Source organism: Falco cherrug, chromosome 6 (assembly GCF_023634085.1).
Source record: "Falco cherrug isolate bFalChe1 chromosome 6, bFalChe1.pri, whole genome shotgun sequence".
NCBI lineage: Eukaryota > Metazoa > Chordata > Aves > Falconiformes > Falconidae > Falco > Falco cherrug.
In genome coordinates this window covers 72,966,898-73,027,845 of record NC_073702.1, presented here as the reverse complement: position 1 = coordinate 73,027,845, position 60,948 = coordinate 72,966,898, and the positions used below count along the sequence as shown (strand labels likewise).

Below are 60,948 nucleotides of genomic sequence, written 5' to 3'. Positions count from 1 at the left end.
TCTCCCCCCACGCCAAATCCACACAGTTCCTTTTTCAGGGATGAATCCGGATGCGAAACATTCCCGTGGGTTTGCTGGCAGAGCAGGGATGGGCTGGGAGGAGGGATGCAGACAGACAAACCACAACGCTCCAGCTGAAAATAGTTGAGGGCTGGGGAGAATCTGGGAGGCAGGGGTGTGGGGGTGGAAATACCAAGCATGTTTGCACAAATCCTTATGCTGTACTGGATGCCTGTTTACAACATCTGTTGGGGCCAGGAGAAGGGCCGAGAGCTCAGGGGAAGGGGGCTGCAGGCAGGGGCTGAGCCCTGGCACCACAGGGAAGAGGCAGCAAGATGCTGCACGACCCTGCACCCTAAAGACTACAGGACGAGCCGAGGTGCTGGGGTCACTTTGTGCTTTATTTCTCAACAAGGCAGAAGGCAGCGTTAATTATTATTAGTGCATTAAAACCTCCACACCAAAACAAACCACGTGGCACGAGCAGCTGCCGCCCCAGTGCAGCCCCTGCTATGGCACGAGGATGGCTCCAGCCCCAAACCATCTCCCAACACCCCAGGCTCCCCCCCTCCGAGAGCTCACCGATACCCTTTTAGCTGCACACAGCAGGGACAATGTGGTGCGCCGCCCTCCTCCCAGCCCTGGCTCACCCATCACTTCCACCTATCAAGCTCTAAAAAAAATACAAATCGAGCCCTAAAGGCAAAAATCCAACCCTAAAGGCAAAATCAGGCCAGGGAGGAGGGAGGCACGGGGCAGGGCTCTGCCTGCCAGTCCTGCTCACAGCCTGGAGATCTTGGGCAGGGGGATGTCGGGGGGGAGCCCCTCCAGCCATTTCACCAGGATCCTGTTCACCACCGCCGGCCTGGGGGCACAGCACAAAGCTGGGGTGGGAGCCAGCAACCCCTGGGACACAGGGGAGCCCAGCTCCGATGGAGCAAGGCCGTGTGCCACGCTGCCTGCAGTACCTCTCCATCTGCGTCCAGTGCCCGCACTCCTCAATGTGCTCCCGGTGCAGCTGTGGGATCTACGGAGGGATGCGCGAGAGTGGAGAGGGGCTGGTTTGTGCCAGCGTCTGGCACGCTGGGCATCAGGAGCCCACCCCAGGCTGCCCCTGCACCCTCAGCTCTTTATTTTGGCAGCAGCAGATCCCCTCCTGCCCACTGCAGTTAGGAGAGGAGACAAATACCCCCTTCTCCCCCCACCCTGTCTCAGCCTGCCCCCCTTTATCAAGTGAAGTCCCTGCATCTGGGCCAAATCCAGCTCCTCTCAGCACGATGGCCCTGCCCCAGGGCTCTCCAGCAGTGGGATCTTATGGAAGCGGGATAGCTTTGGTGCATGCTGATCCTGGGCAGGGGTGGGATGGGAGGACACTGGCTTACCCACTCCTCCATGCCCCTGCTCATGCTGGGATGCAGCACCACATCCTTCCCAGCTGTGACCATCAGCGCTGGCATTGTGATCTATAGGAGACACAGGTGACAAAGGTGGGCAACGTGCTGGTTCTGCAAATACTCCCCGCGGGGCAGGATCAGTCCCCACCTTCCTGTCCTTGGCAGAGAGTGCCCAGTGCCAGTTGGGTCGCATGTTACGGTACCAGTTCAGGGGACCACTGGGAAGGAGGGGAATGGGATGGAGATGCTGGGACTCAGCTCCTGCCGACACCACCACGGGGACCAGCCCACTGCCCACAGCATGGCCAGCGCAGGAAGAGCCTTCAAGGGGAAAGCAGCCCCCCTCCGGCAGCCTCGTGCCTTCTTGGGGTTATGAAGCAAGGCCAAGGCAGGTGGGGGGTCCCCCTTCTGCAAAGGGGGGTACCCCACCAGCCCCCTGGGCTCCTGAGCTTACCTGAAGCCAGATTTTTTGAAGCGCTGGATGTAGTACTGCAGCTCAGGGCCGTGCAGGATCTGGCTGGCAGGGGGGTCTTCTGGGAAGCCCACCAGCAGCCCCCCTGCAAGAAGCAGCACAGTACTGCCCACCTGCAGCATCACCACCCGCAGCATCCCCATCCAATCCAGGTCCCCCCCAGCCTTACCTCGCTCCCAGACCTTGTGGAAGTTGAGCGTGAAGGGCAGGCGGTCCTGTGGAGAGAGGGGACTGAGGGAAGGCAGGGGCAGCACCATGCCCAGGGAGGAAAACCACCCAGGGGGGCTGCAGGCACCTGGGGCTCCATGCCTCTCCTCGCTGGGAGCCAGCACCGAGCACTGCTGCATCCTCAGGGATGCAGGAACTGACCGCACGGCTCTGGGCTGTGGAGCTGGGAGCAGACACCAAGCACCGCTGCATCCTGAGGGATGCCAAGACCCGACAGCGCAGCCCCAGGCCACGAAGCCGGGAGCAGCCAGGAGCAGCCAGCTGGGATGGCAGAAGGATGCTGCCAGCAAAGCATGGCCTCCTGCGCACTCCCGGGGCACTGTTATTTTAAACTGCAAAGTTTTTCACCCTGCAGCGAGACATTAACAATTGCAGGGGGTAAGGAAGTAGTGCCACGCTGACACAGTCACCCTGCAGGTATGTTGTGCCCCAGGCTGGGCTGCCACCCCCCAGGCAGCACAGCTTTCTAGGGGTCTTCTCCATCCCCACTCAGGGTCAGCTCTGAGTCCTGAAGAGGTGCAGGCCTTCGCTGCTTACAAGGATGCATTCACTCTGGTCCCTACTGATGGCTGACTTGAATGCAGACCTTGCTGTGGATGGGCAGCAAAAGGATGGCAGACACAGGGTGGAGCATGCCTGAGGGTCACTGTGGGCCACTGCAAAGCCATCCCTGAAGCTTTTGGCTCCTGGTGTGGGTGAGGTGGAAGGGCAGAGGGTGCCACATGCAGAACCCCAAGAAAGCTAGCAGGGCTTAGAGAGGACACCTCTGCTCCCGCTCTGGGTCCACCCTCAGCCTACCTCCTGGCGCACGGAGCGGATCAGGACCTTCAGGGTCCGGCCAATGTCCTTCTCGAGTTCTGCTTCTGCGATGCCCTGCAGGGGGGGGGGGAAGCACCACAGGTGAAGCCAACCCTCCCCAGGGACCCAACCCACCCCAGGGCTGGATCCTGCTGCCCATTGGGGCTTGGGTGGAAGCTGGGCATGTTTCTTTGCTGAGTTCAGCATGGGAACAAGGTCTGGCAGGGGGACCACAAGCCATTTGCAGCTGGGTTGACAGCGAGAGCCCCACAGCGTGGCACCCTGGCTAACGGGGCAGGTGATGCCCAGCCATGAGCTGAGGACCCCGACATGGGCACGTTCCCATACTTGGAGGGATTTAAGCCCCAAAAGAGAGGGAGAGGATAAAACCTGTGGTCCTGGACTCACCGGCTCCTGGAAGTAGAACTGATACTCAAAGGTGGGATAGGTTTTCATCTTCTCCACGATGTCCACAGTGGGGTCAGCGGGTCTGTATGGGGTGTTGAGCGAGGCCACAGCTCTGGGACATCACAGAGGGGGGCAGAGTCAGCATCGCAGCCAGATTTGGGGTGCCCGGCATGAGCCAGGGCTTTGCTCCAGCGGGGGGAATGGAGAGGGCAGGATGCCTGGGGGTAGGGGCAGTCCCCAAGGAGCCACCTGCATGGCACAGACCCACCTCACCCTCTCGGGGTAGAAGAGAGCCATGTTCCAGACCACGGCACCGCCCCAGTCGTGGCCGACCAGCACAGCCTGCGGGATGCCCTGTGGGGAGGGGGGCCGTCAGCGTGTCCCCCCACCCGCAGCCTGGGGAGCACCTCGAAATCCTCCCCAAAACCAGGGCCCACGAGCGATCAGCAGGAGAGATTTGCCTTCCTCCGAAGCAGCAGAGAGATGAGAAAAGAGCAATAACTTATTCCCCCCCCTGCCCTTTTTTGTGTTTTTTTCTTTTCTTTTTCCCCCAAGGAAGCAGCATTACCTGATCCCCTGGAGCAATTTGCTCCAACTTAATTAAACATTTAAAGTACCTGAGCCTCTGGAGGAAAGAGATTCGATATTATCCACCAAAAACACGTCTGGAGGCTGCTTGTCCCCTGGGATCACCGATACGGGTCCCCACTGCCAGCACACTGGGTGACAGCACTGGGAACGTCTTGGTATTGGTGGAGCCGACCAAATCCCCAGGGGCTGGAGAATCCCCCAGGGCTGGCTGGATCCTGCCTGGAGCTGGGTACCCCGAGGTCACTGTTCCCCCCCTTCTATTCCATTTTTCTGACCTCTCTGTGCACCTACAAATAAATCCAATTAAAACCGGTGCTCCTGACAACACAGCGGCTGGTTCATAATTAGCTGATATTTAGAAGTATAATTAAAAGTCCCTCCTGGCAGACGTGGCTCGGGACCAGCTGTGTGTCAGCAAGCCCTGCTTGCTGCTGTTCCACAGCATGAAACCCGGCATCTAAGACCCCCAACAAGGGGCAGAGGGTTTGGTGGGAGTCCCAACATCTCCCACCTCCGATGTGGGGCTGAGTAGGTCCCCCTCCATGCTGATAGGTTTCATCCCACCATCCCTGGCCATCACTGTGCTAGCTCCTGGACCACTCTACATCTTCTGCATCCCCGATACAGGCTCAAACAACATGCAAAGCTTCACAAAGTCATTTATCTTCCTCCAAATCCCCCAGGTTGTCCCGGGGGAGGGAGGAGGAGCTCTCCTGGGAGGCAGAGGAGCAGGATGGGCCCTGATGGTAGTAGAGGAGCAGGGAAAACTGAAGTCCCAGCCATACAGCATGCAACAACTTCACATCCAATCTACCAAGCTCACCCCAAAGCAAAGGGGTGCCCACCCACTTGCCAGGCTGCACATCAATAGGCACCTCTATATCCATTTTCCTTATAATTTTTAATTCAGCATGAAGGCAGTTCCCCAGCAAAACGTCAGGGTCATTATCCTCACCCGCTCAGCACCAAACCAGAGCTGCTGCTCCTGTGGTGCCCAGCTTGGTTCCCTACTGAAAACCCATCCCAGCTCTGATGCTGGTACAAAACCACCATGGCTCCTCAAAAAGGAGCCGTTGCAAAACCTCAAGGGCTTTTTTTCCCCCTTGTTTCTTTGGTTTTTTTAGCACTGTTCTTTTTGAAGGACTCATTCCCTTGGAAGCCATTTCACAAGGAAAAAGCCCTGGAGATGCTGGCATATCTGTGGGATGTGCCTTCCCTTCCCTACCCTTCATCTCTTTTAAAAGGTGCAGGAATCAACCCCATCCCCTCGCCAGGACGGGAATTAAACCTGGACCTCCCAAACCCAAGTGGATCAGATGCCAAGATGACACTGGATTTGAGCTGTGCCAAGGCAACGTTGGTCCCCTAGCCACCCCAGCCACTTGGGAGCTGCTGCAGTTGGGGTTTAAGGAGGATGAAGGGGACGCAGCCCAGCATCCTTCTCCATGAGTATCTCGCTGCCTTACCAAAACCCTGCCGAGCCACAGATGCCACAAGCCCATCCCCCCATACTCAGCAAGGACACAAGGTCCACAAGAAGGTGACAAAGAACTGGAAACCCTCCCAAGGATGGGTTGTCTCCACTGGCAATGGGTTGTAGGAACATCCCCATCCCTAAAATCCTACCCATGGGGAACACAAAGATGGGGCTTGGTGCTACCCCAATTTTGGACCAAAGTCACTGGGGAGCTCAGATGTCCCAGCATGCAACAAAGTCACCAGGGAGTTCAGCTGTCCCTGCACGGGAAGGCAGAGGTGAAAGGCAGCTAGGGGGACACACACCCAAACCTTGCAAAGGAAGGACCTAGCATGGGGGGTTCCTCACCAGTTTGTCCAGAAAAACCACCAGGTCCTGGGGAAGAGAGAAAGGGTCAGATCCTGCCAGGGACCATGCCTTACTAGCCCATGCCACCCTCCACACTGCACTCATTCTGCCCATGCCCATACCCTGCAGCTCCTCACCTTGCATATCTGCTCCTGGGAATATTCTTTGACATCTGCACAAAGGACATAATCGCCATCATTTTAGTATCTACACATTTCTAAGGATGTGTTTTGCATCCACCAGAGCTGCTGAGGCTGCAGGAGCAGGACAGCTTCCACCCCCTCAGGAAAAGGCTTTTCTGCTCACCTCCTCCTGGGTCTTAGCCTTGGGGTTGGCAGCTCCAGCCCCACACCTCCCCGTCCCCCCTACACCCTGGCAAGCCCAGCTCACCTGGTGGGGCCGTGGACTCCCCGTAGCCCTTCATCTCTACAGCAATCACCCTGAAGCCAGCATCAGCCAAAGCTGGGATCTGTAAGGGAAAGCAGCAGCCTCTGAAGGATGCAGAGACCCTTGGATCCCACTCTCCCCTGGTGCCAGCACCCATCCCACACCTGCCCACCCCAGCATGCCTGGAGATGTCCCCAGGAGGGCAAACACGGGCTGGTGAGGCTGGAGGGTGAGGAACACTCCTGGGTTGTGTCCCTCACAGCTCAAGGCAGGGTGGTGGGACAGCCCTGGGACCCCCAGGAGTGGTGGCCATGCACACCCTCCACAATGCTCCAGCATCCCATCACCACCCTCCTCCCAGTCTCCTCCATCACCTGGTAGCGCCAGGAAAGCCAGGACTCAGGGAAGCCGTGGCAGAGGCAGATGACAGGGCCGTGCCCCATTTCCACGAAGTGCAGCTGGATGCCGGGCTGGAAGGGACGGAGAGCCCTTGCTGGCTGCAGGTGGCACAGCTTCACCCCTCCAACCCTCCACCTGCCCCAGCCTGCCACCCCAGAGCCACACAACCATGTTTTAGCCCCTGGGGTGGATGGAGAAGACCTGAACAATGGGGCAACCTCAGCATCGTCCACTCACAGCAGCTCATGCAGGAGGGTGGCCAACCCGACAAGCCACCTCTTGGCTGGCACGTCCTTGCACGGGGCTCAACACCCTCCTCAGGACACCTGCCCCACTCCAAGCCTTGCCAAACCCAGGGACACCTTGTCACCAAGGCAGTCACCTCCACCTACCCGGATGGGCACGTATCCGTGGCTCACAACAGATGGATCACACGCAGTTGGCAGGGGCTCTTCTTGGGTGAGAAGCTGCAGGGTGAGGAGGACAGGGCAAGCTCCTGAGCAAGGCTGGAGCTCCATGGGATATCCCCACCACCCTACTGCTGCTGAGATATCCATCCCTTTGATATCAGCATGGCTCAGCAGGTCCAGGGGATGAGGTTACTGGGGATGGGCAGGGTTTGCAGGAGATCACAGCCCCCATCCCATTCGTTTCCAAAGCCACGTGCAAGTCCTCCACCAGCACCGCATCGCAGAAAGACCCAGAAGATCACCAGAAGAGCTGGGGACAGAGGGGACTCGGACGACCTCTACATGCCTGGATGCCCGAGAGCTCCTCCAGCTCCTTCAGGACGGTTTCAGTGTCCCTGACGAGGACAGTGGCTATGCCCATCTCTTGGGCCGGTTTCAAGTTCTCCCCGATGTCATCCAGAAGGATGACCTGGAGGTACACCAGCAAGAGGCTCAGCTCTCCGGGAAGGGCAGCCACGGTGTTTGGCCAAGAATTTTGGGTGCTTGGAGGGACCCTCCATGCCCTGTTTCTGGGGTGATGGTTGTACCTCCTGCGGCTTCGCCTGCAGCACATCCAGGGCGTAGGTGTAGATCTTGGGATCTGGCTTCTGCACTCCGAGCCGGCAGGACTCAATCACTAGGTCGAAGTGGCGATGCAGCAGGTTCATCAGCATGGCCGTGAAGAGCCTCCCAGCACTGTCATCCACCCAGTTGTTGGTGAGGATGCCCGTCTTAAGTCCTAGGGAAAGGCAAAGCAGAGAGTGCTGGTTTTCCCATTCCAGCTCTCCAGAGCGCCTTTGTTTTCACCTCTCCTGCCTGGCCGCATTTCTTAGACCTCATCCTAAAATCTCCAATTTGCAAGGCTCTGTCCAGACCAGGACACCCCAGCAGGAGATCAAAGGATGCTCAGCAGGAGCTTATGCCCAATTTGTACTTCCAGGAAAGCAAGGCTTGACCACCCCAGTGCAAGTAGGACATGAGCCAGAGCTCAGGCACAGTGAGATGCCGAGCCCATGGACCAGCCATGGTGTGGGGCCAAGGGCTACAACATCCTCCTAATTGCTGGCTGGGTGATAACATCTCTGATGGACTTGGTAGCTGGGCTTAGAATATTTCATTAGAGGATGCTGAGAATCAGGAGTGCCCAGATGATGATGTAGGCCTTGGTGGGATTGACCAGCACCCGGTGGTGAGATTGACCAGGAACCTCGTGGCACCTGCCTGGGAGGGGAACAGCACCCTTACTCCAGCACCCCTTGCCTAAAAATCCTCAGCACCCACCGTTCCTCCGCAGCACCCTTGCTGCCTGCAGAAGGGGGGCATTAATCATCCCCTTGGCCGTCATCTCTTCAAAGGCTTGGGTGACAGAGAAGGTGGGTGGCAGGGTGATGCCTGAGGCAGAGGCGTGCTGCCTGCAGCCCTCTTCCATCAGTGACAAGAGCTGGAAAACACCCGTGCAGTCATAGAATCATAGAATAATGGGATTGTTTAGGTTGGAAAAGACCATTAAGAGCATCAAGCCCAACTGTTAACCCAGCACTGCCAACCCCACCACTAACCCATGGCCCCAAGCACCACATCTACAGTCTTTTACATCCCTCCAGGGACGGTGCCGCCCCACCCCTCCCTGGGCAGCCTGTCCCAGTGCTGGACACCCTTTCGGGGAAGAAATGTTTCCCAGTCTCCAACCTAAACCTGCCCTGGTGCAACCTGAGGCCGTTCCCCCTTGTCCTGTCGCTTGTGACCTGGGAGCAGAGACCGACCCCCCTGGCTGCAGCCCCCTCCCAGGCAGCTGTAGGGAGCGATCAGGTCCCCCCCGAGCCCCCTCCTCTCCAGGCTGACCCCCCAGCCCCCCCATCAGACTGGTGCCCCAGCCCCTGCCCCAGCCCCCTGCCCGGCTCTGGACACGCTCCGGCCCCCCAAGCTCTGTCTGGGAGTGAGGGGCCAGAACGGACCCCAGGGCTCGAGGGGCGGCCGCACCGGTGCCCAGCGCAGGGGGACGGTCCCTGCCCCGGCCCTGCTGGCCACGCCATCGCTGACACCAGCCAGGGTGCCGCTGGCCTCGGCCACCTGGGCTCGCTGCCGGCTCATGCCCAGCCGCTGCCGCCCAGCCCCCCCCGGCCCTTTCCCGCCGGGCAGTTCCCAGCCCCCGGCCCCGGCCCGCAGCTGCCTGGGGCTGGTGTGACCCCAGCGCGGGGCCGGCACCGCCCGGGGTGACCCTCACGCAATTGGCCTCGGCTCATCGATCCAGCCTGCCCAGACCCCCCTGCAGAGCCCCCTGCCCCTCAGCAGGTCAGCACTCCTGCCCAGCTTGGCATCATCTGCAAAGGTACAGAGGGAGCACTCGATCCCCTCGTCCAGATCATTGATAAAGGCATTAACCAGGGCTGGCCCCAGCACAGATCCCTGGGGAACACCACTGGTGCCTGGCTGCCAGCGGGATGTGATCCCATTCCCCACCGCACTTTGGGCTCGGCCATCAGCCAGCTTTTAACCCAACATAAAGTACACCCGTCCCAGCCATGAGCAGCCGGTTTCTCCAGGAGATGCTGTGGGATGTGCCAAAGGCTTCACTAAAGTCCAGGCAGACATCACAGCCTTCCCTCACACGCTGAACCACCTTGTCATCGAAGGAGATCAGGCACGTCAAGCAGGACCTGCCTGTCATAACCCCAGGCTGGCTGGGCCTGATCCCCCTGTTGTCCTGCCCATGTTGTGTGACGGCACTCGGAGTGATCTGCTCCGTAACCTTCCCTGGCACCCAGGCCAGGCTGCAGATCCTCCTTCAGCCCTTCCTGTAGACAGGTATCACATTGGCTTCCCTCCGGCCAAGTGGAACCTCTCCGGTGAGCCAGCACTGATGATAAATGATGGAAAGTGGCTGGGTAAGCACTTCCACCAGCTCCCTCTGTACCCTTGGGTGGGTCCCATCCAGCTCCATAGACTGCTGTGTGGCTAAGTGGTGCAGCAGGTCACTGACCACTTCCCCTTGGATTAAGGGAGCTTCACCCTGCTCCCTGTCCCTGTCTTCCAGCGCAGGGGGCTGGGTACCCAGAGAACAACTGGTTTGACTATTAAAAGTCTGACACAAAGACGGCGTTAGGTATCTCAGCCGCTTCCCCATCCTTTCTCACTGTGTTCCCCCCGCTGCCCCCCAGCATCCAATAAAGGATGGAGATTCTCCTCAGCTCTCTTTTTCTTGCTAACAAATTGCTAAAAATATTTCTTATTGTCTTTTAACAGCAGTAGCTGTGTTAAGTTCTAGTTGGGTTTGGGTCCTTCTAATTTTCTCCCTGCATAACCTCACAACATCCCTGTAGTCCTCTGGAGTTGCATGCATTCCACTGACACCCAAAACCCAAAGCACAGTGCACCCCCGAGCCTGCTCCCCTCGGCTCCCTCCCGAGCCCCATCAAGCTGGCAATGCTCCATGCTGGTACCCGAGGGCTCACCTGGGTCAGGGTGATCTGCCCCCTCATCGCTTTGGCGTAAGGACCATCAGAGCCACTGGCAAACATGACCTCCCGCAAGAAATTCCTGCCAGACAAGGGAGAAGAGGTCAGCTGGGAGGGGACCCCAATACCAGGGGGGTGTTGGGGTGCGCTATGGGGAGGGGGATGCTCTGCACTGGGGATGTGGAGCTCCATCCTCCATCTCCACCCAGACGGTCCATCTCCATCACAGGACCAAGAGATTTGCTGCCCATTTATTTCCACTGGCAGCTCAATTACTTCACCCTGTGGACAGAGGAGCAGGGAGTTTTGCCAGGAATTAAAAAAAAAAAAAAAAAAAAGAAGTGCAAAGAGCAAGGTATTTTGTAAGCTGTACCTCAGGGAAAATAATGTGTCCCTATCACAAGATCACAAAAGGCCTTCTTAGGCAGCAATAAAACAAGATTACAGCGACTGGCTTTGGGACAAAGCTCTCCTCCAAGTCGATAAAAGCACAGCTCAGTTAAAAATAAAGTGGCTTTACCTGTTCCAGCAAGATTGCTGTCACTTTTTTTTTTTACTATAAAGCGAAGCAAAAAGATGTTTGATGACCTGATAATCTGGGAATTTATTGCTCCATCTGTTCCACGTCCTCCAGCATTTAGTTATTTAATATTTTATTCTTCCTTTTTTAACTCCCAGCTTTTTTTTTTTTTTTTTTTTTCCTTTCCAAACACCCAGGCGCTGCCAGGAAAGCCTGAGCTGTTGGGAGGTGCTGACAGACAGAACCAGTCTGGCTCCTCTTTGGGAGCTTTTGGGGTTACCAGTTCCCCAACACCCCACATTCCATGGGGCAAAGGGTTCACTAGGACGCGAGGAGCTGTTCAGAAGCCACTCCAGGGGGTCGGTGCTTTGGGTTTCGCCAGCTCCAGCCTGTGCACTGAGTTGTGTCGGGTCTGAGCACTGGGGCTGGGATGGGCTTAATTAATTAACCTGCACCCACATCCAGGAGAGCCCCCCCACCTTGCCCCAGCCTGCACCCCAAATCCAGGCAGGAGGTCCTCAGCCTGTACCCCGTTGTATACACTGGGACCCCCACCTCCCGTCCAGGTCAGAGGGTCCCCAGCCCTGTCCTCTTGCTGGGACGGCCCCGGTTGCGCAGACCCCGCGCGGGCGGCGGCCGCACACACACAAGTGTTGTCGCCTCGTATTTACGTGTCTCCAGCCGAGCGGCCACCCGCCGAAACGCGGGCGGGCGGGCGAGTGAGTGCCGCCGGGCCAGGCCATACCTGGGCAGAGCGCAGTCCCGCTCGCAGGAGCCCAGGAAGTGCTGCAGGCCGGGCCGGAGGAGCACACCGCCCAGATCGAACAACACGGCCCGCCGCGCCATGGCCGCCCCACAGCCGCCCCGCCGGCACCCAGGCTCGAGCACCCCCGCCGCCGGCGCTGAGGCCCCTCCGCCGCACTGCAGCCCCGCCCCCACGGCCTCGCCCCGCCCCCGGGCCGGCGCCGGGCTGGGTCCTAGCGCCGCCGCCTGCGCCCGTCACGGAGGGTGCCCTCCCGGACGCCTGCGACCCTCCGCAGGTCACCCCTGCGCGGAGGACACGCCGCTCCGCCCCACCAGCACCCTCCCGGACCCGTGGGGCTGTGGGATTCTCCGGCCCCACGTCTGGTGGTGGCAGCCCCCCGGCTCCCTGCTGCCCGGGTTTTGTCCGTAATCGGGTTTTCTTCCATTAACGGGGAGTCCGGGCTTCCCCCTCAGCTCCCGCGGCACCCCAAGGTGCAGCAGCACCCTCTCACCCAACCTGCCCGCACCCAACTCCGAGCAGCCTGATCGGGCTGAAAGTAGGAGGGGGCAGGGGTGCACGGGCAGGACTGGCCATGTGCTGCAGGCAGGCACACACGTGCACACACGCATGCATGCACACATGTTCACATGCACAGAGATGCAAATGCACATGTCTGCATACATACATGCACACATATATGCACACGTGCACACGTGCATGCATGCACAGCTATATGCACTTGTGCACACATACATGCATACATGCATGTTCACATGCACAGACGCACACACATACATGCACACGTGCAAACCTATATGCGCATGTGCACACCTGCATGCATACATGTAAGTATACATGCGCACACACAACATATGTAGACATGCATACACACATGTGCACATAAATGCACACACACGTATGTGCATGTGCACATGTGAAACACGTGTGCATGCTGACCATGTATGCACACCACCAGGCACATTGCTGAGGATGTATGTGCACCTTTAAGCATGTGTGCACAGTGAGGCTGCGCAAGCACTACCAGGCATGTGTGTGCACATTGAGCACATGTGCACACTCAGCACATGCATGCACACTCAACGTGTGTGCACTGCTAACTAAGCATGTGCATACACAGTCAGCATAAATGTGCACAGTCAGCACGTCTGTATGCTGCCAGGCATACATGCATGTGCAGGCACACTCAGCACATGTGTGCACACTCAACATGTGTGTGCACTGCTAACTAAGCATGTGCATGCACACTCAGCACACGTGTGAACAGTCAGCATGTGCATGCACTGCCAGGCATGTGCAGGCACAGCCAGTGTACATGTGCACACTCAGCACATGTGTGCACTTCTAGGCATGTGCGTGTAAACTCACCACACGTGTGCACTGCTAAGCAGGTGTATGCACTGCTGAGCACAGTTGCACACCACCAGGCAGCTGCGTGGGCCCTGAGCACGTATGTGCATGCTCAGCACAGGTCTACATGCCAAGCACATACGTGCACACACGTGCGTGCTGCCTGGCCATTTCAGCAATCCTGAGCGGCAACCCGGAGAGGCAGCCCCAGGGGGGACACGCGGCTTCCGTGCACCCTGAGCCAGCCCTGGCACACTCGACCGTGGCGGTGGCTGTGGCCGTGGCGGTGGCCGTGACCGTGGCCATTCGTGTGCGTGCGTGGGGGCCGGCCCTGCCTCGAGGAGCCGCTGGCAGTGCGGTGGCAGGACGCTGAGTGGTGAGCGAGGGTGGCGGCGGGGGGGGGGCGGTCGGCAGTGGTTTCACACGCAATCCCAGCCCCCTGCCTCAGTTTCCACACCTGCAAAACAAGCGGTGGGATGCTGGCTGGGGCACAGCTTTGGCGCGGGGGGGGGGAGGGGGGGTGCTTAGGGGGGTAACTGCACCCCTGCCCGCTGGAGCGGGGCTGGCGGGGGCTGTTCCTTGCTAGGATGGCTACTGGGGGGGGGGGGGGGGCGGGGGGGGGCGGGGAAGAGTTATTTTAAGGGGGCTCAAGCCCAGACAAGCCATGCGTTAATCAGCAGCAGCCTGCTGCTGAGGCTCCGTGTCCCCCGTTCCCTGTCGCCAACCTCCCGCTGTCCCTGGGACACCTGATGGGACCTCCCAGCACCCTCCCAGGGTGGTCCAGTGCCGGGCAGGCGGGTGAAACCCCCTTCCCCGATTCCTGGCATGGCTCAGATCGGCGGGGGGCGAAGGCTTTTCCTCCTCCCATCGCAGTGGGGGCAGCTCCAGCGCACCCCCTCTGCTCACCCCAAAAGTAGGGCTGCAAGCCCCCCCGAGTCCCAGCTGCCGGGGCCAAAAGGTGGGAGCAATTGGGGGGGGGGGGGGGGCGGGGGAAGGAAAAACGTTACTGGCCTGGTGGTGTTCTGGTGGGAAGAGCTGGGAGGAACAACCCAGCAGCCTTGGTGCCAGAGAAGTGCCAGCATGGCCGGCTCCTGGCAGGGCTGGGCTGCGGTGCTGAGCTCTGTGCTGGGGGCTCCCCACTGCACCCCCCTCACTCCACCCCCCATCCTGCTTTTTGGGGCCCTTTGCTCTAAAGTGAGAGCCACTCACCCCTGCCAGGTGCTGGCCTGAGACCTGAGGAGCTCGTTGCACCCCAGGGTGCTGGCAGGGAGCTGTGGTACCGATGGGGGTCCCCCCCCTTCCCTCTGCAAAGGGGCTCGGGGCTGGCTGGGAGGATGTGAGGTGCCGGTGGGGACACCCTCAAACGCCACATCCCTTCAGCTGCCGTGGCAGCAGCCTCTGGCACCCGCTTCCCCAGCCCTGGCGCCAAGGTTTTCCGGCGGTGGTTTTGAAAGAGCTGTATTGTCTGCCCACCCTCCATCCCCCACCCCCCACCCCCCCCAGCCGCCGCAGCCTGGCTGCTTTTCCATGGCTCCGGAGGGGGTTTTGGGAGGATGATCTGGATCAGCCTCACCCCGGCCCTTCCAACCCTCATCTTAACCCCTCCGTGCCTCAGTTTCCCCATTGCTATACTCCATGTGATGTGCTGAGGGGGTGCATAAAGGGTCCTCCCTCCCGCCCAGGGAGGGTCTTCCGTGGTGTGAGGAGAGCGGGGTACAGCACCCCCAGATCCCAGCAGCCAGAGATGCGTATGCAGGGGAAAATAAGGGTGCCTGGAGGATTTTGCTGGTGCAAAGTAGAGGGGGACCAAAAAGGGTCTCAGAGGCTGTCTCAGCCACAGTCTTGACCCCCTCCCCATTTCTCTTTGCTATTGCAGGACACCATGGTCCCAGGGGCCCCCAGCTGGTGTCTGCTGGTGGGGTTCTGCACCCTCGGTCCCCCTGCCACCATCCAGGGGGTACCTGAAGAGGATGTGACACTCAGCACCAGGACAGAGGAGCTGGGATACCACCTCGCCCAGGATGTGGACCCCCTCCAGGACCCCCAGCGCTGTGGCATCACCTTCCACACCCCCAGCCCTTGCAGCCCCCTTGGACCTCCTGTCTCTGTCTCTCGTGATGAGCTGGATCATCTCAAGAACCTCTTGCAGGACACCAAGGCCAGCCTGAAGGATGTGGAGATGGCGGCCACACTGGAGGACAACCAGACCCGCTACCAGGACATCATCACCGAGGCGCTGCCTGCCATCCATGGGGCCAACCTGGAATTTCAGGAGAGCCTGGATAATATCCGCAGGGAGCTGGAGGCTCACATGGCTGAGGCTGATCACCCACAAACAGCTGAGAAGAAGGAGAAGTAAGTGCCATGGGAAGAGAATGGAGATGCTCCATGGAGCAGATATCCCAAACTCTTCAGGTGGGAGCAGCCCCAGGCTGCAGACACCTGGGGGTGGTGGTGTCTGGGTGTCCCCAAGGGTCCCACAGCCTTTGTGGTGGCTCTCAGGTGACACATGGTGTTCAGATGCTCAGCAGACCACCACCATTAACATCTGTGTGTGTGTCTCTGCCCTAAAGCCACCACAGCAGGGCCGGTGAGGGGTCCTCTGAGGGCAGGGTTGGGGGATGAGGTGTCAGGAGCAGGGATTGTCACTCCTGAACCAGTGACCCAGTGCAGCTGAGCCACAATGTGATGATGGAGCAGCGTTCACCAGGATGGAAGAATTGGGGTACCTGCTCCTCTAGGTTGGGACCCTGTCCCAGGAGCCCCAGTGCTTCAGCATCACCTTCCACACCCCATTGCAGGAAGGCTGGTGCGGACACAGGGGACACTAAGTCCACTCTTCTCCTCCCCAGGCTGTGGAAGGGTGTCCACGTAATGGCCCACATGCTACGTCTCACTAGGCGCCTGGCCCAGACCCTCGATGATGCCTCCCACCACCTCCACGCTGAGCTGAGCCAGCACTGGCAGAGCTTGGCTGCCCAAGCCACCACCACCGCCGAGCCCTAGGACAGTGGGGACGGGCTCCACTGTCACCCTGTGTATGGCCTTGCTTGCTGGTAGGACCCCAACCCAGCTCATCTCCACAGATTTTGGGGTGTCCTGGCTCCTCTCCCCGGCTCTGGGAGCTGAGACTTTGTTTGCATGAGGTGGTTGCAGAGAGGTCTGGACACTGGAGCTGGCAGCACCAGGAAGGGACAGGAGGTTGGTACCCTCTACCTGGTGCCATCGCACACACGATGCCATCACTCGTGATGCCATTGCACACATGATGCTGTTGCACATGTGTCACCATCACACATATGATGCCATCGCATATGTGATGCCCTTCACCCCGGCCCCAAGTGTTTGATGCATTTATCCTGCAGGAGCTCAGCCATCATATAGCAGAGCCTGGTGCCACCGTGTGTACTCAGCCCCTTGCCCGGGGGAAAACCCTTCTGTGGGGAGTTACTTCCTATCCCCAGCAGACCTCTGCATCCCTTTGGTCCTCCCTGGAAGAGCTTTAGCCACACGGGCTCCCTTTTTTCACAGCTATCCAGCCCCATGTGCCAACAGCTAAGCCATCACACCCCGAGCCTGGCCTGAACCGGGCTCCCAGGGCTCCCCAGAGGGTCTTAAAAATTAAGTCCAGCTCTTTTGGCACTTAGCTGCACCTCGCCAGTGGTCCAGCAGCATCACTGCCCTCCTGGCATGGGTGCTGCCACTGCCAGCCCCAGTTAATCCTTCACTCTTGGGAACACCTTGTCCAGGCTTGGAAGAGCCTTTTTGCCCCTGGGGTGGCAGGAGCGGAGGCTGGCTCTGGAGCTGCAGGCAGGGCGGAGGGGAGGGAGCTGCCCAGCCTGCGCAGGGCAGAGCAGGCAGCAGGAGAGCGGTTGGAGATGAGCTGCTTGGCAATAAATTGAAACTGGCAACTCCAGTGTTCCCAACCCACTGAGGTCTGGGCAGCAGGAGAACAGCTGGAGGCAGAAAATCTCTCTGTGTTTGCAAGCCTGGATGTTCTCCCGGGAGGCTGGAGGGAATGGCCAGGGCCACCCCGGCACGTCGGGCTTGGGGCACCCTGCTATCCCCGTGGTGCACCCTAGGGATGGGCAAGAGGCAGAAATACCCCTGGGCAGTAGCAGCGGCGCTTCTGCAGGAGCTGCAGGCAGCAAAATAAAGATGCATTGCACTCTGCCAGGCGTCAGTGTTATCTCTGCGTCTGTTTTCTCTCCCTCCTCTGCTGTCTAGGGGGAAAGGAGGGTGGATCGGTTTGGTTGTGGTGTTAACTGGCCCTCCACCTCCAGTCAGGAGCCCAGCGAAGGAGACAGGCTCCCTAGCACCCACAGTGCTTCCCACCACCCTCTGAGCCTTCAATCCACCATCCCTGCAGTCAGCTCTCTTTTTTCCTCCCCAGAAAAATCAATGTTGGTTGTCTTTTTTTCCTGATTAATTTTCTATGGTCTTACTTGGCTCATCCTTCTCCCTAATTCCCTCCCTTTGGTGGGCCCAGATCGATCTCTTGGAGCAGTCCTTGCAATTGCCAGCTGCTCCCCATCCCTCTGGCATCCATTGTTCCATCTCCCCCTACTCCCCATCACCCCAGCTTCAGGGGTCCATCCAGCACCAAACACCCTCCCTTTGGCCTTGCGGGCAGCCTTGGGACGTGGCCTCAGGGCTCTGTGCTGTGGCATGGGGACAGGGCTTTGCACCACACCACTGGCTGCAGTGTGGTTGCCTAGGGAAGGGGGAGGTTGCCAGGCTTTAAAAAAACCCAGAAAGGTGGTTTGGTGCAATCATGACATAGATGAGATATCTGGATCATCCCAGTGTGATGCTTGCATCACTGAGATGTTTGTGGCCATGGGGCTGCAGACGGAACCACCCATTATCTACTTGGGTTTGCCACCCACTGCTGCTGGGGTGGTGGGGTGGCAGGGTACCAACTCTGTGGTCCTCTTCCCCATGGATTTCTGGTATTCAGCATCCCAAGAGTAGTGGGCATGGATGCAGGCAGGATAGAGGGGTCCTGCAGTGGAGTTGGGGGAAGCAGCAAATTTAGGTGCCCTCCATGCCTGGGTCTGCTTTTGCATTTATCTTCCAGGGGAAAGGAAGCAAATCATCGGGCAGGGCCCTCAGGGCTGCAAATTGCACCCTTGGGCTTCATTTACAGGAAGGCTGCACATTACATTTCCTAGCAGGAAGGAAGGAGAGAGGCTGGTGTGGGAAGGCTGGGTCTTGCCCTGCCTGGGTGGTCGGGAAGCAGTGGGGAGCCCTGCGTTTCCCATCCTCTTGCAGTGGAAGAACCACGTTCCCGGCCCAAAGTCACCCTGTCCCCATCCCCGAGACAGCAGGGGGAAGGGGTCTGCAGGGGTGGTGGTGGTGCTGGATGTTGTGCTGGCTTTGCTTTCCCAATTTGGCAACCATCCCCATGGCAGTGTTTTATGGGGCCTGAGGCAGGTGCTGTGTGGGGCCAGCTCAAGACCTTGCACCTGGCTTTCCCCAGAGCAGGGGACATTGCTGCTTCCCGGAGCTGCCCTGCCCATGGACAGGTTGGCACCCCTAGCCCAGGGCTGTAGGGCAAATGGGGAAACCCTGGTCTGGTGGGGGGACTGGGGCAAGCAGCGCCCTGCCTCTCTCCACTGGTGCAAGAGCCTGGAACTTCACCGTGCCCAATGTGATGCCTGATGCAATACCATGTGCAATGCCCTGTGTCATGCCCTGTGCAATGCCTCACGTGATGCCCCGTGCAATGCCTCCTGTGATGCCCTGTGTGATGCCTCATGCAATACTGCATGTACTGCCCCATGCAATGCCCTCTGCAATGCCCCGTGGTGATGCCCCCTGCAATACCCCAAACAATGTGCCCTGCAACACCCTGTTCCATGCTCCAGCTCTCCTACTCCATGGCACTTCGTCTCCTGGTCTCCTTCCCTCTGCCTCCTCAGCCTCACCCACAAAGCCCACCGCCCCTTTCCCACTCCCCTGGCCGAGCAGTGCTTTGGAAGAGGCTCAGAAAACCCTAGCAAATCCAGCCTTTTCCAACCCTGGGGAAGCTTTGCCAATGCATGGGGGACCAGAAGGGCCAGGGCAGCTGATGCCCCTCCAGCCGTCCTCCCTCTCATTCCCCCAGCCTCCCCTCCTTCCCTGCCTGGGCATGGCTTTCCCTCCTCCCCCAGCCCCTGTCGTCACTGCCACAGCTTCGAGTAAAAGCTGAGACATCCTTCACTGGATCCCAGTCCTCTCCGGAGCCCTCCGCAGCACAGCATCCCAACCTCAGCATGGCAGAGGGAACAGGGGCTTCGGGGACCCCTCCCTGCTCTCCCCGCAGCAGGTAAGGGGGTTCGTTGGGTCCAGGCTGGTGGGAAGGAGAGAAGCTGTTTTTCCCTGCAAAAATCCACGATGAAAGCTGTTTGCAGAGTGCCAAGGAAAATCAGGGAGCGGTGGGGAGGCAGCAGCAGGGAAAGTTTCCCAGCTCTGCATGAAGTTCCCATCTAAAAACTAAAAATTCCCAGCTGTCCACCTTTAAATTCCAATAAATAAGTTATTTAGTTATTTATTCTCGCTGCCTCCTGACTGCACGTTAGGATTGCCAACAGCTTCGCTGGGCTTGCCATGGTCACAGGCATCCTCCGCTCCAGCCCTTAGCATAGTGCAGGGCAGGTTTCTGCATCCCTCAGGGAAGTGGTCGGCAAGTACCAGGGAGCAGCATTTTGCAGGCATGGAGGTGCCTCCCGGGGCATCTCTGCTGCAGGCTCAGCACTTCAAACCAAGTGCTTTGTGTCACAGGGTGATGGAAAATCCATCAGGGAAATGGTTTGGATGCAGGGAGATGAGGTAGGGCTGTAGGTAAAGGTCAGGCAGGAGGGTAGGGCTGCCCACCCTGCTGGCAGGCTCTGCCAGAGCTGCCTGATGCAGCCGGAGCAGCACTGAAGTGGGTGAAGCAGTGGCCAGAGAGGGAAGGGGGATGCGGGTGCGAGGTGTCAGACAGGTTGCGGGGTGCCTCAGCACCCTGGGGTGGTCTGTGTGTGGTCTCCCACCCACATGGCCCCCCTCCCGCTCACCTACCCATCCCCACCGCAACCCACAGGTGCATGTCCCACGTGGGCTCCCCTCTACCCATGTCCCCCCCCAAACCCCCTTTGCCATGTACAGGCAGTTTCATGTACAGCTTTGCATCACCCAGGGCACCTCTTTTCCCTCTCCACTATCTATCAGAGCTTTGGGGAAGCCACGAATTCCACACTCATGACCCTATAACCAAGCCTAGAGTGAGAGCAGCTCCCCCAGCACCCTCCTGTACTCTTCAGTATATTTCAGTATCTCAGCCAAGAGAGACATATCCATAATTTTCTCTCCAGCTCAGTGCATTGGACAGTGTTTCTCCCGTTTTCCAGCCCTCCACCATCCTTGTATTAATCAGTTGAAAACTGTGTGGAAAATGGTGATGCGTTCAGGAGGGCTTCATGGTTTTACCGGTCCAGGGAGGAATTGAAGCTAAAGGAGCTTCTTGTTTAGCAACATCAGTGCTGGGCTGGGAGCCTCCTTCTCCTCAGGAATGGAGGTTGCCTCCTAGAGAGGAGAGACTGCTCCTGGGGGCATAGGTCAGGTGTGGAGAAGTCACCTTCTAAGCAGGAGCAGATTTTGGAGCCTCTGCAGAGCAAGGAATTCCTCCCCTTGCAGAGCTTTACTGTGTTGGGGAGGGTAACCCAACACATCCATGGATGGGTGGATGGATGCATAAGTAGTGGATGCAATGATGGATGCGTGCATGCATGCGTGGCTGAACAGCTACATGGATGGATGGTTGAATGGATGAGGGTGGATGGAAAAAGGATGAGCGTTCTTCTCAGAGATGAGTGCTACTGGAGAAACCAGCCCCAGGAGCCTGTTTGGGGTGGCTCAGCCTCTTGGAGCAGCTGAGATGTTTCCTTCTCCCTCCCTCCAAGGGCATGAAGCAGTTTCAAGTCAGGGAGGGCAGAAGGATAGTTGAAACCTATTATTTTCCGGTCATCCCAGTAAAAGTTGAAGCACCAGGCTCCATCTCAGCTATTAAATCACCTGGAGGGAGTCCTGGGCTCCCAATTGCTTTAGCTTACCCGGTCCAGCTGCCCAGCTGTGATCGATGCTGCCCAGATTCATGCCCTGCCTGCCAAAGGAGCACTCGTGAAGCGGGGAGCAGAATCTCTGGGGACATTTTCCCTTAACTCTGCTATGGTGGCAGCTCAGATTAGCTCCAAGCCCTGGAGCATGGCTGGGAGCGGCCTTCAGGGGACTGTAGCAAGACTGTCACCTCTCAGACCTGCACCACTGTGACATTGTGGTGACCGTCACCTCCCAGACCAGTGCCGCAGTGGCATCGTTGTGACAGTGTTGCTCTCTGCTGTCATTTCAGGAATGAAATTTGGGGCAGGTGACTTGGCAGAGCATCCCAAATCACGTGCCCACCCTGGCCCGGCTGTGTCCCTGCTGAAGCCATCCCAGCCCACGTCCAGCTCCATCCGTGGCTCCTCCAGCACTTGCTAATGGTGGGGACATGCAGGACACCCCGTCGGAGGTCCCTTATGGTGGCTTTCCCTGCTGACCCTCCTCTCCCGCCACCATCTCAGCTCATCGCTCCCCCTGGTCCCTCCTGGGGGGCTTTGCAAACTGCTCCAGGGAGGGGGTCCAGCACGGGGAGCATGGGGCGGCTGTCCCATGGCATCACCCCCCTTGTCGCATGGTGCTTTGTCACCTTCCAGGCGGGTAAGGGCAGCTCCAGCTTTCCCTGGGGTACATGAATTTCCTTTGCTTGACCCTGCCTTCCCTTGGGTATCACCCATTGGGCCCCAGGGGGGTTAAATTTGAGGAGAGGGGAGGGGAAGATGAGGGGGCTGTGGTGCATGTGCATGAAAAACTGGTTGGTTCCCAGATTACCCCGATGCAGTCTCTCAGCATCCCTAGTCTCCACAGTGGCATGGTGTCCTCCACCACGTGCCGTGCTAGGAGGGGCTTTGTGTCTGCAGAGCAGCTTGGCACCACCCAGACCCTTGGGTGGGGTGATCTGCTCTGCTGGGTCATCCCCCCCAGGGAAGTACCTCTGGGACCCAGATCCATCCTGTTCAAGCTAGAAGTGTTGGAGGGATAGGAAAAAAATATGGATAGTGCTTCCACCTGCCATCAATGCAAGACCTCCCATGAGCTGGGAATCTTGCTTGTCCCTTCACTTGGGACCAGCCCTCCCCAACATCTCTAAGATACTCAATCCCTGGCCAAAGTGCAACAAGCAGCGTCCTTGCTGGGCTTGCCTGCCCAGTGAGGAGAGCTTGCATGGGACATTGGGCATGCTATGGGGCCGTACACCCGTCTTTCTTCAGGGTAAAGCCACCCATACAACGTGCCTTCGGTTGCACTTCACTGCGCAGAGTCCTCCCTCCCTCCCTCCCTTGGCTTCCCTCGACTTGCTGGTGGAAATTTATGGGGCTCTGCAGCCAGCAAGGACAGCCGAGCGATGCACCGCAAGCTGACGGTGCTGAAGACCAATGTCAGTGATTTCTAGGCAGAGCAAAGAGTGTTGCACTCCTTCCCAGTCCTGCCTCCAGCCCAGCCTGAGGGATGGTCTCTGAGCAGGCTGCAGTGGTCTCAAGCACTGGGTCAGCCTCCACCTTGCAACGCTGGACCAGTTAGCACCAGAGAGGGACCTCAGCCACTCCAGAGTGGGATTTTCTTGACCAGCATTGCAAGGCTGACCTTGCACCACTTTCTGCTCCCCAGGACGAGCACGGGGCGGCTTTGAGGGGACAAATTTCTATCCTAGGGTGAGGGTTACCATCCCTGCCTGCTGCAGCGGAGAGGGGGCTTGTCCAGAATGGGCACCCGATTTCATTGGGGTGCAGGTAGGGGAAGGGAGGGGTCAGCAAGCTCTCCCCCATCCCATCCCATCCCCATCCCTGTCTCCCCACAGCCACCTGCCTGCCGGACCAGCCTGGAAGCCATGCCGAGGAGCGCCTCTTCAAGCACCTCTTCACTGGCTACAACCGTTGGTCGCGGCCGGTGCCCAACACCTCTGATGTGGTCATCGTGAAGTTTGGGCTGTCCATTGCACAGCTGATTGACGTGGTGCGTAGCTTACTGGTGGAGATCCCTGGCCCGTGTGGCATCTGACTTTTCACCAGTTGGTCCTACTGGTCTGGCAGACTAGGGCCTGAGGACACGGGTGAGAGATTGGGTTTGGGCACTAGCAACCTCCTGGCCACCTCCAGCAGGTGACAAATCACCCACCCTGCCTCCCTCAGACCTCCAATGAGCAGGGGGATCTGCACCTCTCCTCTCCATCTCAAACCCTCCCTTTCCCTGACAGCAGGAGGGCATCAAGTAAAACCACAGGTCTCCATCCCTGCCATGTCCTCATCCACCATCTACCTGCCCTGGAGCACCTCTGGGCTTGTCTGTCCATCCATCCATCTATATGTGCCCACCCACCCACCTATCTACCTATGCATCTATCCACCCACCTACCTTTCCATCTGTCCACGTATCAACCTATCCATCTATCCACCCATCCACCTATCTACCCATCCACCTATCTACCTATCCATCTACCCATCTCTTCACCCATCCACCTATCTAATCTACCTATCCATCTACCCACCTATCTACCTATCCAGCTATCCCCCCATCCACCACCCATCCATTCCTCTATCCATGTGCATTTGTCCATCCATCCGAGCAGCTCAGAGCTGCACACTGCAAAATGCGATTTCTTGCTGCCATCTAGTGAGAGATACCATGGGGAAACACGGTGTCTCCTTGGACTTGGACTGGTTCCAGCTGCTCCCAGGAGCTGAATCCCAAAGGCAGAAGGCAGAAAGTAAAAGGAAGAATCTGGGGGCCAGTGCAGTGGTGGGACAAACCCTTGGGCTTTTTCTGCCTGTCTCCTCTCATCGCTCCCTCTTTCCCACTACAGGATGAGAAGAACCAAATGATGACGACAAACGTGTGGCTGAAGCAGGTAGGAGCCTGTTCCCTCTCTGGGGCAAGGGCAGGAGCACGTCAAGGAAGGCACATCATTTGGGGCAGAGAGACCCTGCCCAGAGGGGCTTGGTGGCATCTCCATGGGGCTGTTCCTCAGAGGGACGCTGCCAGAAGAGGAGGAGGAAGGTGGCATTGGACAGCTTGGTCCACAGGGCCACCTGACGCCCTCCCTTCCGTGTCTCCCTCCAGGAGTGGAGTGACTACAAGCTGCGCTGGGACCCAGCAGAATTTGACAATGTCACCTCCATCCGGGTGCCCTCTGAGATGATCTGGATCCCTGACATTGTGCTCTACAACAAGTGAGTGATGCTGCTGAGGTGGGGCATCCCTTGGACCAGGTTCCCCTTCCCTTCCCTTCCCTTCCCTTCCCTTCCCTTCCCTTCCCTTCCCTTCCCTTCCCTTCCCTTCCCTTCCCTTCCCTTCCCTTCCCTTCCCTTCCCTTCCCTTCCCTTCCCTTCCCTTCCTCATCCCATCCCATCACGGCAGCTCCCCGCACTGCCAGCTCCCATGGGCCTCCTGCCCTCCATCCCACCCCACTGGCAAGGATGCAGATCAGCCTGCATCCATCTCCCCATGCCCAGTGCTCCTGTTCCCACCCATCTCCATGCTCTGGATGATGCCCAGGAGGATGAACCCAGCACCCTGCAGGGATGCTGGATGAGGCCACAGCCTCAAATCAAGGCTTATACCAGCCCTGAGAGCTGAGGGAGCTCCTGGCCCTATTTCTTGGGAGAAACGCTTCATCCTCCTCTGACCTTTGCATATCTCCATGCCTGCAGCGCCGACGGGGAGTTCGCTGTGACCCACATGACAAAGGCCCACCTCTTCTCCAACGGGAAGGTGAAGTGGGTGCCACCTGCCATCTACAAAAGCTCATGCAGCATCGATGTCACCTTCTTCCCCTTCGACCAGCAGAACTGCAAGATGAAGTTTGGCTCCTGGACCTATGACAAGGCCAAAATCGACCTGGAGAACATGGAGCATCACGTGGACCTCAAGGATTACTGGGAGAGCGGCGAGTGGGCTATCATAAATGCCATTGGCACCTATAACTCTAAGAAGTATGACTGCTGCACTGAGATCTACCCTGACATCACCTTCTGCTTTGTCATCCGTCGTCTGCCACTCTTCTACACCATCAATCTCATCATACCCTGCCTGCTTATCTCCTGCCTGACCGTGCTGGTCTTCTACTTGCCCTCTGACTGTGGGGAGAAGATCACCCTCTGCATCTCTGTCCTGCTGTCCCTGACTGTCTTCCTGCTGCTCATCACGGAAATCATCCCATCCACCTCGCTGGTCATCCCTCTCATTGGAGAGTACCTCCTCTTCACCATGATCTTCGTCACGCTCTCCATCATCATCACCGTGTTCGTCCTCAACGTCCATCACCGCTCCCCCAGCACCCACACGATGCCCCACTGGGTACGCAGCTTCTTCCTGGACTTCATCCCTCGCTGGCTCTTCATGAAGCGACCCCCAGCACCGCCTCTCCCCGAGGGGACCATGGGGCAGTATGACCTCCCAGGGACAAGGCTCAGCACCTCACGGTGCTGGCTGGAGACAGATGTGGATGACAAGTGGGAGGAGGAGGAGGAGGAAGAAGAGGAGGAGGAAGAGGAGGAGGAAGAGGAAGAGAAGACATATCCCAGCCGCATGTCCCAGGATGGCTCCCATGGCCAGGGCACCCAGTGCCACTACGGCTGTGGGCGCCAAGCTGGGAAGGCATTGGGGGAGTCAGCTCCCCGGGTTCCCCCCAAGGGGGAGGAGGAGGAGGTGGGCTCAGACCAGGGGCTGATGCTGTCTCCCAGCATCCTGAAGGCCCTGGAAGGGGTGCAGTACATTGCGGACCACCTGCGAGCTGAGGATGCTGATTTCTCGGTGAGTGGGTGCCCCTGGGAGCTGGAGGGTGAGGGTAGGGTCCCACCTTGGGTCCTGCCTCCTGCCACTTGGATCTCCATGGGGGGTGGTGTGGTGTCAGTGCTGGGACCCCTGGTTAGTTCCCTGGCTGCTGAGGACCCCAGGTAGAAGATTAATGAGCACCTTCTGGGAGATGCCTGGTCCACAGGGTCAGCTGAGGGTTCCTCCAGCTCCCATCCCTGCTGGCTGCAAGGATGTTGGAGGTTGCTCTCCTGCCTGTGGTATCCTGCCCTTGGAGAGCAGAGATGGCCCAGCCTGCCCTGCTGGGACCCGGCTCAGAGGCTGAACCCCTAATTTTACCCAAGTGGTTTCAGAAAACCCTGGGTGGGATTACCGTTGCCCCAAGGAGCCTCCCCGGAGAGGTCCATCCCCCAGCCTTGCTGCTCCAAGATAACCCAAGACACAGGGTATCTCCTCATCCTGAGGCAAACAACAGATGTAGAGGAAGCCCTGGGTGGTCTCCTAACCCCAAGGGGTCCCCACAGGTCGGGGGTTCACATGCTTATGGCCCCTCTCCGCTTGGCAGGTGAAGGAGGACTGGAAGTACGTGGCCATGGTGATCGACCGCATCTTCCTCTGGATGTTCATCATCGTCTGCTTGCTGGGCACCGTGGGGCTCTTCCTCCCACCCTACCTGGCAGGGATGATCTAGGAGCCGGGCCAGGCTGCAGTGGGGACAGCAAGCGATGCACGCTGCCTCCTCCCAGGGAGTGGGCATGGTGGTGCCCACGTCCAGACGGACCCTTGCCTCTCCCTGGGAGGACACAGTGGTGATTGTGGAGGACCCTCAGATGGGAAATGCAGAGTGGAGCAAGGGCTGTGCCAAGGGGTGACTTGGGGAGGGACCGCTGCCTGCCATCCTTCACTGGGTGGTCACAGCCCTCCTGGCATTGAGGAAGGCATGGTACAGCTCCACTGCTTGAGTGCAGGCTGGAGGCATCTCAGAGAGGTTTTTTTTTTTCCTTGAGACGCTGCAAGTCCTACCCAAAACCCAAAAGCTGCATCTGGCTGTTCCTCCAACGTGCTGGGCAAGAAGAGGGGACCTCACAGCTGCTGTAGGGTGCATCCTGACCACAGGGCACTCAGGACCACAGGCTGGCATGGTCATGCATGATGTGGGGCAGGTGATAATGCTTTGGATGGTCTGAGCAGAAGGGGTATGGTTGTGGGATGGAGGTCCCTGCTCTGTATGACTTGGGGAGCTCTGCCCTGCAAAGCCCAGCCCAGGTGTAGACCCTCTGCAACCCACCAGCACGAGTAGTTGCTGCCGCATCATCCCACACTGGAGCTAGGGGTGACAGGGAGATGGAAACAGCTGACTCAGAAATGTGGGTGGCTTGGAAGGGAAAAGCCACTCTGCAGAGTGGGATAACCCCCCCAGCCCTGGCCAGAGGGGGCCCACAGACCCTGGGAGCTCAGGGGTGCTGCCTCATGCTGAGGCTGGTGGACTTGGCTGGCGCAGGGGAACCTGCACTGCCAAGGTCCATCCTGAGCAAATCCTCCTCTCCATCCCATCAGATCCCCAGCTGCTGGGCGCTGATGACTGTGGCAATGCAGTTTTTAATTTCTAGCTTCTACCTACCCCCAAAGGACCCGTGCTTACAGAGCATCTCCTCTCTTTCCCCATGCCCCAAGAGACACAAGGTTTTTTCCTACAGTGTTTTCTCCTCCAGGACACTGACCCATCACGGTGCTGGATGCAGTCTGAGGGGCTTCAGAACACACTTTGTCATTTCAGGAGTGAAATGGGCCAGAATAAACGGTGCCACAGAGGGACACGGATGACCCGAGGGTGTTGCAGCCACTCAGGCAGGCTGTGGTGCAGGCAGGCAGGCTCAGGCGTGCACACACAGGGCTGAGAAATGAGATGTGCAAGGGAGCAAGTGCCCGTGCGTGGCTGGGTGTACTGCCACTCTTCTACACCATCAATCTCATCATACCCTGCCTGCTTATTTCCTGCCTGACCGTGCTGGTCTTCTGCTTGCCCTCTGACTGTGGGGAGAAGATCACCCTCTGCATCTCTGTCCTGCTGTCCCTCACTGTCTTCCTGCTGCTCATCACAGAAATCATCCCATCCATTGGAGAGTACCTCCTCTTCACCATGATCTTCGTCACGCTCTCCATCATCATCACTGTGTTCGTCCTCAACGTCCATCACCGCTCCCCCAGCACCCACACAATGCCCCACTGGGTATGTGGCTGTGTGCGTCCCACCCAGTACAGACAGGCTTCAGGGCTCTGCAGAGCACGGGTGGAGAGAGCAACTCCTGTCAGGGTAATTTCTGGCTTGTCTGGGACTGTGTCTCCCTGGGGTGATGCAGGGCTGGAGGTGAACAGGACAGGATGCCCAGCACTCCGGGCCATGGCACCCCGGGCTTCAGCAGACCTCACCACCATGGGGCATGCTCCTCTTCCCCTGTTAATCCCTGCAGCCCCTCTTGCCAGCCACAGCCAGCACCCACCACCCCTCTCAGCTCAGCCCTGCCTGGCTGATGAGGCCACCAGGGCGTAAGCTCTGGGGTGACAACCCCCCCCGGCGTGGCACTAGACCCCCAAGCACCCTTCTTTTGGAGGGAGCTCATCCTCATGGCTCTGCTATCCTGTGTAAACCGCTTCCCAGCAGCTCCACCAGGATTTCCTTGTGGTCTTTGAAAAGCAAAGGCCTGCAGATACCCTCACTAGCAAGCCTTGAGGTGGGAGCAGGGGGAGTCCATGACCCTCATATGGATTGTGGGCTCACTGGGAAGGAGAGAGGGCTCCAGAGGGGACATGGATGCAGCAGACTCAGGTTCACCCCAGAAGCTCCCCCGGGGACGCTGCCATCAAGAATGGCTCTTCCCCATGCTGGCAAGATGGCTCAGACCTCTGAGCAGCACAACCCTTACTCTTTCTAAGGAGATGCTGGTGACCGGGGGACTTGTCCCCACGGTATGGGGGTGACAGGCAAGCACAGGCACAGCAGGACTTGGTGCATTGGTTTATCTCAGCCAGAATGAACAGCATTGTGGGAAGATGCTGGGGAAAAGCCCGAACTGAACGGTTTCCAACTCAAAGCACAAACCGAATAAGAGACTTGGTTTGCCGTCGTGGCTTACACAGAGCAGCTTGGAGAAAACTCAGCTGGAAGAGGCACCGTTCTCCTGGTTTGTGTCACCAAGGGCTGTGGTCCACAGGGTCCCATACCTCCCTGCGCTCTGCAGGCTCGGGGCTGGGCGCGCTCTGGCCATGAGTGCTGGAACCAGCTCCACTGCGGTGCGTGGACCCGCTTCCCATCGTTAAATAAACTCTTCTATACAATGTACAAGGAAAAGCAAACAGTCCCTCCGGCCACGGCTCCGATGGCTCCTGAGGACCCCTGCATGGCCCCCCGGGATGCCAGCTCCCCCAGCTGCTGTGCCCCCTGGCTCCCAGTGGCGAGGAGCAGGGTCCAGGTCCCCGTCGCGACATGCCGCCCGCGGCCATCTGTCCTCGGAGAGGCTGAGAGATGGACACACAGACCTGCTGGCAGCCAGGGAGCAGGGAGCTGCTGAGCCAGAGGGATCTTCAGCCACCCTCAGGGATGGCCAGGTCCCCCTAGTCCTTTCCAGGGATGAGTCACCAGATGCCTCCCTTCTTCAGAAGACCAACAAGACAATGCTAAAGACACGAGTGGCTGCAGGAGGAGAGGGGACAGGGAGAGCAGAACAGCGAGGCCACGGGAGACACACAAAAGCCAGCTCCTCCGCAACGCTCTCCGCCCATCTCCACCAACCATAGCATGGTGGTCCCTCTCCTCCTCTCCTTCCCCACCCCTTATCCTTCCCTCTTTCCACCCCTACCCTCACTCCAAACACAGCTTCACCAGATTGGCCTGGACCTTGGCTTGGTCCACGGCATCCAGGAGGTTCTTGGCATCCACGGCCAGGGTGTGGGAGGCTGTCAGCATCTGCCGTTTGCACTCCTCACTCAGCGAGGTGACCGCGTTCTGCTGTGCCAGGCGCATCTTGTTGATGAGGTCAGCCAAGTCCTTGTTGAGCAGCTTCTGGGTCCCCTCGATCTGACCACAGCACGCCGGGGTTACACAGATGTACTACCAGCACACGACCCCATGCCAGACCCCTTTCCCTCCTCCCTGGTCCTACCTCGGTGCGGGAGGCAGCGGGCAGGACAGGCAGGATCTCATCGACGCTGCCAATCAGCTTCCGCAGGGACAGGCCCACGTTCTGCGGGGAGGGTGGCAGGGTTAGGATGGAACCAGGTACAGGCACAGGAAAGAGGTGCATGGGAGCAGTCTGTGTTGCTGAGTCAAGGATCCCATCGGGGAGAGGGGCATGGTGGGAGACTCTCCCATCAATGACCCAAGGACCCAACGGAGGAGCAGGGCGTGCTGGAAATGCTCCCACCATTGACCCAAGGACCCAAAGGAAGGAGTGAGACATGTTGGAAACTCTCCCGTCATTGACCCAAGGATCCAAAGGAGGATCTGGGAATGTTGGAGATGGTCCCTTCCTGAGAAGGATGCTTGGTGGGAGACTCAGCAGACTCATTCCCAACTCCTTACCCCATTTGCCATAGAAGGCCTAGTGCTGTCCCCTCCCTGCCCTCCCTACCTTCACCACAAGGATGTACCCCTCTGGGGGCAGGAGGCTGATCTCATTCTTCAGCTGCAGCACAGCCCGCACCAGGTCCATGACATTGCTGTACACCATGTCATCTGTGCGGTCCAGGTTGGCGGTGGGGGCTGGGTGGATGGACTGCTGGAGAAGGGGGGCACAATGGGATCAGGTGAACCAAAGGGGCAAGGAGGGAAAGACCAACACCTATGGGGAGCCCTGGCCAGACCCATTTACCTCCCACCCATGACCCTGATGCTGCTGGGTCTGTCTGACAGCTTTGGGGCCTGGGGGAGTCAGAAAAGTTCCGTTTTGCAGATGCAGAGGGATGATGGAGGTGGAAGAGGAGGAATGAGACTGTGAGATGGAGGAGGAGGACTGGGAACATGGTGGCTTGATCCAAGGAGGTCTTACCTGTGTCCCAAGTCTTGGAGGCTTCTGGGGGGGCCCTGTGAACTCCGCTATGCCATCAATAAGGGAAAGGAAGGAGAGTCACTCCAGCTGCTCCCATGGACACGTAGGCATGCTGCAAGACCCCTAGAACCTGTGCCGCGTCCCACACCACCCTGCAGCTGCATGTCCCACTGTGGCTGAACACCCATGCCAGCGGTGCCACCTCCCCACAGGGTCTGACTCCCTCCGACCCCCATGCCCAAGACAGGCAGACTCCACCCCTAGGGCAGGCAAAGCTGCTCCCCATTATCTGGGATTTCTTTTGTGGAGGATCCCAAAGCCAGGAGGGATACAGCTCTGAGGCTCCTTGCAGCTCAGTGCACAGCTCCCTGCTTGCAGCCCCAAAGTGGGTGCTCCCAGGTGGATGCCATGGGCAGCCCCGCACCCTGTGCAGCCCTGGGCACTCACTGTAATCCGTCTCCTTCTCCGGGAGCAGCTGCAGGGGGAAGAAACAGTGAATGAGAGGCACGAAGTCCTGGCTAGAGGCAGTGAAGAGGGAAGAGGCATCGCCATCCACTCCTGGCGTTCTGGTGGTGAGCTCCACACCACCGGTATTTTACCCCATTAACATTTTCAGATTGATTTTCCCAATGCAAGGGGCATATATATCAATTTATCACCCATCCATGCCAAAACAAATGAGGATCTCCAGACATTCCCAAAAGAAAGACCTCTTGCACCCAAATACACCCTGACCTGGCTTCTCTGGGGCTGGCACCAACCACTCACCGGAGGAATGTTGTTGTTCATAAACACCATTGGATCCTGCAAAGGGGAAGAAGCTTTGTGAGAGGCATAGAAAAAAGGAAAAAGAGAGGAAAAAAGTGCTTTTCCTGATTTCTATGAGACTCCTGAAAGATATCACAGGAATGCATCTCTGCAGGGTCCAGGAATGTGGGAGGGGAAGGGGCTTCATGCCCATTGCTGTCCCATCCCGTCCCATCCCATCCCATCCCATCCCATCCCATCCCCCTATTCCCACCTGCTCCCCGCCTGCTGCTGGGGCACCAGAAACCTCAAACTGCTGCTTAAAACCCCCGAAGCTTAATTAAAGCAGCTGTTCACCACTCAGCATCCAGCAGCCCCCGGGGGCGAGGGGAGCTGGGCTTTGCTTTACCGACTGCCTGAGCTGATCAAATAAAAGATGTTCAGTCTTCCAAGCCTGTCTTACTGCAAGCTGACACATTAATCACAGGTTAGCTATCTCCAGTCCTTATTTCAAAAGCATTACAAAAGCTCATTAAGGCACGATTGCAAGTATTTAAAAACTGCCCAAGTTTCAAAATATTCATTTCAAAATGAAGCAGCTCCATGAGATTTTTACAAGTGTGGAAAATAAAAGGGGTGCAAGAGGTCTGGCTGGTGGAGGAGCTGTTCCTCCAAGGAAAACTGGCTTCTCCAGCCATGAAGAGGTTGTTGATGGCTCCAGTGGGTTTTCCTCCACCTTCAAGAGGATGCAAGAGCTGGAAGCCCCCAGCTCGAGGCCACTCACCAGGGACTTCTCCTCCTGTCGCAGCCACTGGTAGTCCTCCACCATCTGCTTCTGCTGCTTGTCCAGGACTTGCCGCATCTTGAGCCTCTCGGTCTCCCAGAGCTTCTGTGCCTCCTCCCTGCTGCTGGGACGAAGGAAATCTTCCTCCTGGTGTGCAGAGCCAGTGGTGACAGGGGGAACTCAGGAACCAGAGCCCTCCCCTGATTTTGGCACGGGAGCCAGAGCCCTGCTCCATGCAGGCAAGCCATGTACCACACCACAAGAGCCATGAACCCCCCAAACTGAATTTGGGGAAGATCTGGGTTTCCAGCAGGGAAGAGGAAACCACCAGCTGGCTCCACATCTCCCACCACCACATCCCAGCACTTTCCATGGGCAGCATGCATGGGCCATCTCAGTGAGTAGCTCATTGTGCCCACAGCATAGATGCAACCAACATCGTGGCTGTGCTGGCACACCAGGCAGATTATCACAGGATATGCAGCAACACCTGGCTCTGCTTTCAGGGCTCGAGTAACCAAGCTCAGGCTGCAAACAGCCACTGGCATTCCAGGCAACAAAACGCCCCAAGGAGCGGGAGCCACCCATGTCCTGCTCATTTTTGGGGACACCATGCCAATCTCTCATCTACCAACATGCCTTCACCAGGATGCGTGTGCAAACGTGCATGGCAGGGAGCTGGAGACATCCCAGAGCCCTTCGCAGTCTTGATCCTTCTAGCCCACAAACAGCACCCATGGGGTGACAGGATTTGGCCCTCCCACAGCTGGGCTGAGAGCAACATTGAGCTTGAAGCGCCAGAGGCAGCAGCACGAAGCAGAGCATGGTGCAGTGAGCATCTCTCCCACCAAGTCCTCGCCTCCTGCGAGGTCCCCAGCATGCCCCAGATGAGGTCACCTGGGACCAGGATGTCCTCTGGATGCCATGGGATGGGGGAATCCCTCTCTTACCCTCATGCTGTGGCGCTTGAAGACGTTGTGGCGGTTGAGCGGCGGGGTGTGCAGGGAGTTGGCTGGAGACTGGTACTCAATGGGACTGGTGAGCGTAGGTGAGCTGGCACACAGACCCTCGGGCACCTGCGGGCAGGTGGGGGTGGGCAGCGGGGCAGTGCAGGCACAAAACAGGGCCACAGGGGGTTAGTGCAGACAGACAGACAGACGGAAAAAGCAGACAACGCAAGGAAAAGTGGCTTTTGCACTGGGAGCAGCCTCTGCCTTCATCCAGGCAGCAGGATTGGGAACTTTCTCCCTGCTCAGCTCTTCCTTGCCCTGAGCATGGGCTTGAGACCTCCTGCGCTGCTGTCTGGACCCTTTCCCAGTCCCAGAAGAGCACCCAAAATAGCTGCTCTTCAGGGTTTCACCCTGATGCTCCAGGGACCAGCACTGGTCCTTGCAGAGGGGATGACCTGTGCTCCTGCAGGGCAGCCACACTCAGCCCAGGTAACACCAGCAAACCCTCTCTCCTCCCAGCTGGGCATGCAAACTGGCTGCTGCCCAGCGTGCAGATCCCCCTTCCCTGGGGTGAAACCCTCTCTGCCAGCTCTGAGTGGTGGACAAAACCCGGGGCAGGAAGGGCAGGGCAGGGCTGAGCCCCGAGCAGTGTGTTGTTCTGCTGGCAAGGCATTGGGAGGCACTTGGTGGTGACATGGAGCACCTTGGAGCCCCCAGAGCCATAAGCACCCCAGAGCTTGAGCTCCAGGCAGGGATTTCTGGCATTGACCCCCTTGCTCAAGTCCCTGTGGGATGCTTTGGCTGTGCAACCTTACCTGGAACTGCAGCTTGGGAGCCAGGAGGTTGCTCTGCGGTGGTGGCTTGTACCTGGGTCTGCTGGGCTGTGGAGGAGGGGGTGGAGGGAGAAATGTCCAGTGGGTGTGAGCCCAGGGAGGTCCCACTGCTGCAGCACCCCTAAGCAGGTCAAGACGGGGAGATGAACCTGCCTGCACAGGCTCTGTCCTCTTCTCACCTTTGGAGGTGGCTCCTGGAAGGACGGTGGTTCCATGATTTTGGGAGGCCGGTGGCGGTTGTTCCTTTCCTGTTCCTTGGCAAGTTCCTTCTCCATCAGGTAAATGTCACTGCAGGGAGACAGAGGGGGACAGCCCCAGGAGGGAGCATTACCACATCTCCCATACCCCAGAGAGTGGGGATGCTTGAGCTGAACGGGCCACGGAAAACATGAGGGAGCAAGGAGGGATGGGAAAGCAAAAGGAAAGGACTGGGAGGACATAGCTTGGTCCTGGTTGGCCAGACCAGCACCACCATGGCTGGCCCCAGTGAGATGTGGGGTCAGGATTCCCCTGCAAGACACCTCCCTGGGAAGCAAAGCATTTCCATTTCAGCCCAGGCACCACCATAACCCCCTCCGAGGGCAGGTGGGCTCAGATGGTCTCAAGCAGCCCTTTGAGTTCGGACTTGGCCAGAAACATCCAGACCCAAAATTTTGCATGGGTTCGTTTTTCTCCTCCACCCACTTGCTCCCCCTCCATCAAACCCCCCAGCCCACCATCAGTCCCTTGCATCCCCACTCACCTTAAGCTGCAAACCAAGTCCTTGAACTTGGGCCTCTCACTGGGGTCATAGTCCCAGCAGCGCGTCATGAGGGTGTAGAGGATGGGTGGGCAGAGGTCCGGCTTGGGCAGGCGGTCACCCCTCTCCAGCACTCCAATCACATCCTTGTTCTCCAGCCAGAAGAAGGGCTGCTTGCCATAGCTCAGGATCTCCCACATGCACACAGCTGTAGGAGCAACATCAGCAACCTTAAATGATGCTAAAGCTACCAGCTGGGGGACCAACCCCTTGTTGGTGTTTTTGGGGACCTGGTGACAGTGCCATGCTTTGTCGTGTGGCACCAGATCACTTGGCTTTCCGGTTGCTGGGTGAAAAAATGCAGAGGGAAGAGCTGCCTGCTCTCCTGGTGAGCTGCAAGGAGCCCAGCTCCTGGTTGCTGCTGGCCATAGGGCTGCTGGGGATGGACAGACAGACAGACCAGAGGCCATGGGGATGGGTAGATAGGCAGTGGGATGCATATTTGCAGGGGGCTGCACATTTAACTCAGCCCCACAACTGTCCTGAATTCACCAGAGGAGGAGAAAGCACCTAATGGTGGTTGAATTGGAGGAAGCCCTGCCCCAGGAGCCCTTCCCTAAGGTGTCTTTCCCCCGGGGCAAGGCTGGGCTAATTGCCCTGCTCCCAAGTAGGATTTGTCCCTGTGCATTAAGATGATGCCACAGGAGGTGGATGAAGCCTGGGACCCCCCTCCATCCCCATTCCACCACGCACCGAACATCCAGACATCGCTGGCCGTTGTGAAGCGGCGGAAGTTGATGGACTCAGGTGACATCCACTTGATGGGGAGACGGGTGATGGACGCTGGAGGGAGACAAGACAGCGGCTGTGCTCACTGAAGGAGGGCAGCGGCAGCCCCGGCGCAGGCAGAGAAGGGCAGCAAGGTCTCACCATGGTCTCTGCCCCAGCCTCTTCCCACCACCCCGTCCTGACATTGCAGGGACCCCCAGCGTGTGCCGGCTCCGCTGTCTGAAGAAATCCCTGCTCCACCCTCACAGGGTTGGAATGAGTCCCAACCCCACTGCACAGCTCTTACCTTTGTAGTACTCCTCGTCCTCAATGTACCTGGAGAGCCCAAAGTCTCCCAGCTTCACGCACTCTGGGGAGGCCACCAGGACATTCCTCACGGCAATATCCCTGCAAGGACAGAGACCCTTGGCTGGGGAGAACGGATGAAGAAGGGGTGGAGAAGGAGACCTCACACCTGGACAGCCAGCTCACCTGACTGCAAAAAGGGTCTGCAGCAAAGGATGCTGCCATCCTCCTACTGCCCACCTGCCTGTCCCCACCATGGTCCTGCCTTCCCCTGCCTCTCATGGCATCCTGCCCAGCTCCTTTTCCCTCCTGCCCTACCTGTGCACGCAGTTGATGGCCTCCAGGTAGGCCAGGGCTTTGCTGATCTGCAGGGCGTAGAGGATGAGCGTGGGCACAGTGAGGCAGTGCTTGTTCTGCTCCAGGTATTGCCCCAGCTGCAACAGGACAAGTGAGCAGGGCTCAGGGACCGAGCAGGGGCAGGAAGGGTAGCAGGGGCACGGGATGGGCTCCAGCGCTGGGACCCTGCTCACCTCTCCATAGGGATACAGCTCCATGATGATCCAGGTGGGCTCCTCTTCTGCGATGCCAATGAGTTTCACGATATGGGGGTGGTCCAATTTCTTCATCAGCACTGTGGGGAGACCACGTCAGACACTTGGCAATGGGAGGGGGTTCCCCTCCAGAAGCCCCAGACCCTTTGGGGATATACTAGGCTATCTTTGGTGATTCCTCCTGCTCTGTCTCCAGGTTTGTGACAGAGACCTGCCCCGACACCCCAGGAGAGGCGCTGAGGCTCCTGGTTTCCAGCTCTACATCCAGGTGGTGCCCATCTGCTCTCATACAAGGATTCAGCAGCTTTTCTCCAGCCCCAATCCCCCATCCTAGTATCCATCCCCCCCATAAACTGGGTATTTTGGAGAACAGCCCTGTCACAGGGGTGAAGGCATGGGCCACCTCCCTCCTCCTGCTCTGTCCTGCATTGCAATGGCAATTTGTCCCCAAGCCAGCCTCAGGGGATGCCAGGCGAGGGTTCTGTCTCTAACAGCCCACCACTGCAGTGCCACAAACACCACCAGGCCCCCCACATCTGTCCTCTGCCCTGCTATGTAAGCCCCAGGGTGGGGGTTTAGTGGGCTCCGTCCCTCTGCGAAGGGCAGCGTACAGTGTGCCCCCCCCCAGTGCACCTGCTTCGCTCAGGAACTTGTCCTTGTTCTCCAGGCTGCAGTCCTTCTTGCAGGTCTTCACAGCCACACTGATACACTCCCCTTTCTGCAAGGAGAAGGAGGGGGGAGCTGTGTTATCTCGCTCCCCCCTAACCGCAGAGGAGGCAGGCAGGGCAGGGAGAGGGCAGGATACTCACTGGGGTGGTGTAGATCCCCTCGTACACCTCTCCGAAGAAGCCTTCTCCGAGGATCCTGCCCAACGTGACATCCTCCCGGGAGATCCCATAGTGCTGGACTTCATGGACAGGAGAGCAGGGCAGAGGTGGCAGCACCAGTGGGTGGGAAGCTGCCTGTACCACCGCCCATTCCGTGGGCAGAGCCCCCATGCTAAGTGGGAGATGTTGGCGATCCCTGGGTACCAACCCTCTCCATCACCCCCTTGGCAAGGACCTACAGGTCCTGCCCCGTGGCATGTAGGGTGATCCCAGCTCCTTCAGCCCCTCTAGGGGGTAAGGTGGGCATCACAGTCAAACCTTGTTCCCAGCTTTGAGGGAATTTGTGGGGATGGGGTAGGACATTGGGGTGGGCAGGAGGAGGTGAGACAGCTTCCTTGAGATGTTGGAACATGGGCAAGAGGGCACCCAGGGGGGTGGCACCTACCTCCAGACCTCGGTCTTAAGGACTCATCAGGGATTTCAGCATAAATATCAGAGTCTAGGGCAAGAAGGAGGTTGCAGGCAGGGATTCAGGCAGCTCAGTGGGCAGGGTGAGCATCCTCATGGGGTCCAGCCACCCAGCCCAGAGCAGTGCCCGCAGGGACCATGGCCATCAGGAGCATGTGGAAGGGACCATGGCCATCAGGAGCATGTGGGATGCCAGCCTGGCCCTCCCCCAGGATGCTCAGCTGCATCTTGACCCCCAGCCGAAGGGCTGGGGGTGTCCAGCTCCACAAAACCCTCAAATCCCTTTGTACTGGTGTCCCACAGCCCTGCCTGCATCCCCTGGGAGGAATGAAGAGAGGAGAAGAGCTAAAAACTCACCGATGCTCACGCTGTCCGACAGCATGGACTGCCTCTCCTCCAGGTGCCTGTGGGGTGGAAGGAGGCTGGAGTCAGGGAGTGGGGTTGGGAGGCAGGATGGGGTTCCCAGCCCTGCTCTGGGGCCAGGCACTACTTACGGGGCTGGGATCTGCGGCAGGCTGATCCTCTTCTCCCGCTCTGTGGAGAGGACAGCAGACAGTCATTTCCCAGCAACCTCCATCAGAGCCTAATGGGTGCTGAGGCCCCCCAGTGCCTCACCCACACATGCAGTGAGTTTGGTGGGTCTCAGCTAGGGTCACTCCAAAGCCACGGGTGATGCTGTGGCCATGGAGAGAGCAGAGAAGCGCTCAGAGGGGGCACGGGTGGGGACCCTGCCAGCATCGGTGCTCTCCAGGGTGCTCACCTCTCCTGGGGAAGATGATGAGGGAGGTTTCCAAGTCCCCCTGCAGCCGGCAGTAACCATCGATGAGGTCAGCCATGTTCTCTGCCTCAGCCAGAGAAGCTGTCTTGATAGCGAGGGACTGGGGGAGATGGTAGGGATAGCGGGATGGGTGAGTCCAGAGCTGGGGCTGGGGGATGCTCCCAAGGGGTTCCTCCCCCTTCTCTCCACCTCAGGGTAGCTCAGTGACCACCTCCTTGTTCTGCACTGGATCCCAGTTTCTCCAGCACTGCTGTTCCCAGCACCCCAGGATACCATGGCCAATGTGCCTGGCACCAAACCCTTCCCTTGAGGCAGGGGCACTCCCAGGGGAGCTTGGACCCCCTCTGCTTTGGGGGACAGTCTCCCTTTGGCAAGGGCTGGAGGCAGGAAAACTCTGTCAGTGGAAGTGGAGCCATCCACCAAGTCCTGCATAACCTGAGGGATGCAATGCCACCCCACAGCAAGGTGATCCCCCATGCCACCCACCCCTCCTCCAGCACCTGGGGTACCCCCGCAGTGCATCCTCACCTGGGGGGTGCCGCTGAGCCCCAGCTGCAGCACAGCCCGGCCCTCCTCCACACTAGAGCACTTGATGGACTTGATGTGCTTGAATTCGGCCAAGCACGTGGGCTGGGGAGAGAGGCAGAGCCCCAGCATCAGCCCAACTGATTTAAGAGCACCCGCCCCTCCGTTCTCCATTTAGCACCCAACACATGCCCGTACCTTGGCCTCCTTGCTCGTCATCTGCCGGATGCCCTTGGGTCCGATGACCAGGTCCACTGTGATGTTCCACCCTTGCTGGGGGAGCAGCAGAAGGAGGATGTAAATTTGGGGAGGGGGGTACCCCAGGAGCCAGGTTCTCCCCCTCAACCTGCTGCAACGTGTGAGACACCTCAGGAAAAACCACCTTCCTGGAGGTATTTGGAGACAGGATAGTTTGGAGAGGGGATGGTTGATGGTGCAAGGCAAGGAGCCCAATGTGGGTGCTTTTTCTCCTCCTGGCTCCAGAGGGGTTCCCGGTGCTCCTGGTTTGCCACTTTCTCACTCCAAAAGCATTTGGCAAACTTCAGGCACTGGCTTGCACCCACTGGGCTTGGATCCCTTCGTGTGGAAGGTCCCCAGAGCCCCAGCCATACCCCCAGCCCCTCTCAGTATTCTCCAAAAAGGAGACCCCAGATCCTCCCTCCACTCTAGGGAGGGGGAGAGATGCTCAGCTTCTCATCAGGGAGGTGATGCTGTGGGGCTGCACAGGGGATCTGGGGTTTGTGTCTCCCTTGGGGGAACAGTGAGTGATTTCCAAGCCTTGGAAACCCCCTGCAGGAACTAGTCCAAGCTAGGGGCAGCTGAGTCCCCATCTGAATGCGGGGACCACAGCAGGGAGCAGCCCACAGCAGGGTAGCTTTGTCCGTGCTGCCACTTGCAAGCATCCCCGGTCTGTGCTGCTTAAGTGGTGCCAGGGGATGCTTTGAGTGGCAGCCCTCTGCCCTGCTATGCACAGTTAATTAACAGCTTAAGACTCCTGATGACTCCAGTTGCATCTTTAGCAAGACTTTGCTGGGTTTAAGGGCATGGGAGATGCAGCTTCGAACACCAGCTTGTGATGGAGGTTGTCCTTGCCCTGCAGTGTCCCTCCTCCACACTGCCTGGCACAGTGGCCATAGCCAACACACCTGGCCCCAAAGCAACCTGGGCAGGGGGATGTGCTCCCATCCCATCCCATCCCAGCCCAGCCCAGCCCAGCCCAGCCCAGCCAATCCAGAGCACTCACAATGAGCTCGCAGCGATAGCTCTCCTGGTCGATGTTGGCGAAGCTGGAGAGGGTGTGGAGGAACTTGAGGATGCACTCCTCCTCCCGCAGCAGTGCATACTGCTGGAAGGTCTGCTGGATCATCTTCCGAAACTGCTTGGGCTGTGGGCACAGTGGCTGCTAGGAACGCTGCGCACACGCCTGGCGCGCAGAGGGGGTGTGGGGGTGCAGAGGCTGTGAGCTGAGCTTGGACATGTGCACGCACATGGACACAGGCACGCATGCACTCACCTGCAGATATGAATATGCACCCTCACCCGTGTATGTCCACACGTGTGCCATCACGCCTCCATGTGTGTGTGCTCCTTCATATGTACATGAGTGTGGGCAGGTGCGTGTGCACACATATGTGCAAACGCGGCCACGTGTGTGCATGCATACATACATATGCATATAAGTGTGCATGCAGGTGCATCATCACATGTGAGCAGTGAGCATACATATACAACACATACATGTGCACATGCATGCAAATAATGCCTTCACATGTGTAAGCAGACGTGCCTATACATGTGTCTGCAAATCCACCTGCGCACACAGGAGCACACATGGTCCTATATGTGAATGCACACACATGGGCAGATACACCTTCACGAGTGCATGCAAAGCTACAGGAGCAGGGGCAGTTGTGCATGTACATGCATGTGCAAACCCACATGTGCACGCTGGTGCTCTCACCTGGCCCCATATGTGCACATCTACACACATGCACACGGGTGTGTACATGCAGATACGTCGTCCCACATATGAGCACAACCACACGTGCACGCAATTGCAAGCAGATGTGCACACTCGTGCAAATCTACATGTGTGCTTCCATGCACACACATGAGCACCCACAGCCACACCCGTGCATGCTTACGCACCTTGCACCCATGCACCCAGCCCCACTTCACACACCCATACATGGCCCTCACCTTCAGGTTCTCCTGCATCTGGCTGGGGAAGAAAAGGTCCAGACCCACCTCCTTCCTGGAGAGCAGAGAATTCCCCCCATGCACATTAACAGGCCCGCAGGGACCCCGGCTCTGGGGGCTGTGTGGGGGCCTCCCTCGGGAGCTGTAGCCCAGCGGGGGGGTGATGCACCAAGGAAAGTCGGTGCTGAGGGGCAAAGGGGTGCTACTCGGGGAGAAGCCACCCATGCAGCATGGGGTGAAAGGTTTCCATCTCCCTCTCCATGCACCCTCCCCATAAGGAAGGCTGATGGCTGCAGGAGGATGAGGAGCTGCAGGAGGATGATGAAGGCCATCTGCAGAGCTCTGGCCCTTTGGGACTGGCTGGATGGGGTGGGGAATTTGAGGGTAGGGGGGGTTCTGCCCAGCAGGATGGGCTGTGTCTACTTACTCCAGGAACTCAAAGTTGGACTTCTTATCCAGTGCGTTTTGAGGCATGTCCTTATAAAACCTCCTGAGAGAAGGGAGGGACATCAGAGAGCCTCCCTGTGCTCCTGTCCCCCCACCACGTCCCCCCACCAAGGCAAAGAAATAGGTGGAAACTCCTTCTTCCCCTGCAAAACCCTCCATGGCCCCAGACCCTGCTCCCTTGTCCGCCCCAGCCCTCCCGCTGCAGCAGATGAGCTACAACAGACGGAGGCACGTACCTGAGCTCGAGGCAGCCCAGCTGCAGGGCCATGCCTTCGCTCACCTTGCTGGCATAATTCTGCATGTACTCGCTCCGGAGCTGCCGAGGAGAGGCAGGGGTCAGGAGGCGGGGGGGATGCTGGCAAGGGATGCTGGCAGGGGGCACTTGCAGTGTCCACACACTCCTGCATCCTGCACTGGGATGCAGCAGGGGCAGGAGCAGGGTGAAGGGGTTGGGACTGGCTGTCCCTGATGGAGATGCACAGATCCAGGAGCAGGATGGGAGCACAGAGGCTGCCCGTCAGCAGCCCAGGGTAAAGGTAAATGGGCTGCAAGGTCTTGGGGCTCTTGGGAATCATGTTTTCTGGGCTGGAGAGGAGGAAACATCCTCCTAGAGCTGGGGGGTGGGTCAGGGTGGCTGGAGAGCAGACCTGTCTGGGGCTAGGAGACCCCCAGGGCCACTTCTGACCTGCTGGTAGAAGTAGAGCAAGGTGGTCCTGTCCTCTTTGAAGCGTTCCACAAAATCCTCTGGCAGATAGCGGATTTGGAGATCGTATCTGGCAACAGGAAAGCCCCTCAATGAGGACCATGCTGGAGCTTTCCTTCTAATGGGGCTTGGTGGTCCCCATGCCCACCTGGGTTTGGGGACAGAGAGAGATGGACACCACCATCATGAGTCCTACCTCCATTCGGCCTCCAGGTGCAGGCACTCATACTTCTCCTGCACTTCGCCCACCGTTAGGTCCGGGTGCAGCCAGTGGATCTCATCTGACTTCACATGCTTCAGGCGGAGCCCATAGCATTCAGCCAGCTTGATGTCAGGCCCGATGCGGCCGCTCACCAGGATGGATTTGATCACCTCCTGGGGTGAAAAGGAGCAGGGCTGAGACCCCAGCGACACCAGCCAGGCTCCAGATGAGCTTTAGACAGCAGGAAAACAAGGAAGAAATACAACACAACCACAACAGAAATGTTCCTGGAGCAACCACAGCCCCAAACACAGCCACCAGCCCCAGTGGTCTCCAGGTGAAGCCTCCAAAGATGCCTCCAGCTTGCTCTGCAACTACCCACAGCCTGAACATGTCCCATCCAACCTCCTAGATGTATTTTGGTCAGGGATAAAAGCCCAGGTGTGTCTCTTCCACCCTTCCTTATGCTTCAGCTGAGCTACACCCGATGCACGGCATCAGCGGCAAGCAAGCAGCAAAGCAGGCATCACTGCTGCCAGTGAGCTGGCGGTGCAGCTTGTTTCTCTGCTTTCCTCCCCATCGCTGGGGCAGTGCGGGCAGGGAGTCCCCAGGACCTGCCAGGCCTCTGCTCTCTCTCTGCTACCCAACCAGCCAACTAAAACCAGTAGCCAGGGGCAAGATGGCTGAGCTCTCCTTGGTGAGGAGCGGCTGCCTCCAGTTTGCTCCGCTCCTGCATCCTGCTGGCTGTCCTCCCATCCCTGTGTTGGGGACAGCCTGACTGTGGACATTTCGTGGTTTCATTTGCATTCCTCCTCCCCAGCCTGAGGAATCCTTTCCTGCTCCAACCACTTCTCTGAAACTTTCTGCTATGCCCACGACCCCCTCCTGGAGATGGGGAATGGGGACAAACCTGTCCCCCCATCCCTGTGTTGGGGACAGCCTGACTGTGGACATTTCATGGTTTCATTTGCATTCCTCCTCCCCAGCCTGAGGAATCCTTTCCTGCTCCAACCACTTCTCTGAAACTTTCTGCTATGCCCACGACCCCCTCCTGGAGATGGGGAATGGGGACAACCCTGTCCCCCTCCATGTCCTACCAGCTGAGGAAAAACCCCCAGCTCAGCTGTGCTGAGGAACAACCCCCAGCTCAGCTGTATTTTGGTCACCTTTGCGTGACTGTTGCAATGCGCTGTCCCGAGGACTTGCCCCAGGAGAAGGCACAGCATCACCCATTGTCCCCTGGATGTGCATCTCTCCTGGTGGACACCAACCCTGCAGCACCCAAGCACAGAGATGATGCTGGCCAGCACATCCCCAGCATCCACACATCTTCCCTCAGCTAGGAAGCTGCAGGACTCCAGGTAGGAAGGGTGAGGACCACATTTCCCAGCCCAAAGCCACCATGTCCATGATGGAAAGGCACCAATACCACCTTCACTGTCCTCCCACCTCCATGTCCCCACAAGCAAAGGGCAGGAGTTGGGTGCAGAAGTCCTGGAGGGGTGGTAGAAAAGACCTGGATCCTGGCTCACAGGTCAGGCAGGAGAGCAAGAGGTGCTGCTGGCCCCAGAGCTGGGTAACCCCCTGAGATATCTAGGTATGGCAGTCACCCAAGCAGGCAGTGACACTGCGACATGGCCATGGGGAAATATCGAGGGTTTGGGGCTGTGGAGGTCACTGTCCCCCTCACCACCGAAGACCTGCATCTGTGCAGGCCAGAGGGCATGAAGGGAAGGTGGGGCCTCAGCTCCTGCCAGTCCCCAGCCTCGTCCCAGCAGTGTGGGCTGAGCCCCAGTCCTGCAAGGCACCATCATGTCCCACATCCACTTGTCCTTTGGCCTCCTCCCATTGTCCCCTGCACCTGGGGATGTCTTCTCCAGGATGAGATGAACCAGGTCTGGAAAGTCCTCTCTGCTGCCCATGAAGGGGATCAGCAGCCACTCACCAGGGCCAATCCTTGCTGCCAGAACTGGCAGTGGGGCTGATGAGCCCTCACCTTTTCCAAACTCCCCTGTGCTGCCAGAGATAGCCAGATTTTCTCTCCATCCTCCATTTTTTGGTGCTTCTTAGCCACAGGCTCTGAGGGCTACCATGCCATGGGAAAGGGTGGCTGCAAAGGAGCTAGCTACGATGCTTGGTGCACAAAACAGCCCTCCCCTGGCCCATCCTCCCCTGCCCCACATACCCGGATCTCTGTTGTCACAGGACATTTCACCAGCTTGAAGTTCTTGCCCATGTTGAAGCTATTGCTGTAGAAGCAGACCTTGAGGATGCGCATCTCCTCCTTGTCCATCTCCAATGTCCCCATGCTTAGGGTGGCCTCCAGTGTCCCAGCCAGGCTGCGGGACGAGCTGCTCCGTGGGCGACCCAGTGGCTCAGGGATGGCTGACATCCTCACCACACCTGGGGTGCTAGGAGCTGAGCATCCCTTCCCTGCAGGAGACACACTGCATTGGCATGGTGGGGACCCTGGGGATTGGGGGATCATCCTGCAGGGCAGGGAGAGGGCTGGAGGGATGGGAATGGGAAAGGCAGTGGGGACACCCTGGGGCAGGTGGGGAAGGGATGGAGATATGGAGGTGGGTGGAGATGAAGACAAAGAGAGAAAATAAAGAGAGTGTGACAAAGGGTGCCCTCTCCCATCATACACCCCTGGCCATGTATCACCACTGGGTACCACCAGGGCCCTGAGTCCAGCTCCTCCAAGTGACCCTTGTGTCCTTGTCACCTCCAGAGCAATATGTCTGCCTCCTCGGTACCTCCAAAGCAATACCTCTGTGTCCTGGTGACCTCCAGAGAAATACCTCATGTCCCCAGCACCTCCAGAGCAATACCTCTGCGTCCTTGTCACCTCCAGAGCAATACCTCTGTGTCCCCAGCACTCATCATTTTCTTTCCCCCACGAAACCCAGGTGAAGGTTTCAGGCTGCAGCTCCCCAGCACGGATACCTGCAGCTGCAGCTGTGGTTCAACAACGTGATCTCCCAAGTGAGCTGAATTTAGCAGACAGCTTTGCAAAAAAAACCAAGTAAGAAGCAAAATGGGGCAAGCAAGACAGGTTCCTTTTCCCCTGGAAATGCAATACTGATTTATATTGATTTGCTCTTTTATTTTTAGAGGGGATAAAACCCAGAAGCCTGCTCAATGTCATTTGAGCCAGAAGGGAAGTGGCTTGAGTTCTCCCTTCGCTGAGAAAAACATTTAATGGGATATGTGGGTCTTGGGTGATCTGAATGGATCTGAAATTTTCCTCTTTGCATGGCTTTTGGTTTGCAAGCTGGGCAGGGCTGGCACAGAAGAGGGTTTGTTCTGGGTTGCTTTCTCCGCCTCTCTGGACATGCACCTGGGCTGAGGCTGGGCAAACTCAGCTCACCTAAGTCCCCAGGAACAAAAGTGTTTGCTTAGCTTGACCACCAGCTTCCCAGGAAAGCATGGAGCTTTGCAAGGAGCCTAAGCAAGCAAAAAACACAGCCAACACAGCCAGATGCATGGGACAAATTCAGGTTTGAAAAAAGCTGCTCCAAACTGCATCTTTCTGGGGCATGAAATAAGAAAAAACATGGAAGTTCATCCATTAGGCTGCTTCTGAGCTGCAGCCCCATCTGAACTCGGGCCTCAAGTTACTGTTTAAACAGCCGAGAAGCTATGTGCAAACTGGAGTGTTGCAGGATTCATGTGTGTCATTCTGGCTCTGCAACACGGGAAGGTCCCGGCATGGCCCTGGCGGGGCTCCTGGCAGGGCTGGAGAGGCAGAGTGAGAGGCTGTGGTACCTGGAGGGTGTCCCCAGTGCTGCCACGTGAAGGCAAGTGAAGGAGCAGACCTGGAAGATACTGGAAGGAAGGGGTGGGGGGTGTGGGACCGGCTGCGGGACATCACATACATCCCCATGCATGGAGCTGAGGGTCCCACTCTCTCCACAATACCCACAGGGTAACGCAGGCAAGACAACCACTGAAACGGTAGCAGCGTGGACCAGAGCATCCCTTGTCCCACCTGGAGCACTGCTGCTGGCTGCTGCCTCAGCACTGGAGCAGACGGGGAGTGCTCACGCAGAACCTGGCAGCACCAGCCTGGGGTGGAGGCGGCGAGGATGGGCTGTGTCCCCCTCGCAGGGCTCGAGGCAGGCTCTGCCCTACGCGACAAGCCTGAACTGCAGGGCCAGCCTGCAGCCATCCCCCTGTCCCCAGCATCTGCAAAACCAAGTGCCTATGGGGGAGCAGAACATGCAGCCAGGAGCTGCCGGCAGGAACCCTTCCCAGTGCTGGCTGCCGAGGTTTTCTCTCCCCAGGCCCCCATTTCCCCTTCCCCGCTGCGATTTGCACCATCATTTGCACAGTGCTCAGAGGCAGCTCCACTGTAATTACAAACCTGCGCAAGCTTGCCCGCTGGTGGGACGCTGTGTGCAGCCTCCTGTGAGCTTCGTCTTTTTAAAGCAACTCTCCTGAGTCACTGGACTAAAAATAAGAGTGGTGTAGCCTGGCACTTTCAGGTCCATACAAAGGGTTTTGTTGCCAGCGGTGCAATGCATGGACAGCTCAGATTTTGTTTTCCAGGTTTCTCCAAGAGAACAGGGAAAGAGGTTCTGCATCTCTGCGGCTGTGATGGAGCATTGCTACAACAGCGATGGGATGCTGGGATGTTAACCTTGGACCTGAGCAAGGCAGCGGTGCTGAACTGGGCACCCTCACCTCCGGCACAGGCCAGCAGCAAGTCCAGCCACACCAATGGGCACATGCACATGAGCTCACATGCATTTTTCACATCAGGTTTTGAGGTTTTTTTCTTTCTTTCACAAAAGTGCTCAGGCTGCACAGACAGGCTCTCACAGCAGCCCACATCCTTTGCAGAACACCCTTATGGACAGCTCTCTGCAGGTGATGGACCTTAGCCAGGTCCCCTTCTCATGCGGGCTGCAAGGGTTGGCCAAAGCGGGGACAACCAGGGCAGCCCCCTCACCCTCTCGTCCTGTCTCTGGCCATGCCAGAGAAGCCAAGGCCATCCCTGCAGGTGATACCATAGATGCTACATGCCTGAGCAACGCCAGCCTGCAGACCATATCTGTGTCATGTCTGTCCAGCACCATGCTGTGCTGGATTAGTGTTTCCTGCTCAACCACGCTCAGCCAGCATCAGGGTCAAGCAAAATCAGCAGCTCTCCTTGTCCCACCTCTGCAGCAGGTGCAAAAGCTTTGCTTCAGGCTTTGCTACAGCTCTCACTGCTCTGCAGAAGAGGCTGGTGCTCAAAGAAATATCTAAGATAAAGATCTCTTTCACTAAATAGCTAAAACCGGAACCCTGTGTCCCCTGGGTTTGGGAGGGACCCTCCCAGCGTGGAGATGATGGCCCAAGCCAGGCCTCAGGGAGAGGAAGCTCAGCTCTCAGTGGAGAAGGGCAATGGCTGACTTGGGAAGTATTGCTGGCATTTCTCAGGGCCCCCAAAATTACTTCGCTTTGGCTCTTTTTTCCCCCCACTTTTCATTTTCTGCTTTCTTCCTCCAGCCCCATTCCCATGACACATGCCCTCATACTCTCACTGAGCCCACGGGCCGGGACCAGGGCTGGCTGTCCCTTCTGTGTCCCTACCCTGATAAGCAATGCTGCTGGGGAGTGAGATGCAGAGATCACCCTGCAGAGCATCCTGCTGCCCTTGCACAGCACCTCTGACCATCATGGCCAGAGGCGGACAAGGCTGGAGGCAGCTAGCACGAACAAGGGCACATCCCGCGTTTCAACACCCCCCGAAACCCAGCACAGGCATGAGGGATGGCTCTGTCCCTCCAACTGAGCGCTCCGGGGTCTTGCAGCCCCTGCTTGGGTGATGCCCATATGAAATAAAGCCAGGAAGTGCAGTGAAGGCAGTGCCTGCACCCTGCCTGCACCGCGGCCATGCAGCATCCATAGGCACATCCCCACAGCATCAGGGGCACATCCCCAGGGCCATCTGGCTGGAGGGGATGTGTCCTATATGGACCTGGCTGCTTAGCTTCAGAGGTGGGGAAGGGGCCCTGGCCACAGCCTGAGCCCCTTGTACCTCCACCCCTGCCCACTCGCCTTCCCTCCAGCATGAGGACATGTCCCATGGGAGCCCAGCTCTGTCCCCAGCAGGGATGTGTGACACAGCTCCAGTCGGGCATCATGGGGATAGAGGAACCCACAAAACAAAATCAAGAGCTTTGCACCACTGCCACCAACATCCCCTCACCGGAGCCTCCATGTCCCTCCCCAGCAGCCCTTCATCACCTCCTGCTGTGAGTGACACCCCAAAAGGTCCCGCGGTGCCTCGGAGCCACCTCCCACCCTGGCACAGTCCCAGACCAGGAAGTTTTTCCAGTCAGTCCCACAGTCCTAGAAAAGTTTGGTGCCCCTGTTGCCGTTTGCTCCAGCCCTAGCCCAAACCCTAGACACACCTGGGATGACAGCCACAGAGACAGAGCAAAACCCCACCAAGCCCCTTCCCCAACCCAGTGTGATGAGTTTGCAAGTGCTCAGCCCTCCACCCACCTCCTTCAGGTGAGGGTCTCGGTCCCACCCTTGCACCCCAAGCACCCAGGGTATGGGGAGCAGGAAGCAAGCAGCACTTACGGAGAGGCAGCCATCCCCTCCGTCCCCACGCCGAGCCTGTGCTGACGGAGCTGGTGCTTCCTGCTGCGGCTAACAAGTGTGCGCAGAGGCGTTTGCAAAGCACCCAGGCAGGCAGGGCCCACGCGCAGGCACACTCACGCACGTGCTCAAGCGGCTGCTCGAGCCTGTCATACAGATGGGGAAACTGAGGCACGGCCCAGCCAGCCTGGGAGACCAGCTGGGGTGAGCTTAGCGTGGGGCGGCAGATGCAGGCAGAGAAGGCAGCTCACATCCCCCTCCTCTGCAAAGCCCAAAGCCCAGGTCCCACTGAGCAATACCACAATCCCAAAACACTTGTGCTGGGGGTGGGGGAATCTGACCTGAGGACCCTGCAGGAAGCAGGGGATGGGGACAACGGTAACACGTGACTTATCCCGGCTGCCCAGGAGGGTCTCCAGCTGCCAGACTGGCTGGTGGGCAACATCATCTCTCACACTGGGACCCAGCACAACCCACCCCGAACCATCCTGCCCCTTCTCTTGGCGGCTGCCAAGTTGGATCCTGGCTCCATCCAAGGAAAAGCCCCAGGAGCAACCCCACACCCATGGTCCCTTCTCAGCACGGGGACCCCAGCCCAGCCTGAGTCACCCTGGGGAGCAGGGTTCCCAGCAGGCAGGGCTGCTCTGCTCCAGGCCCTTCCCCTACCTATCTATGCAGGTATTTAAATGACTCATTACTTTATTGCTGGGTTTCCCCGGGGGAACAGACAAGCTCTCACCCTATTCGGCACCTAAAGCATCACCCTCCAGCCCTGCTTCGGCACTGAAACCAGTGAGTTTCCACCATATAACTGGGAGCGGGGCTGGGTGCTCTCCAAGAGATCACCCGCAGTGGCCTGACCACCCCCCACACTCCCAACCTTATCTCTCATTACTTGTATCTACCCCCAGTCTGCCTTGCCCAGCTCCCATCCATCACTCCAGCCCTGTCCCCAGCGGGCAGGGGGAGCAGGATCCCGGCTAGGTACGGATGGCTGGCAAGACAAAACCACAGCATGTGGCCTCAGGATGCTGTTGGGACCTCTGTGGTGGCTGGGAGCTGAGCTCCAGCCAGATACAAGCCCCTGCCATGGGGTGTAATGTTGGTTGTCCTGCCATGCCCGTGCCGCAGCCTGCTTGACCGCAGCCCCACTGCCTTGCACATCTCATCCCCATCCTTCATCCCCTCCACTCCTGATCCTGCCCACCCAGGGCATCTCTCCCCTTTCCTACCAGCGAGGGTTCATCCTTGCAGGATTTCGCACCAGCTGGACCCTGGCACATCCCTGGCACACGCACGACTCTGCCAGCTTGGCAGCAGGACGCAATGGACCTTGGAGGTGGGATGGTAGCGGGTTACTGTGGTCCAGTGGTGGGAGCTGGCTCGGGGGCACAGTCCTGCTGCCCCTTTTGTGCCCCCCTCCCCCTTTCCCTGGGGCAGGCTGGGGATCAAGGGCTCCTCACGTGATGTCCCCGCAGAGGAAGCCTGTGTTTCGCAAAGCAAAGGAAATGACACAGGCTTCAGCCATCGAGGACAAGCTGCCTGAGAGGAGGGTTGGAGCAGGTGCATCTCCCCCTGCACCCCATCACTCCCCGTATCCCATGTCCCAGCCCAATGCTGCAACTGTGACCTGCACCAGAACAGCCGGTGGGACGACCAGTACCGGCGACGTGCTCCTGGGGAATTAGAAATAACACCCGGAGAGCTGCCGTCAAAGCCCACGCGCAGCAGCTCAGCTGGAGGGAGTGACTCAGGCACGGAGAAAAGATCTCTGTGTTCCCAGTGCAGAGCAGCACTGTTTATCTGGAGCTGGGGATGGGACGAGGCAAGACCATCTGGGGAGGAACGGCTCACCAAGAGGTGGGGACGGTGGCTCTGCCGGCGGCTGCTCAACGAGAGAGAGCAGGCTGCTGGCACGCTAGTCCCTGAGGTGCCAGGATGCATCAGGATGCTGGTGCAAGGTTCCCCATGAGGATGCACTGGGGAGGGGGGCTCAGGGACCCTCAGCCCCATTTTTTTTTGCTGTGGCCAATGCGGTGCCTGGTCCTGAAGACAAAATATCCCCCCTGAGCCCCTGCTAACTGCTCCAAGCCACCTCCTCCCCAGGCAGGGGAGACCTTCAGCCATCCCCCAAGCATTTCGTGAGCTCTGTTGCTACACAGAGGTCACAGCATCCTCCTCCAGAGCAGATCGCCTGGATCACAGATGCAAGGTTTGCTACAACCATCCCTTCTGGTCTCCACCCTGATGGAGGTCTTCCTGCCAAAACTGCCTGAGCATTGCCCCTTGGCTGTGACAGAGACATTGCCTTCTCCGCACTGCTCCAACTAGAAGCAACTCCACAGCTGCAGGGGGAAAAGCCACTCCCCGAGCAGCTCCAGGCTTTTCAGGAGGAGGGGTTCACCCTAAGTCCCTCATTTTTTATGCCAGGAGAGAAACAACTCCCACCTGAGCCAGCAAAGCTGCATATTTATACTTCCCTACCTGCTGCCTGCAGCTGCCAGACACAAAAACGATCATGGACCATCTCTGAGATCTGATTTCCAGCCCGTCCTACTAAGGGATGGAGGTCCCCTACCTATGATCCTGTATCACAGTGGTCATCCTGGGGCTCCCATTCATTCTTACAATTAATTAATGGAATTATCACTTGGTACATGGCTTTTTTTTCTTGTACATCCACAACTAAAAATGGGACCAACACTGCTCCGGCCAAGAACAATGAGACTGTGGTGTAAGGAAAAGGGTCAAATGTACCAATAGCTGGGAAAAGCTCCCAAAATCAGGTGGGAGGTGTGGGGGGGGTAGGGTGCTCTGAAAACCCTTGAGGGCAGTTGTAAGGGGGATGCTGGAGATGCTTCTTGCTCTGGAATGATGCAGGTGGATGGGACTGAGACAGCATCCTCAGGCCATGGGGCTGGAGTGGGCTGGTAGGGCTCAACCCCACCAAACCAAACCACCCAAGCTCAAGCGATGCTGTCAGGGCTTAAAATAACCCATGAGCAGCACTCAAAGCCTCCCCTCAGGGAGGGGGAACAGCTTCCCAGGAACAGGGTGGGCGTATTTCCCAATAACCTTTCTGTGGGAGAAGGAAGAGGAGCGGGCAAGGGCTTGCAGCATAATTTTTGGCACAGTGGGAAGTGTGCTGGCGGTGGGTCCTGGTCGCTAAGCATCCTGGTCGCCAGGCAACACGTGAGGATCATGGGAGATGCTGCTACTGCTTTGTTTGGGGAAGGGAAAGGAAAATAGAGGGTCTGACGCAGAAACAGGGAGAATGCCCTGCTATGGCACGAGGCTGAGAGGGAGCTGGCACCAGTAGGATGTGGCTGGCATCACCGCACCGAGGTACCTGTCAGGGTCCCTCCTGCAGGCAAGGCATCCGTTTCTGGATGCTTACACTAATTCCACTTATATTCACCTTGGCCTTTATGAAGAAAACTCATCTTCTCCAAAACTCTGGGCTACATTGTGGCTTTTTTGACAGAAATTTCCCGGGGGGGTGCCAAGCCACAGCATCTCCAGCACAAACCCGAGCCCTTCTCCCAGCACCAACAAGGAATTCAAGCTCCAGCCACTTCTCCACAACCTGAACAAGCTCTTGGCTGTGGTCACACTGCGTGGTGATGACCTCCCCGGGCAAAGAACACCAAACATCAGCTCAGAAGTGACCCCCAAATCTGGTTTCAAAAGTAATTTTCCTTTCCAAACTGCTGGGCTCCACCACCGAGACCTCTCAAATAAGCTTGGTAGGTTCATTAGTCGGTCCCACGCCACCCATTACATTATCTAGTCCTGTCCTCACTGGCTGCAGCACAGCTTTACAGCCGCCCCTCTGGTCAGGCTCTCTTAAAGATGAGCAGTCCCAGCACACTCGGCTGGGTTTGCAAAATGTGGGACGTTTGCGTTTCCCTGGGGAACTCGGCTGAGTTTCAGGAAAATTAATTGCTGTCATTTGATTAAGCATTTTATTTTGGCGCTCGTCAATCATTTCTAGCGTGCGCTATCGTACTGCTGCACAGGCTTACACAAGACCAGCTCATCGCTAAACTGGAAGTTTTTTACCCTTTGCAAAGTTTTCATCCTTTTTCTCAGAGAGATAAACATTTGAAATATAAGTTTAAAAAATTAAATAAGGCAAATGACCCTCTGAGGTGCCTTCAAATCTCTGCCTGCCTGGCCTGAGCTGCAGATGCACCAGCTCAGGCCAAAACATGATGTTTATTCCCCTTGAACTTCCTCAAATTGGGTGATTTCTTAACTTTTTTCAGTGTGAGGTCCCTAGCTTTTGACCTTGAGGTTTTCTTTTGATTTGGGCCCAGGAGTGCAGGTCCCAGCAGAGGGAAAGGCAGCTGCATTTCACATTACCTGGCTCTGCGCAGGGTCAGGGCAGCAATGCTCACGCCTATAGAGCAGAGCCGGTTGAGCATCCCATGCTATCTCTGCAAGAGGAAGGGTTTGGGGATGCGGGGTGGAATTTCCCATCTGAAATCCCTCTGTGCTTCAGCCTTTGGAGATATAAACCAGGCAGCAAAATGCCCCGATTTCTGCCAGGTGGAAATTCCCCATTTGCTGGAAGCAGCCCCAGCTGGGCCCCATAGGGACACACCAGATCCTGGCAACACAGGCAGGTATTTTCCCTCTGGCTGTAGTGGCAGAGGGAGGTGAAGGCAATCTCCCTCCTCCTCCTCCTCTGCAGTGTGCCCTGCTGTGGGTCACAGCAGCGAGCGGAGCCCAGAGAAGCACCCCCCAGCCCTGCAGCCTGGCTCCCCCCAGCCTGCCACCCAGCCTTCCCCTGCTTTAACCCAGCAGCCGCAACACCCGGCTGCAACGGGGGAAGGAACAGCCTCCAGCTGCAGGGCAGGCAGAGCCCACTGAACAGCCCTGCGAAGGGAAGAGGTGCTTTCCTTCAGGTAGGGCTGCAGGGGGTATAGCTGGGCAGGGGGAGCGGGTTGTGCAGCATGGCGGGTCGTGCAGCGGTGGCTGGTTGTGCGGAACGGTGCAGTGTGCAGCATGGCAGGGCATGCAGTGCAGTTAGGTGTGCAACGTAGTTAGGCATGCAGCGTGGCAAGGTATGCAATGTGGTTAGGCATGCAGCGTGGCAAGGTATGCAACATGTCTGGGTGTGCAGCATGGCACAGTGTGCAGCACAGCCGGGTGTGCAGCACAGCCGGGTGTGCAGCACAGCCGGGTGTGCAGCATGGCAGGGTGTGCAGCTGTGGCACAGTGTGCTGCATGGCTGGGAATTCAGCAGGGCACACTGTGCAGCATGGCACACTGTGCTGCATGGCAGGGTGTGCAGCATGGCAGGGTGTGCAGCTGTGGCACAGTGTGCTGCATGGCTGGGAATGCAGCATAGCTGGATGTGCAGTGTAGCAGGTTGTGCAAGACAGCATGGTGTGCAGCATGGCAAGTGTGCAGCATGGCTGGGTGTGCAGCAGCTTGCACAAGGCTCAGAGGCAGAGCACACCAGGCAAACCTTGCTGGAGCCAGCTTAGGACATAAGGCTGAGATCAGGTTGCCTGTGGCAAGCTCTTGCCCATGGCAGCACTCTTTCTGAAATGGAAGTTTATCAAATCTGCATGAGTAATTGCATCGGATGGAGGCTGGAAGAGCAGAGCTGGGAGCCAAGTGGGGCAGGTAGCAGGACTCCCTGCCAGGCAGGGGTGAGGGCAGGGAGCAGGCAGAGCTCTCCTGCATCAATTAACAGGGCCAAGATGCTGAAAACCTCCATGGAAATCACCTCCCCGGGACAGGGCACCACTGTGCAACTTTCCAGTCTAAGGAGCGAAGTGAACACTTTCAGGCCACCGTTTTCAGGTTCTGCCTGGGATAAAATAACCGCACCTTAAAAACATCTGGCTTTTTTTTTTCCCCCCCAAGGAGAGCCCTGTTTGTGCCTTCAAGGGGCTTTTTGCTCAGACAAACTGTAGCCTCAGGGAGAGATGGAGCAGCCACTGCTGCGCTGCCTGCCTCCGACTCTGCAGCACTTCCTTCTCTCTGTGGCGCCTTCCTGCACAGCCGGGCCATCCCAGTTCAGCCCAGTGTACCAGCTAGCCTGCCTTGCTGGTGGCTGTAGCTGAGGAGAAGCCTCCCCCCACTCCGGGATGTGGCTGCTGGGTTTTTCCCTGCGGAAACCAGAGTTCTGCTAAAAATATTTTTTTAGCTGTTTTTTAACACGAAACATAGCAAACAGCCCCAAAACGAAAAGACCAAGAGTCCTCTGAGGTTTCCCCAGGGGCTGATGGGAGCCGCATCTCCAACATGTCCTGTTCCTGTTCCCTCTTTGAAGATGCTTCCCCAAACAGCTGTGTGGCCTTGCTGCAATGCCACTGCAGCCACCAGCACTGTCCCTCCCTGCCCCACAGGAGCTCTGTCTGGCCAGCCAGCCCCATCCCAGGGGGAAACACAGCCAAGCCAGAAGGATTGCCACTCCTCCAGAGGATTTTCCAAGAGAAAAGTCTGGTTTTACTCCCCGTGGTTCCTTAAGGAAAGGTCTCCCCGTGATTTTTGTGCTGGGCACCTCAGGCTTTACCCCTCCTGCAGGCCAGGATGCCTTGGTGGAGGAGATACGGGTATCACATGGGGTCTGCCACCATTACAAATTGAAATACATGCACAAGGCTTTGCGTGAAAGGTTCCCAGCTCTGTCTACCCCTCATGAGTAATAACTCTGCCAGGGAAAAAGCAAAATGATTCAGATGCTGCTTTCCCAGCCCCCAGCGCCTGGAAAAGCCTTTATGCTGAATATTAATAAAAGCTGAGCACAAACACATGAAAATGCAGAGCTTGGGGACAGGGGCACTTGTACCCCTGCACGCCAGACCTATGTGTGCCCTTGCACACACGTGTGTGTGTGTCTTACTAGCATGTGCAAAGCATCACTGGCAAAGGTGAGGATGTGTTTCCCATGCACACACACCACTGTGCACTGTCTGTGCATCCCTACCCATCTTTTGCAGACACTGGGGAGCGTGCAGCTCCTGTCCCCTGTGGCCACTGCTACCGGTGGCACTGCCGCCCCACACTGCACTCCATGTCCCCCTGCTCTCTAATGCCCATGGCTCTCCAGACACGTGCAGCCTGCTCCCTCACAGCTCTTCTCACAGTGACTCTCACCTATGCCCTTGCAGGTAAGGCTGAGAGCTGTAAATCAGGCTGTGGACCTGAATCCAAAGGACAATCAGCATCCCAGGGCTGCCCTTCCCTGCCTAGCACTGGGAAGCTTGTGGGTGCCTGGTTTTGGCCCCTGCTATGAGACTCTGTCACCCACAGCACCACAGAGGCAAACTCACAGCATCCTCCCTGCCTTCAACAGGTGGGTGATGCCAGCGGAGCACTCGTAGGTGATTCTGCCTGTGAAAGCAACAGGTGGGGTTGGGGATGTTCCTAGGGTGTCCAAGCCCTGATACCACCCCTCTCCCACAGCTTCATCCAGCGTGAAGACAGCAAGGAGGGGTCTGTGATGGGTGCAGTGGGACACTGAAGCTGGCTGTCCCCTCCCTGACAGACCTCAGGGCCCTGACGGCCATGTTGTCCTGGAAAGAGCCCCGTGCTGGGCACAGTTCCAGGCCAAGATGGTGGTGGAGGACCCCTGCCGCATCACCTTGCCCACAAAGCCCCCAGGACACACCACGGCCAGGCCCAGCTACCAGCACTGACCTCTCCTCACCTCCCTGCCGTAATGCCAGTGCCTCGTCCAGCCTGGTCCCGCTGCTGGCACAAGGCACACGCTCAGCCTTCCCTGGCTGCTGCACATCACCACCTCTTTGGGACAGTCACAACCCCACGCAGCACCTCCAAGACCCCCAAGTCCTTTCCGATCCCTGGCCAAGTGGTCAAGCATCCCCTGGATGTCCCTGTCCTGGCAGGGACCCACCAGTGGGGCTGCCATTTCCAGCTGGGGGGTGCAGGGCAGATTTACCCGGCCAGGGCTGGGTCAGGAGGAGCAGCACGTCCTGGGGGAATCCTCTGTTGGGGCCACACATCCCCGGCTGCATCAGTCCCCACTGGGAAGTACATGGGGCAGTCGCATCAGCCCCCAAGACCGCAACACTCCTGTCTCTGGCTTTCCTCCCCCGTGTCCTCCTGGGTGCCGTGCCGTGCCATGCCATGCCGTGCCAGTGAGCGGAGGCAGGCATGTTCGCCAGCAGGAACCGCCCCACCGCTGGGCAAACATTGACGCTGACGAGAGATAGCAGAGCCTGGGCACTTCCCAGTTGCTGGCTGCGGGGCGGGGAGTACTGGGGGAATGCTGCACCCTGCCCTCACGCCCCCAAGCTCCCAAGCACCCCGGCCACATGTCCCCCTGTGCGGGAAGGGCTAAGGAAGCTAGCTGCCAGGCGCACTGGGGAATGACACCCCGCTGTGGGCAGGGGAGCCCCTCTCCTGCACCCACCTGAGCTCTCATTTCCTCGGCTCTCCTCCCTCGCCTTCCCTGGCACCCAAGCGTCGCCCTGAGAGTGAGCAGAGGCTCTCACCTTGGCGGAGGGCACGGGAGCCACCTTCGCCCCCCCGGGCCAGCCCCAGTCCTCACCCTGGCAGTGGCGGGGGCAGGTGGTTGCGTTGCTGACCGGGAGGTTTGGCCGGGTGGGTGCGTGTCCTGTGTCCCGTGAGGTTGTTGGTATGGGTGGTGAAACCACTCCTCTCCACCGCCCGCTTCCGGAAAGGGCTTGCTGAGGCTGGTGGGTGCCGCCGGCACCGGGAAGAGGAGACAGGAGGTGCGGAAGGGCCGGGACCCCTCACCTGCCCACCCAGCCTTCCCTGCCTGGGTCCCTCAGGCAGGTTGGGGCAGGTCTTGGGATCAGTCAGGAATTTAGGCAGGGAGCCCAAGGCAGCCAGCGTTCAGGCTGGTCCAGCTCATACCTGGGAGGAGCTGGCAAGTCTGCCCACGGTTGAGCCCCTGCTGCAGGGTCCCCCCCTGAAATCGCGGGTCCAGGGGACACCCCAGCACCGCGGAAGAACCCGAGGCAGGAAGAAGGATGGTGCAAGAGCTGCCGGGGCCGACGTTCACAGTCACGGGGCGGCCGTCTGGCACTGCCACACCCCCGTGGGGCCACAGCAACACCTCCCTACTTCTGGGGTGCAGAAGGCCCCCCTTTAATGCTTGCTTTAACACTCCTATGAGGAGCCCACCCACAGCTGGGCATTGAGGCCAGCCACTCAGGCCCCTAGAAGACCTGACCCTGGCCCCAGAGCTCTGCAGAAATGGTTTGGGCAGCACTGGGGATGCCAAGGGGCCAAGGAAGAGCTGGAGGAGGAAAGGAGCAATGGGGTGCACCCCCACCCCACAGCATGCACTGGTGCAGCTGTTGGGGATTGGAGTTGGTGGGTGGCACCCCCGTGACAAGTGGGAATGGGAAAGCAGTGGGGCAAAGATGGTTGGGCAGTTCCCCAAACCCAGGGCAGGAGCTTGCAGGGTCCTGGGGAGCTGCAGCTCCCTGGGGATACCCCTGCCCATTGCTCAACAGGTCCCTGCCATATCATCCCATCGAAGGCTGCACCCCAAAACCAGCACAGTGGGGCCCCTCCCTGCATGTCACCCCCTGCCTCGGAAAGGTGTTCAGAGACAGGTCTCACACCATCTCCTTTCCATTCCTTTCTCCCCCGCTGCTCCCAAATTATGCCCCCGCCTCGAGGTGTGATGGCTGGGAGGGACTGGTGCTACACCAAGCACAACCTGGATGTGGCCCCTTCCTGCTGAAGCTGCTGGAAGACGGAGCATTCCTGCAGCACGGTCTGGCAGCCGGGCACAGAGGGGCAGCAGGATCTCATTGCACCCCGAGAGATGAGTGGGAAGAGGCACAGAGACCAAAAAAGCTTCTGGGCATGAGCAAGACCCTCTCAGGAGCCAGGAGAGCTTTGGATGGACATGGGTCAGCCACTGTTACCTCTTTCCCAACCCAGCCCAGCCACCAGCGGTGCCCTGAGCTCCCACGGCAGCTCTCCCACGTATGAAGAGCAGCACTGACAGCCTGCGCCCACTCTCCTGCCCAAAGTCAGCCAAGTTATTTAAATGCCTAAATACTGTCAAAGGGATGGAGCTACATCCGTACACATCGGGTGGGCTGGCATCTCCTGGCAAGTGGCAGGGGGAAGCACAGTGGGCAGTCAGAGAGAGGAGAGACCACCAGCTCCAGCGACCCTTCTGCTCGCTGCCGCAGCTCCGTGAAGCCAAGGAGGTATACCAGCCCTGCACAGCCCTTTCCTCCGCACCCCTTTCCCTCTCTATCCCCTTTCCCCAGTCCTATCTTGCCCACACCCTCCTGAGGAGGTGCCTGGGCTCCACACAAGTTTGGGAGAGACCCTGGCACGCTGCTTCTGTGCCCTGGCCAGCACAGCCCCCAGGGAGCAGGGCAACCCTTTCCCCCTGCTAATCCCTGCCAAAAATGAACCCAAGAGCCCCCTCCGAGCCCCCAGCGGATTCAGCCCCGTGACTTACAGGAAAGCTGGCTGAACAGCCTGCTGAGCCATCCCATGCTCCTGCACCAAGGGTGAGCTTGTAGCTACGAAACGCTCAAGAGAAACAGGTTTCCCCCCGCCTCCCCCCCCTTCCCCAAACCACCCTCTTCATTGGCACAGAGAGAAGCGATATAATCTGACGGGATTTATTAATAGCACCTCTCCCATCACTAGGGAGCGATGCTTTGGAAACGGCTTTGAGCATCCCAGTGCGGGGAGAAAGGCACAAACTTACTTTTGCCAGGGAGCAGGGCTGGAGCCGAAGGGTTGTTGAGGTGATGGAGGAGGACACCGGTTGCAGCTCCAGAGCCGCCAGAAGATGTTTGGGGATACCAAGGAGCGTGAATAAGTTGCGTCGCGCTGGAGTCATGTAGAAGAAGCGAGGAGATGATGCCAGGAGAGGCGGCTGGGGGTGTTCTTCAAGCCAGGAGGGTTACATGGAGCAGTCCCCGCTCATTTGAAGCGTATAGAGAGATGTTGCATGTTATTGCTGCCATCTTGAGGCCAGCCAGCCTGAGCTGGAGAAATACCCTATGGCATCCTGCAGCACCCTAAGGAGTGTGGAGGTCCCCTGGGTTCTCAAAACCTATAGCAAGTTCCAGCAAAGTAGTTACTATTTACTTTGATAATCAATATTGTTTTCACTTTTAGGGGATGAAAAATCCTTTTGCCAAGTGACTCAGGCCCCAGACCCTTGAAATCAGCAGGAGTAAGGTGGGCAGGTGTCTGCCATGGGCAGCGATGGGGAGACACTGGCCGCAGCAGCGCAGGGTACCAAGCCACTGGCGGGATGCTGGAGCAAGGTTCATGATGCATATGTATGTTTTAAGGTCAATAGGAGCCAGGACAAGTGCTAGCAATGTGGTACACCCCAACAGATCATCACTGCCTGTGTGAGCACTGGGGGATCCCCAGTGGGGGTACTCCCCACCAGCACCCTGCCTCTCCTCATCCCTCGGGGGCAGGAGGGTCAGGTCCTCAGGGTTGGAAGGGGATGGGGGATCATGCAATTATGATTAGCAGAAAAGCACCCGATGTGGGGCTGGATTTGCTTTTCTTTTGCCATCTTACAGCCCCCAGTGAGGAGACTGCTCATCTCACTGGGTCCT

At 58.1% G+C, this 60,948-nt stretch overlaps 4 protein-coding genes across 13 annotated transcripts; 2 read left to right on the top strand and 2 right to left on the bottom strand.

Moving 5' to 3' along the window:
* Window positions 1–380: 380 nt before the first annotated feature.
* EPHX2 (epoxide hydrolase 2) lies at window positions 381–11,827 on the bottom strand. Of its 3 annotated transcripts, XM_055713723.1 has the most exons (19): window positions 11,672–11,826; window positions 10,404–10,488; window positions 8,233–8,392; window positions 7,500–7,690; window positions 7,259–7,381; window positions 6,895–6,969; window positions 6,478–6,573; window positions 6,107–6,185; window positions 5,854–5,888; window positions 5,717–5,743; window positions 3,569–3,654; window positions 3,301–3,412; window positions 2,893–2,967; window positions 2,036–2,081; window positions 1,849–1,951; window positions 1,543–1,612; window positions 1,383–1,463; window positions 969–1,027; window positions 381–865 (listed from the first exon to the last, which is right to left on the bottom strand). In XM_055713723.1, the coding sequence occupies exons 1-19, from the start codon at window positions 11,770–11,772 to the stop codon at window positions 781–783; spliced, it is 1,689 nt and encodes a 562-aa protein (XP_055569698.1). In that variant the 5' UTR covers window positions 11,773–11,826; the 3' UTR covers window positions 381–780. The 3 variants fall into 3 exon arrangements, 2 of the variants coding, with proteins under 2 accessions (XP_055569698.1, XP_055569699.1); XM_055713724.1 differs by lacking the exon at window positions 7,259–7,381 and having other exon boundaries at window positions 11,672–11,827; XR_008732764.1 differs by lacking the exons at window positions 381–865; window positions 969–1,027 and having other exon boundaries at window positions 1,384–1,463; window positions 1,543–1,715; window positions 11,672–11,827.
* A 1,440-nt stretch (window positions 11,828–13,267) lies between these two features.
* Window positions 13,268–17,219, top strand: LOC114017041 (uncharacterized). Its single transcript, XM_055713722.1, has 3 exons — window positions 13,268–13,415; window positions 14,916–15,394; window positions 15,892–17,219. The coding sequence occupies exons 2-3, from the start codon at window positions 14,922–14,924 to the stop codon at window positions 16,043–16,045; spliced, it is 627 nt and encodes a 208-aa protein (XP_055569697.1). The 5' UTR covers window positions 13,268–13,415; window positions 14,916–14,921; the 3' UTR covers window positions 16,046–17,219.
* Window positions 17,220–19,265: 2,046 nt separating this feature from the next.
* CHRNA2 (cholinergic receptor nicotinic alpha 2 subunit) lies at window positions 19,266–28,799 on the top strand. The gene is made up of 7 exons (XM_005443529.3): window positions 19,266–19,349; window positions 21,411–21,760; window positions 22,959–23,113; window positions 23,961–24,005; window positions 24,218–24,327; window positions 24,808–25,909; window positions 26,475–28,799. The coding sequence occupies exons 2-7, from the start codon at window positions 21,541–21,543 to the stop codon at window positions 26,598–26,600; spliced, it is 1,758 nt and encodes a 585-aa protein (XP_005443586.2). The 5' UTR covers window positions 19,266–19,349; window positions 21,411–21,540; the 3' UTR covers window positions 26,601–28,799.
* A 113-nt stretch (window positions 28,800–28,912) lies between these two features.
* Window positions 28,913–58,385, bottom strand: PTK2B (protein tyrosine kinase 2 beta). 8 transcript variants are annotated; one of them, XM_055713719.1, is made up of 32 exons: window positions 58,244–58,385; window positions 57,777–58,059; window positions 44,967–45,214; window positions 42,776–42,954; window positions 42,562–42,649; window positions 42,113–42,192; window positions 41,857–41,919; window positions 41,430–41,484; window positions 40,474–40,614; window positions 39,429–39,503; window positions 39,234–39,335; window positions 38,688–38,805; window positions 38,422–38,461; window positions 38,285–38,331; window positions 37,905–37,958; window positions 37,442–37,539; window positions 37,266–37,350; window positions 36,612–36,712; window positions 36,400–36,515; window positions 36,083–36,183; window positions 35,761–35,850; window positions 35,011–35,215; window positions 34,448–34,556; window positions 34,251–34,316; window positions 33,436–33,561; window positions 32,486–32,632; window positions 31,723–31,758; window positions 31,402–31,429; window positions 30,955–31,001; window positions 30,538–30,684; window positions 30,070–30,150; window positions 28,913–29,984 (listed from the first exon to the last, which is right to left on the bottom strand). In XM_055713719.1, the coding sequence occupies exons 3-32, from the start codon at window positions 45,171–45,173 to the stop codon at window positions 29,769–29,771; spliced, it is 3,048 nt and encodes a 1,015-aa protein (XP_055569694.1). In that variant the 5' UTR covers window positions 45,174–45,214; window positions 57,777–58,059; window positions 58,244–58,385; the 3' UTR covers window positions 28,913–29,768. The 8 variants fall into 8 exon arrangements, with proteins under 8 accessions (XP_055569694.1, XP_027667351.1, XP_055569693.1 ...); XM_027811550.2 differs by having other exon boundaries at window positions 57,859–58,370; XM_055713718.1 differs by having other exon boundaries at window positions 57,915–58,370.
* Window positions 58,386–60,948: the final 2,563 nt, after the last annotated feature.

Excerpts from the sequence above, each read along its gene's own strand:
- EPHX2 (XM_055713723.1), bottom strand. The coding sequence starts at position 11,772 with ATGGCGCGGCGGGCCGTGTTGTTCGATCTGGGCGGTGTGCTCCTCCGG. Across the intron at positions 8,393-10,403 it reads GGCAGATCACCCTGACCCAG|CTCTTGTCACTGATGGAAGA; the intron begins GTGAGCCCTCGG and ends GGTGTTTTCCAG. Across the intron at positions 6,186-6,477 it reads GGCTTTCCTGGCGCTACCAG|ATCCCAGCTTTGGCTGATGC; the intron begins GTGATGGAGGAG and ends TTTCCCTTACAG.
- CHRNA2 (XM_005443529.3), top strand. The coding sequence starts at position 21,541 with ATGGTGGGGACATGCAGGACACCCCGTCGGAGGTCCCTTATGGTGGCT. Across the intron at positions 23,114-23,960 it reads TTGCACAGCTGATTGACGTG|GATGAGAAGAACCAAATGAT; the intron begins GTGCGTAGCTTA and ends TTCCCACTACAG. Across the intron at positions 24,328-24,807 it reads GACATTGTGCTCTACAACAA|CGCCGACGGGGAGTTCGCTG; the intron begins GTGAGTGATGCT and ends CCATGCCTGCAG.
- LOC114017041 (XM_055713722.1), top strand. The coding sequence starts at position 14,922 with ATGGTCCCAGGGGCCCCCAGCTGGTGTCTGCTGGTGGGGTTCTGCACC. Across the intron at positions 15,395-15,891 it reads ACAGCTGAGAAGAAGGAGAA|GCTGTGGAAGGGTGTCCACG; the intron begins GTAAGTGCCATG and ends TCTCCTCCCCAG.
- PTK2B (XM_055713719.1), bottom strand. The coding sequence starts at position 45,173 with ATGTCAGCCATCCCTGAGCCACTGGGTCGCCCACGGAGCAGCTCGTCC. Across the intron at positions 42,193-42,561 it reads TGCTCTACTTCTACCAGCAG|CTCCGGAGCGAGTACATGCA; the intron begins GTCAGAAGTGGC and ends TCTCCTCGGCAG. Across the intron at positions 31,430-31,722 it reads TGAACAACAACATTCCTCCG|CTGCTCCCGGAGAAGGAGAC; the intron begins GTGAGTGGTTGG and ends TTCCCCCTGCAG.